General features: G+C 42.2%; 1 protein-coding gene and 1 pseudogene across 2 annotated transcripts; one reads left to right on the top strand and one right to left on the bottom strand.

Moving 5' to 3' along the window:
- Positions 1 to 22,963: 22,963 nt before the first annotated feature.
- On the top strand, positions 22,964 to 23,512 carry LOC307095882 (ferritin heavy chain-like; the record flags this gene model as incomplete). The annotated part of the gene is made up of 1 exon (XM_079765470.1): positions 22,964 to 23,512. The coding sequence occupies one exon, from the start codon at positions 22,964 to 22,966 to the stop codon at positions 23,510 to 23,512; it is 549 nt and encodes a 182-aa protein (XP_079621596.1).
- Positions 23,513 to 32,797: 9,285 nt separating this feature from the next.
- LOC307095987 (tryptophan--tRNA ligase, cytoplasmic-like) lies at positions 32,798 to 34,484 on the bottom strand (annotated as a pseudogene). The gene is made up of 2 exons: positions 34,394 to 34,484; positions 32,798 to 34,117 (listed from the first exon to the last, which is right to left on the bottom strand). The product of its transcript is annotated as a tryptophan--tRNA ligase, cytoplasmic-like (transcript).
- Between the last annotated feature and the right edge of the window lie 37,605 nt (positions 34,485 to 72,089).

Here is a 72,089-nt window from a genome sequence, read left to right on the forward strand (position 1 = left end):
AGAGGTGGGAGAGATAAGAGATCAACCGAAGGACTTGCATGCATGCATATAAGCATAAACAATGGACGCAAAACACTGGGTGGTGAGGGCATGTATGGGAGTGGGTGGGGGGGAGGCAATGGTAAGATATGTACACATATAATACCTTAAAAAAATGGAAACAAAAGGATGGGGTCTGATCAAAGGAACGGAGGAGAAAAACTGAAGGAGTACCTGATAGCCTAAGCTAAAACAATTGGAGCAACAAAATTAATAAAACTTAAAGTTATAGCACAATATAAAATATTTGTGAGTCCCTATGATATAATTGAAATCACAAATAAATGGGGAAGCAGTTATAAATATTTCTTATAAAGAATGTAATATATTCCTGGCTGGTGTGGCTCAGTGGTTGAGTGTGAACCTATGAACCAGGAGGTCACAGTTCAATTCCCGGTCAGGGCACATGCCCCGGTTGCAGGATCAATCACCACTGTGGGATGTGCAGGAGGCAGCCGATCAATGATTCTCTCTCATCATTGATCTCTCTCTCTCTCTCCCCCTTACTCTCTGAAATAAATTTAAAAATATATTTTAAAAAAATGAATGTCATATAATAGATTTAGATATTCCTTTCTCCAGAAAGTGGGGCTAAACACCCTCCTTCAAGTCTTGGCTGAACTCCAAATGATAGATTATAAGAAAGAGAAGAACAGTAATTTTACAGTGAAGAAATTCAACAGACTTCACCACATTGGTATCATGTACCCCCAGATAAAATGTGATGAGAAGGACACTTTACCTCTATTGTGTTCTTCCCCAAAACCTAGAACTCAGTCTAATCATGAGAAAAACCTAATAAACCCAAATTTGTGGACATTCTCCAACATATTTGGCCAATACTGCTCCAAAATATATAGGACCTGGGAAACAAGGAAAGGCTAAAAACCTCTGAAAGACCATAGAAAAATAAAGAAATATGACAACTCAATTTAATATGAAACACTAAATTGAATTCTGAAATAGAAAAAAATACATTATTGTAAAAAATAATCTACATATCTGAATAAAGCCTGGAGTTTAATTAAAAGTAATATATCAACATTTATTTTTTAGTTTTAACACATGTACTACGTAAGATAACATTAGCAGAAGAAGGTTTGTGTACATGGAGACTCTTTGTACTATCTTTACAACTGTTCTCTAAATCTAAAATTATTCTCCACCAAATTTAGATTTTTTTAAAGTGTATATTGCATAGTGATGGATCAACATAGAACAGCTATTAAGCATACCAGAAAGAAACTAGTTCCTTTAAAATGCAAATGTGTGGAATCCTTCTCTCCATATATACTTTAAAATATTCTAAATATGGAGCCAAGAGTCTACATTTCACATGGTCTTTCAATGATTCTTATACACACCAAAATCTGAGAATTACTTTTCAAGAGCCCTGTGCCTTTTAGAAGCCCAAAACTATGTTTATTCTTTAAAAACCACAGCTTTAATTAATGGTATTATGCAACATAACCCAATTTGGAGAAAATTAAAATTCAGCATATACAAAATGAGAAAGGAAATATCAGACAGAGGAGCCTGTGGACAAAATAACTCACTAAGATAATATGTAAATAGCTGGTAGTCCCACAGGATAATGGGGTCATAATAGAAGAGCTAAGAAGATACAAAATGTGCAAGTATCCAAGTAGCCGTAAAAAAAAAAAAAGTAGAAAAGGAAGCAACTTGCTTATGCAAATACCACTCACCTCTTCCTGGGTCAAAGAAAAGTGACTTCATTATAGAGTGCAGAGAAATTACAACTGGCCTGTTCAATCACCAGGCAGTAACTGCCTTAGTATGAAGTGTTACTCCAAAAATGAATACTGCAGAACTGACAACCCAAAGCAACACCCACCAAGCTAATAAGCAAATGCTCAGTCAAGTTGAAAGACTAACTGGAGCAGCATATAATGAATGAACAGGTGAAAAAGGGAATGAGAATAAACTATGAAAATCAATGTGATGAGACTCACTGGTTAAATGATGCCTAACTAGTCCCAATTCTGACCAGAACTACTCCAAACTATAGAGGACATGAGAAACAAGGAAAGGCTACTGTGTGCCTCTTCCCACACTCAGTTGCCTTCCAAATTTACTGTAGACTTAACACTGGCTCAGGACACCATTTTCATGCCACAACAGACTCAGGTGGTTTGCAACTTTGCTCCTTCCCCCACCCACACAGCGTGACCAACCCTTCTCATATACCCACTCTCATTCACTCCGATTGAACTCACTTAGACATTCTTCTGCTGGCATCAGCCCTCACTAAAGTTTACCAGCTGTGATGGTTAATTTTATGTGTAAACTTGGCTAGGCTATGGTACCCAATTGTTTTGTCTAGAAGTTACCATGGTGTTTTTTAGATGTGATTAACATTTAAAGAAGTAGGCTTTTAATAAAACAGATAATCCCTCTATAGTGTGCATTAGCATCATCCAATCAGTTTAAAGCCTTGGGAGCAAAGGCTGAAAGCCTCCCAAAAGAAAGAATTATCACCTGAGCTGGTTAGAGTGTTGGCCCATGCACCAGAAGGTCACAGGTTTGATTCTTAGTCAGGGCACATGCCTGGGTTGTGGGTCCCATGGATGTGTCCCTTACCTTTCCTTCCTCTGTAAAATAAATTTTTAAAAAAGAGAATGACCTATGCCTACAGATTGCAAAATAGAAATTCTGTCTGAATTTCCAGTCTTAGAACTCAAGACTACAATATGAACTTTTGCCTGAATTTCCACCTTGCTCACCTGCCCTGCACATTTCTCACTTGCTAGCCCCCACAATCACATAAGCCAATTACTTAAATCAATCTCTCCGCTTTTCACTCTCTCCTTCTCCTCCTCTTCTCTGCTCTTATATTAATGATCTACTTTACTATTAGGTCTGTTCTCTGGAGAAGCCTAATACATTGCCCATTCTAATCATTTTTCTACCAGTAACACTATAACTATCTTTTCTTATAATGAGATATATGACAGCTATTTTACAACTGCTACAAACACATTTTTTTTTCTTAGCAAGGTATAATATTGAGATAAGTTATAAGCAATATATAGGTTTGATATTCTCATTCTGTTCTTTGCACCAAATAATATAAAATCACTATTCCATATCCTGGCTAGGTTTGAGTCACTTGTGGCTCTTCTTTAAAAGGACATAACCCAGAGTTCTATCCCGAAATACTGAATGAGAATTCCCTCAGTTGATTTTGATTCACAGCCCAGGGTTGAAATCCCTGGACATAAAATCATTTTACTATAGGATCTCCAGCAGTAGAGTCCAAGACCACTTTTTAAAATGAGGAATTTGACTAATGGCGAACAAGTGACATACTCATATTCCCAAAGTGAAAACATCAGGCTAATATGTTTTGCATATTTCTAGAAGGTTCATTTTATTTTTATATAAATTGCAGAGAAAAATGTGACAGGTATTCTTATCTCAGTGCATGTATATTTTATCATAATATTTAAGAAGTAATCAAGCACAGGCAGTTCTGTTTTATAAAGGTGGTTCATGCCAGGTACACGTGAAATTCTCTGGTATATAGTTAGAAGACCTTGCAAATGGCTAAAATCTTGACCATTTATTGTGTTGTTAAAGTTATAAACTTTAAAAAAGTTTTCATTATTGATTAAGGTATTACATATGTGTCCTAATCCCTCAATTAACCCCCCAACCAACACCCCCACTCATGTCCTCACCCCCTGGTGTTCATGTCCATTGGTTAGGCTTATAGTCATGCAGCCAAGTCCTTTGGTTGATCTCCTTTCGCCCACCCTCCCCTAGCTTTCCTCTGAGGTCTGACAGTCTGATCTATGCTTCTCTGCCTCTGGATATGTCCCTGTTCGTCAGTTTATGTTGTTCATTATATTCCACAAATGAGTGAGATCATGTGGTATTTGTCTTTCTCTGACTGGCTTATTTCACTTAGCATAATGCTCTCCAGTTCCATCCATGCTGTTGCAAACGGTAAGACTCCTGCTTTTTTACTGCAGCGTAGTATTCCATTGTGTAGATGTACCACAGTTTTCTAATCCACTCATCTGCTGATGGGCACTTAGGCTGTTTCCAAATCTTATCTATGGTGATTTGTGCTGCTATGAACATAGGGGTGAATATATCCTTTCTGATTGGTGTTTCTAGTTTCTTGGGATATATTCCTAGAAATGGTGTCACTAGGTCAAATGGGAGTTCCATTTTTAGTCTTTTGAGAAAATTTCATACTGTTCTCCACAGTGGCTGCACCAGTCTGCATTCCCACCTGCAGTGCAAGAGTTCCCTTTTCTCTGCATCCTCGCCAACATTTGTCCTTTGTTGATTTGTTGATAATTTCCATTCTCATGGGTGTGAGATGATACTGCATTGTCATTTTGATTTGCATCTATCGGATAATTAGTGACTTTGACCATGTTTTCATATGTCTCTTAGCCTTCCTTCTATGCTCCTTCCAAAAGTGTCTATTTAGGCCCCTTGCCCATTTCTTGATTGGATTGTTTATCTTCCTTTTCTTAAGTTGTATGAGTTCCCTGTAATTGTTGGAGATTAAACCTTATCAGTGATGTCATTGGCAAATATGTTCTCCCATGTAGTGGGCTTTCTTGTTGTTTTGTTGATGGTTTCTTTTTTTTTATTAAGGTATTATATGTGTACATATCTTACCATTGCCCCCCCCACCCCACTCACATATATGCCCTCACCCCCCAGTGTTTTGCATCCATTGGTTATGCTTATATGCATGCATACAAGTCCTTTGATTGATCTCTTATCTCCCCCACCTCTCCCTAACCTTCCCCCTGAAATTTGACAGTCTGTTTGATGCTTTACTGTCTCTGTATCTATCTTTTTGTACAAGTTTATAATGTTCTTTATTATCCATAAATGAGTGAGATAATGTGGTATTTTTCTTTCATTGACTGACTTATTTCACTTAACATAATGTTCTACAATTCCATCCAGGTTGCTGCAAATGATGAGAATTCCTTCTTTTTATGGCAGCATAGTATTCCATTGTGTAGATGTGCCACAGTTTTCTGATCCAGTCATCTGCTGACGGGCACCTAGGCTGTTTACAAATTTTAGCTATGGTGAATTGTGCTGCTATGAACATAGGGGTGCATATATCCTTTCTGATTGGTGTTTCTAGTTTCTTGGGATATATTCCCAGGAGTGGGATTACTGGGTCAAATGGGAGTTCCATTTTCAGTTTTTTGAGGAAACTCCATACTGTTCTCCACAGTTGCTGCACCAATCTGCATTCCCACCAGCAGTACACGAGGGTTCCTTTTTCTCCGCATCCTGGCCAACACTTGTTGTTTGTTGATTTGTTGATGATAGCCATTCTGACAGGTGTGAGATGGTACCGCATTGTTGTTTTGATTTGCATCTCTCGGATAATTAGTGACGTTGAGCATGTTTTCATGTGTCTCTTGGCCTTCCTTCTGTCTTCTTTTGAAAAGATTCTATTTAGGTCTGTTGCCCATTTTTTTATTGGATCATTTATCTTCCTTTTATTAAGTTGTATAAGCTGCCTGTAGATGTTGGAGATTAAACCTTTATCAGTGATGCCATTTGCAAATATGTTCTCCCATGTAGTGGGCCTTCTTGTTGTTTTGTTGATGGTTTCTTTTGCTGTGAAAAAGCTTTTTATTTTTATGTAGTCCCATTTGTTAATTTTCTCTTTAGCTTCCATTGCCCTAGGAGCAGTGTCAGTGAAGAATTTCTTCTGGCATATGTCTGAGATTTTGCTGCCTGTGGATTGCTCTAGTATTTTTATGGTTTCCCGTCTTATGTTTAAGTCCTGTATCCATTTTGAGTTTATTTTTGTGTATGGCGTAAGTTGATGATCAAGCTTCATTTTTTTGCATGTATCTGTCCAATTTTGCCAACACCATTTATTGAAGAGACTGTCTTGATTCCATTGTATGTTCATGCCTCCTTTGTCAAATATTAATTGAGCATAGTGGTTTGGGTCAATATCTGGATTCTCTATTCTGTTCCATTGATCTATATGTCTGTTCTTGTGCCAGTACCAGGCTGTTTTGAGAACAGTGGCTTTGTAATACAGCTTGAAATCTGGTATTGAGATCCCTCCTACTTTATTCTTCTTTCTCAGGATTGCTGTGGCTATTCGGGGTCTTTTTTTATTCCAGATGAATTTTTGGAGAGTTCTTTCAAGGTCTGTGAAATATGCCGTTGGTATTTTAATGGGGAGTGCATTGAATCTATAGATTGCTTTGGGTAGTATGGACATTTTACTGATGTTGATTCTACCAATCCATGAAAATGGTATGTTCTTCCATCTGTTTACGTCTTCCTCTATCTCTTTTTTCAGTGTCCTGTAGTTTTCCGTGTATAGGTCTTTTACCTCCTTAGTTAAGTTTATTCCTAGGTATCTTAATTTTTTTGGCGCGATGGTAAATGGGATTGCCTTTTTAGTCTCTCTGTCTGTAAGTTCACTATTGGTGTATAGAAAGACCATAGATTTCTTGGCGTTAATTTTGTATCCTGCTACATTGCCGAATTCCTTTATTAACTCTATTAGTTTTCTGACGGAGTCTTTTGGATTTTTTATGTACAATATCATGTCGTCTGCAAATAAAGACAGCTTTACTTGTTCTTTTCCAATTTGGATGCCTTTTATTTCTTCTTCTTGTCTAATTGCAATGGCTAATACTTCCAGTACTATGTCAAACAGGAGTGGTGAGAGTGGGTTTCCCTGTCTTGTTCCTGTTCTTAGGGGAAATGTTTTTAGTTTTTGTCCATTGAGTATGATGTTTGCTGTGGGTTTATCATATATAGCTTGTATTATGTTGAGGTATGAGCCATCTATTCCCACCTTGTTGAGAGTTTTTATCAAGAAAGGGTGTTGGATTTTGTCAAATGCTTTTTCTGCATCAATTGATATGACTATGTGATTTTTATCTTTCAATTTGTTTATGTGATGTATCACGTTTATTGATTTGCGGATACTGTACCATCCTTGCATTCCTGGGATAAATCCTACTTGGTCATGGTGTATGATCTTTCTGATGTACTGCTGGAGCCGATTTGCTAGAATTTTGTTCAGGATTTTGGCATCTATGTTCATGAGGGATATTGGTCTGTAATTCTCTTTCATTGTGTTGTCTTTATCTGGTTTTGGTATTAGGGTGATGCTGGCTTCATAGAAGGAGCTTGGAAGTGTTCCTTCCACTTGAATTTTTTGGAATAGTCTGAGGAGGATAGGTTTTAGTTTTTCCTTGAATGTTTGGTAAAACTCTGCTGTGAAGCCATCAGGCCCCGGGCTTTTGTTTGCCGGAAGCTTTTTGATGACTGCTTCAATTTTGTCCATAGTTATTGGCCTATTGAGCTGTTTAGATTCTTCTTGATTGATTTTTGGAAGGTTATATTTTTCTAGGAATATGTCCATTTCCTCCAGGTTGTCCAGTTTGTTGGAATAGAGTTGTTCGTAGTATTTTTTAACAATCCTTTGTATCTCAGCAGGGTCTGTTGTTATTTCACCTCTTTAATTTCTGATTTTGTTTATTTGGGTCCTCTCTCTTTGCTTCTTGGTGAGCCTGGATAGAGGTCCATCAATCTTGTTTATCCTTTCAAAGAACTAGCTCTTGGTTTTGTTGATCTTATGTATTGTTTCTTTGGTCTCTATGTCATTTATCTCCGCTCTGATCTTTGTTATTTCCTTCCTTCTGGTTACACTGGGCTTTTCTTGCTGCGCTTTTTCTAGCTCTTTGAGTTGTAGGGTTAAGTAATTTATTACCATTGTTTCTTGTTTTTTGCAATAGGCTTGTAGACCTATGAACTTCCCTCTCAAGACTGCTTTCTCTGTGTCCCATAGATTTGGGTTGTTGTGTTTTCATTGTCATTTGTTGCCATGATGTTTTTTATTTCTTCCTTGATCTCTCTGGTGACCCAGTCCTTGTTTAATAGCATGCTGTTTAGTCTCCATGTGTTTGATTTCTTTGGATTGTATTTATTGTAGTTGATTTCCAGTTTTATGCCACTGTGATCTGAGAAGATGCTTGATATAATTTCTATCTTCTTGAATTTGAAGAGACTTTGCCTGTGACCCAGCATATGGTCTATCTTTGAAAATGACCCATGTGCACTTGAGAAGAATGTATATTCTGTGGCTTTGGGGTGAAATGTTCTGAAGATGTCAATTAATTCCATCTGGTCTAGTGAGTCATTTAGGATTGCTGTTTCTTTGCTGATTTTTTGTTTAGAGGATTTGTCCAGTGGTGATAGTGGGGTATTAAAGTCTCCTACTATGATTGTATTGCTATTAATCTCTCCCTTGATATCCTCCAGGAGTTTTTTTATGTATTTGGGTGCTCCTATATTGGGAGCGTATATGTTTACCAGAATTATTTCTTCTTGTTGGAGTTCTCCCTTTAGTATTATGAAGTGGCCTTCCTTATCTCTTGTTATGGCATTTACTTTGAGGTCTATTTTGTCAAATATAAGTATTGCTATCCCAGCTTTTTTTTTTTTTCATTTCCATTTGCCTGAAAGATATTTTTCCATCCCTTCACTTTCAATCTGTGTGAGTCTCTTGTTCTGAGGTGGGTCTCTTGTAGACAGCATATACATGGGTCGTGTTTTTTTATCCATTCAGCTACTCGATGTCTTTTGATTGGAGCATTTAGTCCGTTTACATTTAAAGTTATTACTGAAAGGTATTTGTTTGCAGTCATATCTATTTTTGTGTCTGTATTCCTTCTTACCTGTTTATTTCTTCTTTTTACAGTATTCCCTTTAGCAATTCTCACATTGCTGGTTTGGTGGTGATAAAATCCCTCAGGCTTTTTTTGTCTGCAAAGCTCCTGATTTCCCCTTCAATTTTGATTGATAGTCTTGCTGTATATAGTATTCTTGGATTCAGTCCTTTGCTTTGCAACACTTTGCATACCTCCTTCCATTCACTTCTAGCTTGTTGTGTTTCTGTTGAGTAATCATTTGACAATCTGATGGGTGTTCCTTTGTAGGTAACTCTCTGTCTCTCTCTTGCCTCCTTTAGGATTCTTTCTTTATCATTTATATTTGCCATTGAAATGATGACATGTCTTGGTGTGGGTCTTTTGGGGTTGATCCTGCTTGGGACTCTCTTTACTTGCGTAACTTTTATCTTTCCCATATCCGGGAAGTTTTCTGTCATTATTTCTTCAAATAGATTTTCTAATCCCTGCTGCTCTTCTTGTCCTTCTGGCAGCCCTATTATACGCATGTTACTTCGTTTCATGTTGTCCCGAAGCTCCCTTAGGCTTTCCTCCTGCTTTTTAATTTTTTTCTCCAATTGCTGTTCAGTTTGAGCTTGTTTCTGTACCTGATCTTCTAACTCACTAATTCGGTCCTCTGCTTCTTGTAGTCTACTGTTGAAACTTTCCATGGTGTTTTTGATTGTAGCTATATCACTTTTCATTTCTTCCTGATTCTTGCATAAGTTGTTGATTTTCTCATCCATCCGATGTATAAATTCCACGACCATTACTCTGAACTCCTTTTCGGTCATGTTGCAAGCTTCAGTTTCACTAATTTCCTTTCTTGGCGACTCCACATTTTCTTTCCTCTGTGAGTTATTTCGTTTCCCCATTCTGGCTATTACCAGAAAGCTCAAGCTTCCGTTTGTGTGGACCTGGGCCGTGTGCTGTGGGGACTTCGCTCCACCCGAGTTTCACTGAAGTGCTCTGACACTAGGACGTGTGGCTGCCTTTGGTTGGTGGGAACCAGACTTGCCCAGGGTCAGTGTCCCCAGTGTTCTGTGTGGTCTCGTGTGCACACTTAGAATCAGGGGCCCTGTCTGCACCACACTGTTGGTATGTGCCGAAAATGAGATCCTTAGCATGTGCCAGGAGTCAGAGTTTCCCTGTGTCTGCACCAAGACTCGAGTGTCAAAGTCTCTATTGCCTTGTGTGGTTTCTCGTTGAGAATCAGGGTCCCTGTGTGTGCATGCACCAACAATTGGGGTCGCTGGCTCTTATTGTGAATGTGCTGTGAGTCAGGGATCCCAGGCAGCTGTGTCCGGCGTGCCAAATTCCCTGAAGTGGAGCTGCGTCCTGTGTGTGCTCTCTCTACTGAGCCAAATCGGCTAGAGCGCACATTCTTAAAATCCTGAAGGTGAGCTGGATCCGTGGTGCACTCTCCCAGAGTCCCGGAAGGGGGGCGGAGTCAATCCTGTGCGCCAACTTCCCCAAAGGGAAGCCCTTCTGTGCACGCTCTAAGATTCCCAGAAGGGGGAGCTATGACCCGCAAGCCAAATTCCCCAAAGGGGAGCCCTCTGTGGCACTGACAGATTTCCCCAACGGGGAGCTGCTTCTGTCCCGCGCGTGCCAAATTCCCTAGGGGGGAGCGCGTCCCTGCGCAAAGCTCGGCAGCTTGGGCGAGGGGCGGGTCTATCAGTTACTATGACGCTCTCCGCGCGCCTGTGGGCGCTCAGCAGCTTGGGGGAGGGGCGGGTCTATCAGTTACTATGGCGCTCTCCGCGCACCTGCTGGGAGTGGGGTAGGCTCTTTGACTCACGGAATTCTGCTGAGAAGTCTGGATTCTTGTTGTTTGTTGATCTGAAGCTGTGATAGCAGTTCTCTGTGCCCAGTGGCTGCAGGGTCCTGGTTTGTGTCAGAAGCCAGGATCCGAGTCTCAGGCAGCTCTGTTTCCCAAGATGGCGTGGTCTACGAGTCCGCACCAGCCGCTGAGAAGTGTCCGCTTTGTGTGCGGGGCTGCGCTGTCTAGACTGCCCAGTTAGGGAGCCCCTTGGAAGACGTGCAGAATCTAACTGACCCTAGCTCATACACACACACACACACACCACACACGTCTACACTCTCCTCTATGGGTTCATCACTCACACTCTCTCCCTACCTTCCTGCCGGTAGCCATCTTTTTCTCTGTTGATGGTTTCTTTTGCTGTGAAAAAGTTTTTTATTTTGATGTAGTCCCATTTGTTTATTTTCTCTTTAGTTTCCATTGCCCTAGAAGCAGTATCAGTGAAGAAGTTTCTTCGGCATATGTCTGAGATTTTTCTGCCTGTGGATTCCTCTAGTATTTCTATGGTTTCCCGTCTTATGTTTACATCCTTTATCCATTTTGAGTTTATTTTTGTGTATGGTGTAAGTTGGTGGTCTAGTTTCATTTTTTTGCATGTATCTGTCCAATTTTCCCAACACCATTTGTTGAAGAGACTATCTTGCCTCCATTTTATGTTCATACCTCATTTGTCAAATATTAATTGGGCATAGTGGTTTGGGTCGATTTCTGGATTCTCTATTCTATTCCATTGATCTATATGTCTATTCTTGTGCCAGTACCAGGCTGTTTTAAGAACAGTGGCTTTGTAATACAGCTTGATGTCTGGTATTGAGATCCCACCTACTTTTTTCTCTTTCTCAGAATTGTTGCAGCTATTTGGGGTCTTTTTTTATTCCAGATGAATTTTTGGAAAGTTCATTCTAGGTCTGTGAAATATGCCGCTGGTATTTCAATGGGGAGTGCATTGGATCATTAGATTGCTTTGGGTAGTATGGACATGTTGATGATGTTGCTTCTACCAATCCATGAACACGGTATGTTCTTCCATTTGTTTATGTCTTCCTCTATCTCTTTTTTTTTCAGTGTCCTGTAGTTTTTCGCATATAGGTCTTTTACCTGCTTAGTTAAGTTTATTCCTAGGTATCTTAATTTTTTTGGTGTGATGGTAAATGGGATTGCTTTTTTAGTCTCTCTCTGTCTGTAAGTTCACTATTGGTGTATAGAAAGGCCATAGATTTCTTGGCATTAATTTTGTATCCTGATACATTGCCAAATTTATTTATTAAGTCTAATAATTTTTTGATGGAGTCTTTAGGGTTTTCTATGTACAATATCATGTCATCTGCAAATAAGGACAGTTTTACCTCTTCATTTCCAATTTGGATGCCTTTTATTTCTTCTTCTTGTCTTATCGCAATGGCTAGTACTTCCAGTACTATGTTGAATAGGAGTGGTGAGAATGGGCATCCCTGTCTTATTCCTGTTCTTAGGGGAAATGGTTTTAGTTTTTGTCCATTGAGTATGATGTTCGCTGTGGGTTTTTCATATATTGCTTTTATTATGTTGAGGTATGATCCTTCTATTCCCACCTTGCTCATGCTCAGTGTTATGATCAAGAAGGGGTGTTGGATTTTGTCAAATGCTTTTTCTGCATCAATTGATATGATTATGTGATTTTTATCTTTCAATTTGTTTATGTGATGTATCACGTTTATTGATTTGTGGATATTGTACCATCCTTGCATCCCTGGGATAAATCGTACTTGGTCATGGTGTATGATCTTTCTGATGTACTGCTGGATACGATTTGCTAGAATTTTGTTGAGGATTTTGGCATCTATGTTCATGAGGGATATTGGCCTCTAATTCTCTTTAACTGTGTTGTCTTTATCTGGTTTTGGTATTAGGGTGATGCTGGCTTCCTAGAAGGAGCTTGGAAGTGTTCCTTCCTCTTGAATTTTTTGGAATAGTCTGAGGAGGATAGGTTTTAGTTCTTCCTTGAACCTATGGTAAAACTCCCCTTTGAAGCTGTCTGGACTCGGGCTTTTGTTTGCTGGAAGCTTTTTGATGACTGCTTCAATTTCTTCTATAGTTATCGGCCTATTGATATTTTTAGAATCTTCTTGATTGAGTTTTGGAAGGTTGTATTGTTCCAGGAACATGTCTATTTCCTCTAGGTTGTCTAGTTTGTTGGAGTAGAGTTGCTCATAGTATTTTTTAACAATCATTTGTATTTCTGTGGGGTCTGTTGTTGTTTTGCCTCTCTCATTTCTGATTTTGTTTATTTGAGTCCTCTCTCTTTGCTTCTTGGTGAGCCTGGATAGAGGTCCATCAATCTTGTTTATCCTTTCAAAGAACCAGGTCTTGGATGCATTGATCTTTTGTATTGTTTTTTTGGTCTCTATGTCATTTATTTCTACTCTGATCTTTACTATCTCCTTCCTTCTGCTCACTCTGGGCTTTTCTTGTTGCTCTCTTTCTAATTCTTTGAGTTGTAGAGTTAGATGATTTGCTACCATTTTTTCTTGTTTTTAGAGGTAGGCTTGTAGAGCTATAAACTTCCCTCTCAGGACTGCTTTCATTGTGTCCCATAGATTTTGAATTGTTGTGTTTTTGTTGTTATTAGTTTCCAGGATGTTTTTAATTTCTTCTTTGATCTCTTTGTTAACCCAATCATTATTTAATAGCATGCTATTCAGTTTCCAAGTCTTTGAGATTTTTGGATTGTTTTTATTGTAGTTTATTTCTAATCTTATGGCATTGTGGTCTGAGAAGATGCTTGGTATGATTTCAATCTTCTTGAATTTGGGGAGACTTTGCTTGCGACCCAATATGTGGTCTATTTTTGAAAATGTCCATGTGCACTTGAGAAGAACGTATATTCCGTGGCTTTGGGGTGAAATGTTCTGAAAATGTCAGTTAAGTCCATCTGATCTAGTGAGTCATTTAGGATTGCTGTGTCTTTGTGATTTTTTGTCTAGAGGATTTAATCCAGTGATGTCAGTGGTGTATTAAAGTCCCCTACTATGATTGTATTGTTTTCGATCTCTCTCTTGATATCTTCCGGGAGTTTTGTTATGTATTTGGGTACTCCTGCATTGGGTGCATATATGTTTATCAGGGTTATATCCTCTTGTTATATCGATCCATTTAGTATTATGAAGTGGCCTTCCTTATCTCTTTTTATGGCATTTACTTTGAGGTCTATTTTGTCAAATATAAGTATTGCTACCCCAGCTTTTTTTTTTTTTTCATTTCCATTTGCCTGAAAGATATTTTTCCATCCCTTCACTTTCAATCTGTGTGAGTTTCTTGTTCTGAGGTGGGTCTCTTGTAGACAGCATATATACGGGTCATGTTTTTCTATCCATTCAGCCATTCGATGTCTTTTGATTGGAGCATTTAGTCCGTTTATGTTTAAAGTTATTACTGAAAGGTATTTGTTTGTAATCATATCTATTTTTGTGTCTGTGTTCCTTCTTACCTGTTTATTTCTTCTTTTTACAGTATTCCCTTTAGCAATTCTTGCATTGCTGGTTTGGTGGTGATAAATCACTTAGCCTTTTTTTTGTCTGTGAAGCTCCTGATTTCCCCTTCAATTTTGATTGATAGTCTTGCTGGATAGAGTATTCTTGGATTCAGTCCTTTGCTTTGCAACACTTTCTATACCTCCTTCCATTCCCTTCTAGCTTTATGTGTTTCTGTTGAGTAATCATTTGACAATCTGATGGGTATTCCTTTGTAGGTAACTCTCTGTCTCTCTCTTGCCGCCTTAAATATTCTCTCTTTGTTGTTTATATTTGCCATTGAAATTGTGACGTGTCTTGGTGTGGGTCTTTTGGGGTTGATCCTGCTTGGGACTCTCTGTACATGTGTAACTTTTTTATTTCCCATATCCGGGAAGTTTTCTGTCATTATTTCTTCAAATAGATTTTCTAATCCTTGCTGCTCTTCTTGTCCTTCTGGCAGCCCTATTATATGCATGTTACTTCGTTTCATGTTGTCCCGAAGCTCCCTTAAGCTTTTCTCCTGCTTTTTAATTTTTTTCTCCAATTGCTGTTCAGATTGAGCTTGTTTCTGTACCTGATCTTCTAACTCACTAATTTGGTCCTCTGCTTCTTCTAGTCTACTGCTGAAACTTTCCATGGTGTTTTTGATTGTAGCTATATCACTTTTCATTTCTTCCTGATTCTTGCATAAGTTGTTGATTTTTTTATCTATGCAATGTATAAATTCCATGACCATTACTCTGAACTCTTTTTCAGTCATGTTGCATGCTTCAATTTCACCAATTTCCTTTCTTGGCGACTCCTCATTTTCTTTCCTCTGTGGATTGTGTCGTGTCCCCATTCTGACTATCAGTAGAAAGCTCAAGCTTCAATTTGCATGGACTCGGGCCAGGTGCCCTGGGAACTTCGCACCACCCGAGTTTCACTGAAGTGCTCTGACACTAGGACGTGTGGCTGCTGTGGGTTGGTAGGAACCAGGCTTGACCAGGGTCAGTGTCCCCAGTGTTCAGTGTGGTCTCATGTGCGCACTTAGGATCAGGGACCCTGCTTGCACCACACTGTTGGTATGTGCTGAAAATGAGACCCTTAGCGCGTGCCAGGAGTCAGAGTTTCCCTGTGTCTGCACCAAGAATTGAGTGTCAGAGTCTCTGTTGCCTTGTGCAGCTTCTAGTTGAGAATCAGGGTCCCTGTGTGTGCATGCACCAAGAATTGGAGTCACTGGTTCTTAGTGTGAATGCGCTGTGACTCAGGGATCCCAGGCGCACCCGGTAAGAAACAGAGTCAGTGCTGCCTCTTGCGGGGAGAATTTGGGTCCCGGTTACCATGGGGGACTGGGTTGCCCAATAGCTCTGTGGCATGCCTGTGCTGCGGAAACCTGATTTCCGTGTGCGCTTGTCCAGAATCAAAGTCAGGTTGCACTGTCGCCGTGCATGGGCTTTAGGTTTGTTTGCCTGATTGCATTGAGGGGAGCAGATTCTAGTCTTTCAAATTCCAGTAGCAGCGCTGGGGTCCATGCTCACTCTCTCTACTGAGCCAAACCAGCTAGGGCTTCATTCACTCCCAAATTCCCTGAAGGGGAGCTGTGTCGCACGTGCCAAAAGCCCTGAAGGGGAGCTGCGTCCCAAGCTTGTCCTCAAGTTCCCTGTAGGGGCATTGTAGCTTTGGCGAGGGGCAGGTCTATCAGTTACTAAGGCGCTATCCGTGAGCCTGTGGTGAGGGGGATAGGCTCTTTGACTCACAGAAATCTGCTGCCTGGAAGTCTGGATTCTTGTTGTCCGTTGGTCTGAAGCTGTGGTCGCAGTTCTCTGTCTGTGGCTGCAGGGCCCTGGTATGTGTCTGAGGTCAGGATCCTAGTCTCAAGCAGCTCTGTTTCTCAAGATGGCGTGGTCTCTGTGCCTGCACCAGCTGCCCAGAAGTGTCCGCTTTGTGCGCGGGCTCCACCGTCTAAGACTGCCCAGTTTGGCAGCCCCTTGGAGGACCTGCAGAATCTAACTGTCTCTAGCTCATACACACATATACCACACACGTCTACACTCTCCTCTATGGGTTCCTCACTCTCTCACACTCTCTCCCTCCCTACCTTCCTGCCAGTTGCCATCTTGATCTCCACTTTTTCTCAAGTTATAAACTTTTATTTGAGGACATATAAATGTCACTGCTTTATGTATGCTGATATAAGCAAAGGAATTTGGTTGACCTCACTTTTCTGTTGATGAAACTTTAGTAGATGCATTCAAACAACTATCATATATCTCTGGTAGCTGGCAAAAAATTTACAGAATCACTTTATATTATAGATATGAAAAATGCATAATAATCAATATTTTCAGTTATCTACTACTGCTGGATTAATTTTACTCCTTGGTGTCTAATGCAACATTTGCATCTTTTAAAGAATTAAAAATTCACTGGACACACACACATACAATCAGCTAAGATGCATGTTCCCACTAATATCTACTTTACCTATCTCATGTCCAACATTGGAAGAGTGGGCAAAAACATTCAATATTAGTATTATTTATAAATTATATCACTCTAACCTGGATTGTGAAATATAGGTTATTAATTTTATGATAATAATAATATTTATTCAGAATCCTATATAATAAAGAGCTAATATGCTAATGGTCATTACACCATGATGCGTAACGACCAATCACCAGGAGGGCAGGACAGCGAGCTACAAGTGGGGGAGAGCTATAGGAGAGCTACAGGAGGGCGGAGCTGCGATCTACATGCAGTGGAGAGCTACAAGTGGCAGTGGGTCGGCAGGCCAGCTGAGGCAAGCGGCAGCGAGCTATTCATGCACAGATTCATGTGCAGGGCTACTAGTAATTGATAATATGCATTCAATCACATTTCACATTAAGGTCCAAACTTCTGTTAATAACATTAACTAAATAGTATAGTTAATAACATTAGCTATCAAAACTTTATCTGAACATACAAATGGATGTATTTGACACACACCATGGTTTTCTAAGGTATTATTGAACTTATCACAAAATATAAATTGAATTATTTTATAAAGATAGTCCTAACATTATATTATTACCTGCTTTCTCTTGTTCATTTAACCCAACAGCACTCTTTTGCAAGAAGATAGCCTAAGGGATACTCTACATTATCTAGCTATGAAGTAGTTTTATAAAATCAAGTGTCCCATACATTTAATCCAATGAAGTGGTTTAATTTAGAATGTAATCTGACCAAATATATTTAATAGCATGGCCAGGAAAATCACCACCATCTATATATATAAAAGCCTCAGCGACCAAACGACTGGTCAACTGGTTGTTATGATGTGCACTGACCACCAGGGGGCAGACATTTAATGAAGGAGCTGCCCCCAGGTGGTCAGTGCACTCCCACAGGGGGAGTGCCGTTCAGCTGACTTATGGTTGCCAGACACAGGGCTCACAGCTGGTCAGCACTGCTGTGGTGGAGCAAGGCTCTCCCAATTGGGACTGACTGGGCACAAGCCAGCACAGGTGCAGCGGGCCCAAGATGAGTGGGGGCAGCAAGCAGGAGCGGCAGGTGGCGTTGGACTGCCAATTTCGGCCCGATCCCCACAGGCCACACCGAGGGACCCCACTGGTGCACGAATGCACTGGTCCTCTAGTGGTTTATAAAACAGTATCTGTGAGAGCAAAGGAAGTGGACTCTTGGTTCTGCATGGAATCTTGTCATTTGTATTTCCACTTCTCCTCCTACATTTGTAACAATGGAATAAACTGAGAATGTTGTTTCATCTTGTAGCTACAATCACTCTAGACAAAATGATTAGCTAAATTACACTGATATGATCAATATATTTAACAATTAATAGTGAAACAGGCCCTAGCTAGTTTGCCTCAGTGGATAGAGTGTCGGCCTGAGGACTGAAGGGTCCCGGGTTAGATTACAGTCAAGGGCATGCACCTCCATCCTGGCCCAGGTCAGGGCATGTACATGAAGCAACCATGATGTGCCTCTCTCACATTGATGTTTCTCTCTCTGTCTCTCCCCTACCCTTCTACTCTCCCTCAAAATCAATGAAAAAATGTCCTCGGGTGACGATTAACAAACAAGCAAACAAAACAAAAAAACAAACACCAACAACAGTGAAACAGGAATAGATTTTTTAACTTGAAGTATTCTGTACCTTGATTCATTTATATGCTAATTTTTCTAAAAATCAGGTATTATTAATGTGGAAAGAAAAAAAGAATTAAGGGGAAAGGGCCACATAAGGACAACTGCATTTTCAATAGGATAATTGAGAAATACATTTGATAAAGGAGGAAAGTGAAGAATTGGGGGGTGGGGGGGGGACAAAAGCATTGATAATTGATAGAGACCTGGTGAAAAAGAGAAGCATTTGTAAATTATTTTGGACATCTTACTGACATTTCCAGTTATCATTCTTGGTTTTAATCTTTGACAGCTAAGATGAGCTATGTTGCAATAGCTACACGTACAAGAAAATAATATTCCCTGCCACCAGAAGCTGCTCTCAGCACAGCTCCCCCCTTTACTCCAAGCCAGGGGCTTTACACACAAATGACCAAAGGGAGGGTATTATCCTTCAAGAATTCTTTTTACTAGTTCTCTTTCCCTCAATTTCCAGCTTCAACAGCCTCTTTCAAGTGAGCTACCTGTGGCCTCACCAAATACACCAGATACTCCAGATACTCCATAACTTATCTTCGATCCACGTCCTTCAAGGCATGTTAGCTTTTGTCTTTGCACTCAATCCCTCTTCTTATTGTGTGTGTGTGTATGTGTGTGTGTGTAGAGACATACATACATATGCTGTATAAATTCAGCCCACTATCAATGGTTTGGAAGAATCAGCACTTTTCTGGCTAGACAAAATCAAGGGATAACATTACTAATAGAGAAGCAAGTCATACAGCTGACAGAACTTGACTGATTAATAAGCCTTTCTTCATGAAATGTTTGTCATATAAGAAATCAGAGCTTGAAAGCACCATCCACAAAAGCAAAAACAAAATCTTAATATTCTACCTAAAGAATATTGCCCTGGTCAGTGTGGCTCAGTGGTTGGAGAGTTGGCCTGCACTCCAAAGGGTCACAGGTTCAAATCTCAGTGAAGGGCACCTACCTGTGTTGTAGGTTTGAGTCTCAGTCCCTGCTGGGTCTTCTGTGGGAAGGAACCAATTTATGTGTCTCTCTCACATTGATGTCTCTCTCTCTTTCCTTCTCCCTTCCACTCTCCTTTAAATTAATAGAAAGGTATGCTCAGGTGAGGATTAACACCAACAACAAAAAAAGAATATGGCCCAACTCATTGATTCACTTGAAGTAAATGAGGTTTAAAACCGTTTAGGCAGAAAGCTATTAAATAATCAGATATTTCCTAGGAATTTGAAATTCCCTAAATATGGTTAACTGACCTTAAATATTCAGAGATTTGTTTTTGAAAATGGCAAAAGCCTTCAAGGAAATAAATCAAAAGGACACTGTTTGTTTTTAAAGTATGAGCAAAAACTGAAGAATGAAAAGCTCAGAGAGAAGGTAAGAAATGTGAGTAACGCACAGGAAATACTATACAAAACTTAATTTTATATAAGTTGTGTTTTTCACCGAGTTTTAACATTGGCTAGTGAGGTAATTATATTTTTATGAATGAGGAAGTCAGCAAGTAAGCAACTGAGAGTGTAGAAGAAAAGTTCACAAAATTAAAATGAGAGAAAATTACTCATGTCAAATCATGAAGGAAAGTGATTGCATAAAACATAAGCTTATTCTATCAACTCTCTGGGTGAATATGAGAGTAAGGCATGGAATCAGAAAAGTTTTCAAAGGATTGTGGTTTTTGCCTAACGTGTTTGAAAACACACACACTTGATTTCAGTGAACCAAAAATCTACAGCTTCAACCAAGATATTTTGGATCTTTAATTTTAACTAGCATAATTGCACCGAATATATTCTCCCTAAACATAATTGTTATGTAGGAAAAGGTATTAGAACTTCTGTAGCAACCTCTGTATCTGTGACAATAGGAAATATTTAAAATAAAATATTATTGAATGCATGAGTATTTCAAAACAAATATATTAATGTGCATTCTATTATCAACTCATTAACAATTAATTTTATATTGGTCCATATATATTCTCTTGGTGAGCAAAGTGAACTGAAACAGACTCTTGGGGACATGAGATTAAAGTCAATGTCTGCTGCAATCATTCAGCACAAATCTGGATGTACATTAGGCCCCGTGGGGAGTGGGCCTAAGCTGCCAGGAGGACATCCCCTGAGGACTCCAGGACTGTGAGAGGGCACAGGCCTGGCTGAGGGACCCCCCACTCCGCCAAGTGCATGAATTTTCATGCACTGGGCTTCTAATACAGTATAAAAACTGACCACAAAAGTTTCAAATAAATTTTTAGTCTTATATTCATTATGTGTTCATATTTAGTTTTACATTTCTCATTAAAGAAAACCTGGAAAGAATGCCTTTGTTTATACATATGTATATTACTTTCATGGAATTTTGAGGTCCCAGCCTATGTTTGTTTATTGATTTCACTTAGAAAACTGAGTTTTTAAACATTAGGCAGAGTAAAATTATAGGGATAAATTATTCAATAATCTTGGAACCTAATAAGTGGTCTACAAAATTAGGATTTCTTCTATTTAAATAGATTCTTATAGTGAGATCGGCAATAAATTCTCCCAAGGGAATTTCGAAAGTCTACAATTATATTAAAACTAAACAATGGTGTAAGGAAATATAGATTAACCCTTTTCACTCGCTTGCTTTTTTTCTCGATTCCTTTATTCTAATGCTAACCGTGTCGAGTCACACTCGACATCCCAGTGCAAAAGGTTAAATTTTTACTTCATTCAGAAACTGATCATGTAGTTATTTCCTATGTCTAGTGTATGATTCTATCATGACAATCAACTTATCTAATAGACACGTTATTATTCAGTTATTTTAAAGATTAAACAATTACATGTGTCTAAACTGATTAGATAAGTTTACATTGTGACATTTAATATTTGACCCTTGATTTTCTTCACAAACACTGATTATAAAATGCCATAAGCTTCTACCCTGGCCGGTGTGGTTCAGTGCATTGGAGCGTTGTTCTATACACTGAAAGGTCATGGGTTCAATTCCTGGCCAGGGCACATACCTAGGTTGCCGGTTTGCTCTCAGGTTGGGGAGCATATGACAGATAACCAATTGATGTTTTTCTCTCTCACATCAGTGTTTCTCTCTCTCTCTCTCTCTCTCTCTCTCTCGCTCTCTCTCTCTCGTCCACTCTTTAAAGTCAATAAAAACATATTTTACGTGAAAATTAAAAATCAAAACATAAAGAAATTTTAAAAATAACATTAACTTCCAAAGAGAAATAGACACCTCAAAAAAGGTATTAATCAAAACCCTGGGAATAAAACTTCAATTGAAAATAGGCCCTTTATTCATAACTTTAAAACCATCTGAGAACACTTATAATATTCTGTTACTCTATCTTGTACCTTGAGAACAGAGACCACATTTGATTCTTCTGTGTATTTCCAGAATCATACTGTCCAACATACATTTGCAGTATATAAATGCTTATTGAATTAATGCATAAATGATATAAATACCTAGGTTTGTCTTACGTCTTTCACTCTAATGTCTTTGAATTCTAATATATTTACAATTTTAATTTCCATATACATATGTAATATCTTGTGTGTATTTACTTGGGACAATAAGGGGGTAAAAATGCCAGTTTTATGTTTCTTTTTGTTTTGATCTGTTTCTCCACTAGAATACAAATCCCAAAGACTTTGGCTCTCTTTGTTACTAATATACGCCCAAATACTAGAACATTTTAGATAATCAATAAATATTTGTTGAATGAATGAATGAGTGAATGAGTGAATGAAAGGCAGATGGAGATCAGTGGTATTCCCAACCACTGTGGCTTATTCCTTAGAACGCAGTTACAAGCTTAAAGTACAAATGAGGTTGTGGGGGATGAATACATCCACATTATTGAGTGCTTTCTCTAAGAATGCACCGACATTTTTTGTTTCTTGCCCGAGAAAACTGAAGTCTGTACAGGAAAGAAATGTGCAAACCAGGTGAAATGGGTGAACAACCCAGGATGCCCGTGTTGAGATCATTGAAACTGTCTATATTGGGGTGCAGACAGGGCAGAAGGAATGTGTTTCTAGGGCTGTGCTGAACGATTAAGAGATGAGACAGAATAAAGGGAGTGAAGAGCAAGTTCAAAAAGAGTGAAAGATGGAGAGGCGGGAAGAGTCAGTGAGATTTTGGAGGCGGTGCTCTGCTGACAGAGAAGGGTGAGCTTGATGATGAATAGGAGAAAAGTGGAGCAATAAGGTCTAGGAGCTGAGTCAGGCTATCAGAATGGTTAGTACGGATGCTGAAGCCATTCACAGCTTTGTGATATTAAATGTAACCAATGATACCACAAAAGGACTATGATTAATGAAACAATGACATTAGGACAATATTCAAATAAGTTGCTCAAAGAAATCAAGTGCAGTTGATTTACTGAGAGCAGTTGCACTTCTCTTCGTGAATAACATTTTAAAATATCATATACACCAGGTGCCCAGCACTGAGACGCCCTCCTCACCCAGAGACTGGGATGGAATCTGGCAAACTAAAGTGCTGTCAGCCTCCTCGGGCCCCCCTCACGGCCCCCTGTGACGGGTCCTCCCCGCCCCTCCCCCAACGCTCTTGAGTAACGGTCACTTCTTCCGGCCCACCTCAGAGCCAACCGCCAACCGCCAGGTCACTTCTTCCGGCCCACCTCAGAGCCAACCGCCAACCGCCAACGGCTAACAGCTGGCCGCCTGTCGCTTGAGCACGCCTCTCTCACCTGGCCGCGTACTCCTGGGCCTGCAGAAATGGCGAACCCTCCGCCCTCCTATGTGCGCCAGAACTACCATCCAGACTGTGAGGCCGCTGTCAACCACCAAATCAACCTGGAGCTCTACGCAGCCTACGTGTACACATCCATGGCCTTCTACTTCCAAAGCCACGAATTGGCCTTGAATCACTGCACCCAGTACTTCCGGAAGCGGTCTCTCAAGAAGAGGGAGCAGGCTGAGAGGCTGATGTGGCTGCAGAACCAGCGCGGGGGCCGAGTCCTCCTGGAGAACATCCACAGGCCACAGCAGAATGAGTGGGAAAGCAGCCTGATGGCCATGGAGTTCGCCATGCTCCTGGCGAAGAGAGTGAACCAGAGCCTGCTCAATCTGCATAACCTGGCCATCGACCAGAAGGATGCCCACCTGTGCGAATTCCTGGAGAGTCACTGCCTGCACGAGCAGGTGAAGTTCATCAAAGAGTTGGGGGACCATATCACCCAACTGCGCAAGATGGGAGCCCCAGAATCTGGCCTGGCAGAGTACCTCTTCGACGCGCTCACCCTGGATGCCAGCAAGAAGAACTGAGCCTGGACTGCCGGACTGATAGCCATGGGGTGACTTCCCCTGGCCACCGTGCCCAGCACGCGTATTGCCATATTGCCCTTGCAAAACGGTCACTTAAGTTTATATGTTCAAGTTTTACCGTTTCTTCAAATAAAGTTATTGGTTCTTAAGTAAATAAAGGTCTGTCTTTGATTCATGTGTGGAAAACCCCTCACCTTTTAAAAGGTAAAACAGGTATCCAGGAGTCTCCAACCATGCCTCAATTAGGTGCAGCTCGGGACCATCGATGGAGGAGGAGGGATTCCATAGGACCCCGATGGAGGAGGAGGGATTCCCTGGGACCCTGAGTGGAGGGGGGGAAGAGGTATTCCTTGGGGCCCTGGATGGAGGAGGAGGGATTCTATAGGACCCCGATGGAGGAGGAGGGTTTCCCTGGGGCCTTGGATGGAGGGGGGGAAGAGGTATTCCCTGGGTTCCTGGATGGAGGGAGGAGGAGGGATTCCATAGGACCCTGATGGAGGAGGAGGGATTCCATAGGACCCCGATGGAGGAGGAGGGTTTCCCTGGGGCCTTGGATGGAGGGGGGGAACAGGTATTCCCTGGGTTCCTGGATGGAGGGAGGAGGAGGGATTCCATAGGACCCCGATGGAGGAGGAGGGATTCCCTGGGACCCTGAGTGGAGGGGGGGAAGAGGTATTCCTTGGGGCCCTGGATGGAGGGAGGAGGAGGGATTCCATAGGACCCCGATGGAGGAGGAGGGTTTCCCTGGGGCCTTGGATGGAGGGGGGGAAGAGGTATTCCTTGGGGCCCTGGAGGGAGGAGGAGGGATTCCATCGGACCCTGATGGAGGAGGAGGGATTCCATAGGACCCTGAGTGGAGGGGGGGAAGAGGTATTCCCTGGGTTCCTGGATGGAGGGAGGAGGAGGGATTCCATAGGACCCCAATGGAGGAGGAGGGATTCCCTGGGACCCTGAGTGGACGGGGGGAAGAGGTATTCCCTGGGGCCCTGGATGGAGGGAGGAGGAGGGATTCCATAGGACCCCGATGGAGGAGGAGGGATTCCCTGGGACCCTGAGTGGAGGGGGGGAAGAGGTATTCCCTGGGTTCCTGGATGGAGGGAGGAGGAGGGATTCCATAGGACCCCGATGGAGGAGGAGGGATTCCCTGGGACCCTGAGTGGACGGGGGGAAGAGGTATTCCCTGGGGCCCTGGATGGAGGGAGGAGGGATTGCATGGCCCCTGGGAAAACACAAAATTAATGTACCCCTTATAAACAATGTATATGGGGGTGCGGTCAGGTGCATGGTCTTGGGCCCTGTGAATGTGGATGAATGTTCATGCTAAAAGTATAAAACATATCCTTAAAATCACTGGTGTGCTTGCCTCTGGAGTAAGGGTGAACAGAATGGGATTGGGCAGGGATTAAAATAAAGGATTCTTATACTTAACCTACACTTTTTTAGTTTACCAAAATATGCAAATATTAATATTTGTTAACATCTGGGTATCAAGATGGAGACCCCTTCCTCTAAGAACAGAGTAAATGAAATTGCAACGTTGCAGAGGGTCCTTGGTCAACTGTGAGAGTAAATAGCTACCTGTGAATAGCAGATGTGTTTTACCTTGCTCAGCTCTAACCCTCCCCCACCCCTACTTACATAGGACAGTACACGTGTTTGGCACCTGAGCCTTTTAATCTCCCCAAACTACACTCCAAGACAGTGAATGAATTTAAGACAATTACAGACCTGCAGAGAAGGAAAACAATAGGACACATCTTCCTAGAAGGGAAAAACACTAGTGTTCCAATGTCAGAAATATGTGTTTATTTTGGCAACAGGGAGTGTTCCTATCCTACCTGTAAGCTCCACGCCATGTATCCCCAAATGAGAACGCAACGGAATAACTGACACACTCCACTCTCCCATTTTGAGCAAAACCTTAGCAGTGAATTGGACATCACAGTTCGAGATCAGATCCATGCTAATTACCTAGGTTAATCAAGTAAGTCCTTTATTCATAAATATAAATGAACAAAGGTTTGCCAGATGTACGCGGAAGGTAAAATAGAAGATCACAATAAACACACAGAACTATTTCATTTTGGGGGGAAACTCATAAAATATGGAAATAAAAGAGAATTTTACCAAAAATTCAAATTCATAATCTCAGAATTTTAAGGGGAGAAAATGGATTTATAAAATAAAAAAAAAATGTCTACTATAGAAGGAAACAATTAGAGGACAGATAAAGTACTTGCAAGATAGAAATATTATTGCACAATTTAAAACATTAAATGCCTGGTACTCAGGGAAGAGTCTCCCTGTCTCACACAGGCTGTGATGGAACCTGGAACACCTAGATGGTGCGCGGCCCACTTGGGCCCCCCTCAAACCCCCCCGCTGCCCTGTCCACAATGGGTCCTCTCTCCAACCGCCCTCCCCTCCCCCAACAATCAAGAGTAAAGGTCACCTCTTCCTTTTCCGGTCCCACCTCAGAGCCAACGGTCAGTTGCCAGCAGCCTAGCACCTGAGAAGCCTGTGTCCGGCCAGCCTGGGAAGGTCCCCCAGGGACAGTCCGAGGTCCCCACCGCCACCGCTGCTGACTGGGCTTTCGGCCGCCCTCACCCACCACCATGGGAATGATCCGTCCCCGGAGAAGCCACCGCCTTCGCCCGCGCCGCTGCCCACCCCGCAGCCCGCCCCTCAGCCCTCGCCACGAGGCTCTGTTGATCTACTTGGCCGGAGGGCCACCCCCGGAAAACCTGTTACCCATGCTTCCAGCCATGGCCCCTGCGCCTCCGCCCATGGCCGCTGCGCCTCCGCCAGTGCCTCCTGCGCCTCCAGTGGCGGTGCTGGGGCCCATCTCCCAAGTGCGCCAGAATTACCATGCCCACTGCGAGGCCTCTATCAACAAACAGATCAACTTGGAGCTGCACGCCTCCTACGTGTACACGTCCATTGCCTTCTATTTCGACCGCCAGGACCAGGCCTTGCAGCACTTCGCTGCCTTCTTCCTGTGGCAGTCCAGGGAGGAGTGGGAGCAAGCCCAGGCATTGATGAGGCTGCAGAACCAGCGAGGGGGGCGGATCCGCCTGCGAGATATCAGGAGGCCTGACCACAACCAGTGGGAGAGCGGCCTGAAAGCCATGAAAACCGCCTTGCACGTGGAGAGGATGGTGAACCAGAGCCTGCTCCGTCTGCACCAGCTGGCCACCAGCAAGAACGACGCCCACCTGTGCGACTTCCTGGAGCACCACTACCTGCGCCAGGAGGTGAAGTTCATCTACAATGTGGGAGCCAATATCAGCGACCTGCGCAAGCTGGGAGCCCCAACCTCCAGCCTGGCAGAGTACCTCTTCGACGCGCTCCCCCTGAATGCCAGCAAGAAGAACTGAGCCTGGGCTGCCTGACTGATAGCCATGGGGTGACTTCCCCTGGCCACCGTGCCCAGCACGAGTATTGCCATATTGCCCTTGCAAAACGGTCACTTAAGTTTATATGTTCAAGTTTTACCGTTTCTTCAAATAAAGTTATTGGTTCTTAAGTTAATAAAGGTCTCTCTTTGATTCATGTGTGCAAAACCCTCACCTTTTAAAAGGTAAAACAGGTATCCAGGAGTCTCCAACCATGCCTCAATTAGGTGCAGCTCGGGACCGTCGATGGAGGAGGAGGTAGGTATTCCTTGGGACCCTGGATGGAGGGAGGGAAGAGGTATTCCCTGGGTTCCTGCATGCATGGAGGAGGAGGGATTCCATGGAACCCTGGATGGAGGGAGGAAGGAGGTATTCCATGGAACCCTGGATGGAGGGAGGAAGGAGGTATTCCATGGAACCCTGGATGGAGGGAGGAAGGAGGTATTCCATGGAACCCTGGGTTGAGGGAGAAAGGAGGTATTCCATGGAACCCTGGATGGAGGGATGTGCTAGTCCATGGAACCCTGGATGGTGGGAGGAAATGTTATTTGGGACCCTGAATGGAGGGAGGCAGGTGGTATTCATTGGGACCCTGTAGGAAGGGAGGAGGTATTCCTTGGGACAGGGCAACAGTGAGTATGGAAATGAGCCTTAGACTGGTTTTCCCACAGACAGGGGTGTGACTTCCAAGTCACAAGTGACTGGCATGCACATTGCAGTTACAAAGCACTTACTTATGTATATGTTCTTTCATTTGTATTATATGTGTACTAGGGGCCCGGTGCACGAAATTCGTGCACTGGGAGGGGTGTCTCCTCAGCCCAGCCTGCCCCCTCTCACATATTGGGAGCCCTCAGGGGATGTCCTACTGACGGCTTAGGCCCGCTCCCCATAAGGAGCGGGCCTAAGCCGCAGTCTGGCCTCCCTTTGTGAGAGACAACCAGGCTAATCAGGGAAAGGCACCAGCCCCATCACCCAGCTGCTGGAGCCACTGCCAGTCACCACAGCCACCAAGGTGTTTTCATCAACACGGACTCCAGTCCCTTCACCAAGAAAAAATGACAACTTTCTTTAGGCATTTTCAAGATATGTCTTTCATAGAATATGACATTTCTTTCTTTTTTTTTTTTTTTTAATCCTCACCTGAGTATATGTTGACTTTGACTTTTAGAGCAAGTGAAAGAGAAAGGGAAAGACAGAGAAACATCAAAGTGAGAGGAATACTTAGATTTCTTGCCTCCTTCATGAGCCCTGACCTGGGCCCCAGCCAGGGAGGAGCCTGCAACTTAGGTACATGCCCTTGATCAGAATCTAAACTGGACTCCACGATTGGCAAACCTAGGCATTATCCACTGAGCCAAACCGGCTAGGGCAGGATATGACATTTCTTAGCCCTCCAGCAGCAGACCTTCGTTTTTTTCCCCAGGAGCGTGGTGGAAAAGCCCTAGATCACCTTTTTGGATTCTTATACCCAAGTTACTAAGAATAGTACCAGTGGCATACAGGGAGCTTACCCAATGAGCGGTCAGAAAAGGTATTTCCTCTGTAGTTCACACCTATCTCCTGTGATCTCTGGCTCCGCCCCTGCCAAGGCCTAAAGCCTCCAGCCCTTGGCAGGGGACCCCCAGCTGGCTCGATTGCCAGGCTCTGCCCCTGGCCAAGGCCTCAAGCCTCTGTTTGAGGCTCGGGCCCTGGGCAGGGACCCCCAGCTGGCTCCACCCCCAGCCAAGGCCGCAAGCCTCTGGCAGAGGCTTGGGCTCTGGGCAGGGACCCCTAGCTAGCTCCGATCTCCCGCAGGGGACCCCAGCTGGCTCAATCGCCCGGCTCCACCCCAGCCAAGGCTGCAAGCCTCTGGCTGAGGCTTGGGCCCTGGGCAGGGACCCCCAGCTGGCTCCAATCACCTGCAGGGACTCCTAGCTGGCTCCGCTCACGGGCTCCACCCCCCGCCAAGGCCTAAAGCCTCTGGTCGAGGCTTGGGCTCTGGGCAGGGACCCCCAGCTGGCTCTATCGCCCAGCTTCATCCAAGGCCAAGGCCGCAAGCCTCTGGTCGAGGCTTGGGCTCTGGGCAGGGACCCCCAGCTGGCTCTGATCTCCAGCAGGGACCCCCAGCTGGCTCTATCGCCCAGCTCCATCCAAGGCCAAGGCCGCAAGCCTCTGGCCGAGGCTTGGGCTCTGGGCAGGGACCCCCAGCTGGCTCCGATCGCCCTCAGGGGACCCCAGCTGTCTCCGATCGCCAAGCTCCGCCCCAATGGCCAAGGCTGCAAGTCTCTGGCCAAGGCTTGGGCTCTGGGCAGGACCCCCAGCTGGCTCTGATCGCCCCACTCCGCCCCCAGCCAATGCCGCAAGCCTCTGTTTGAGGCTTGGGCCCTGGGCAGGGACCCCCAGCTGGCTCCCATGGCGGGGGGCTCCACCCCCAGCCAAGGCTGCAAGCCTCTGGCTGAGGCTCGGGCCCTGGGCAGGGACCCCCAGGTGGCTCTGATCACCTGTAGGGGACCCCAGCTGGCTCTGATCGCCTGCAGGGGACCCCAGCTGGCTCTGATCACCTGTGGGGGACTCCCGCTGGCTCCGATCTTCCCCTCTGATCTTCGGCTCCAATAGCCCTGTTCCAACAACCGAAGATCTCTGAGGCTGCAGCCATCTTGGTTAGGTGTATTTGCATATTTGCTTTCTGATTGGCTGGTGGGCGTGGCTGGTGGGCGTGGCTTGTGAGTGTAGCAGAGTGATGATTTGCATAGTACTGTTTTATTAGATAGGATAGATATTGAGCAGCAGAGTTCATTTTGAATCTCCTGAGTAGATTTTGAGTGTCTGCTTAGGAAGATACCCTTTCTTTTTTATAAATTTCTTTATTGATTATGGTGTTACATATGTGTCCTTATTCCCCCATTATCCCCCCTCATGCCCTCACCCCCCTGTTGACTGCGTCCATTGGTTAGGCTTATATGCATGCATACAAGTCCTTTGGTTGATCTCTCCTCCTTACCCCCACCCTCCCCTACCTTCCCTCTGAGGTTTAATGGTCTGATCAATGTTTCTATGTCTCTGGACCTATTTTTATTCATCAGTTTATGATGTTCATTATATTCCATATATACACCTGGAAGTTCAACCCGGAATATCCCTGGAAGTTCAACCTGGAACCTCCAGAGGCGGAGAACCAGGAACCTCCCGAAGAAGTCAACCTGGAACCTAAGGAAAAAGACCTCATGAAATCGGCCAAAGAGTGTCTCCAGTCTTATTTATTCAGTTTGTTTCCTGAGGAAGAGACAAAAGAACCATGCACAACGGATATCCCCAAAGTTCCTATTTACCAAAACCCAAGAAAAACAGTTTGTGAATTCTGCAAATGGATTGATGATAATTTTGGAGACATAGGCATTGATGAAGAGTCCATCATGAAAAAGTTTGAAATTGACTTTGAGGGCCCACTCACCCATACTACAGTCAAAATAAAGAAAATAAGCCAGCCTCCTTTGAATATAAGGCCCAGCAAACAGCTAGATGGTTTAAAGCAGAGAAAATTCTCCCTGTAGGAAGATAACTTGGAAAGGAAACTCCGAAAACCACCTGACCCTTATAAACCCAAACGGGAGAAGATAAGGTATGGAGCATGGTACCTGGATCCCAAAATCTGGACAAAGCTGGTCAATGACGCGCCTTTGCCTGACCCTAAAGTCGTCCGTGACAAGGATTATTGGTGCTATAGAAGGCATCTTGAACCAGACATTATCGATGAACTTTATGGTCCAATTGCCTTCAAAGATTTCATTGTAAGCAAAGGCTACAATATGCCAGTTGTGATTGAGAAGATGTTTTTAAGGAAGGGATGGAAATATGAGTCTGTGAAGACTCCTATACACCAAGTAATGAAACTCCTCTCCAAAGCCAAAGAGGAGGATTCAGGGGAAGAAGAGGATTAGACAATCTTCTATTTACTACTCACTTGGCTGGTGTCTCTCTCATTTTAACATCAGTCAGAATTCACCATGAGTGCCTCACTGTGTATGGACAACTTTGATTCCACAACATCTGTAAATTTAACACCTAGTGCTAATAAAAATTTCTAAGTGAGCTTCAGCTTGGGTTCATCAATATTTTGTGTATTTTACCAACTATGAAGTCAATATTTACATATACTCCTCTCAGTTTTTATTGCATTCGGAGTATTACATTTTTATTTCAATTATTCATTAAAAATAAACATAAATAAAATAATTACTTAAAAAGGATCTTGTTGCCCAGCCGATGTGGCTCAGTTGTTGAGCGTTAACCTATGAACCAGGAGGTCATGGTTTGATTCCAGGTCAGGGCTCATGTTTGGGTTGCAGGCTCGATCCTCAGTGGGGGGTCATGCAGGATGCAGCTGACTAATGATTCTCCCTCATCATTGATGTTTCTCTCTCTTCCTCTCCCTCTCTGAAAATCAGTAAAAATATATTTATAAAAAATTATGCCAGCTACAACATGGGATGAATCTCATAATAATTGTGCAGAATGAAAGAACTGTATCACTCCAATAATATTCAATTTATAATGCATTATGACAATTATTTTGTTAAGCAAAACTTGTAACCCGTAGCCAACGTAATTTTATGCATTGTTTGTGAATTGTCTAAGGCTACCTTTGCACTACAACATGAGAATTTAGGAATTGTCACAGAGATCATATTGCCTGAAAGCCTAAAATATTTCCTATCTGAATTATTACAGTAAATTTTACTGTCCCCCTAATCTAGAAGAAAAATATATTCATGCATATATTAAATCAATGATGCCACACTTTAGTTGAAGGAAAGATAATACACACTCATCTATGGAATAGAATAAAGTAAAATATTTTTATAAAATTAACTATTTAGTTAGACCTTTTTGAACACTTTTCAAATCTGCCTATTAATTTTAATATTCTTAGCATCAAAAATCCCTGAGGCATATCATCATATCTTATAGTCCCTGTTTCTTGTAATGTCTCTCCATGTGATGACTTATCATGCAGACATTTCCCATGACTCCAAAATGGTTTGTATGTCATATATATATATATATATATATATATATATATATATATATATATTCCACCCCTACATCCACCCGCATGGGACCAAAAGAAATTTATTTAGGTTATTGTGCTCAGGACTGGACCCTGCACCCCCATGGAGGGATTTCCCAGGATATTCTTCTGCTTTTCCAGACTACACAGGGGACAAGACTGAATGGTTCCCTTGGTGCCTGGGGCTGCTGCTTGCTCTCTACAGCCCAGGACACCAGCAGGGCAGTGCTCCTTGCAGGCCTCTGAGCCAGTCAAGTGTCAGGACAAGGGTTTCTACAAAGGACACAGATTTCCCTCAGCTGCCCACAGGGTGGGTCACAGCACCTGTGCTCAGGGCCTGTCCTTGGAAGCAGCATGGGGAGGCTCAGGGATAGGCAGAGGTTCCAGGAGAACACATGAGGTCTGGATTTCAGGAAGTGAGCTGGAAAGTTTCTCCCACAGACTGAACTTTAATAAAAGTGGCCACCTGGGGCCAATACTCAGTGTGAAAAGCAGCTTTCAAGCTGGGAAATCTCTCAGTCAAAAGCACAGCTAGCATTTCTGTTTGTTTTTGGAGGGATGGGCTGAAATAGGCCTGTGCCCATTAAACTTCCTGAAATGTACACCTAGACTACAGGCTCTCTAACCATCAGGCTTTAAGGGTCTATGTGGAACGGTGGGATGTTTTCCAATGGAAGTCCTCCTAGGGGCAGAGCAGGCAGCTCACAGGGTTTGGAAAGGATGACACAGGAAGAAACATTTCTGACAGACACACAGGATTACAGACACTAGGAACGGGAAGCCATGTGACAGAGCCTCTGGGTAAATTATGGTTCTTTCTGTGCAGATATAAAATGGGTGTCATTGGAAGTTGTGGTACAGCTTCCGGGGGGTCAAGAACTCTTTGACTATCTCCTCCGTGGCCTCCTTGCACCTGGCCTGGTGCTCCGCAAGGAGGGGCTGCAGGACCTCCAGGAGCTCCTTCTTGAGCTCCCCAGTGAGCATGGCTCCGCTGCTGTAATCCTTCCTGATCTGCTCCAGCTTGTCGTCATCCTCGAGGAAGAAGGTCATGTACATGAAAGACACGTCCACGTGGCCGTTTTCCCCAAACTGCCTGTGCTCCTCGATGGTGTCTCTCCCTCCAGAAAATGCATGCTTGTTGACCTTGGTCTTGATCTGCTTGGCTGTGTCTGTGAGGAAGATGGGGGAGTTGGGGTCGCTGGCACTCTTTTGGGTCTGAGTCCCCTGAAGGGCAGGGAAGAAGGTTGAGTGTAGCAGGGTGGTTTAGGATAGCAGATCCGGGGGTGACATCTCTTGTCATCCTGAAATAAGGATCCTGGTCGATGGCACAGGGGATGAGGCCCTGGACGTCCATCTTGCCCCCAAAGATCTGTGGGAATGAGTTGCTGAAGGAGGGAGCAGCCTAGATGGCAGGAAAGCTGATCTTCCCCATGCAGTCACTGCGAAGCCAAAAATGCCTTTCACTTGGTTGAAGGTCACGGGTGCTTCTGATCTTCACCATGTTCTTGTAGAAGTCTGGGCTCACCCCCATGTAGTTGAGGCCAGAAAAGATAGTCTTGTTGATGTCAAAGCCACAGGTGATGATGTCCTTGGCGTTTTCCATGGTGTAACCATAGGCCTGGTCCAGGGTCAGATCTTCCACAGGTACTTCTCATCATCTGTCATCTGAATGAGCAAGAGCACATTAAACACGTCTTGCAGCCACTTTGTGAAAATGAACGGGATGTGGTGGCCTACATGCATGGCTTCGGAAGAGGGGCCCCTGCCCATATACAGGGAAAGGGCTTCTTGTTTTCATAGGCATCGAGGACTTAGTTCATGTCTCTGTGTGAGAAGAAGGTGCATCTGTTCAGGAAGTGGTGTGGTCTCTGGCCCGTGGCTCTCTCTATTCTGTTTATCAGCTCTTGGTCAATGTTACTGCTTATGAACAGAACAATGAGCTTGTCATAGTCAATGCCTTTTGCACTGCTCCTCTGTACCGTTCAGGGGTCCACAAAATACATTTCAGCTTCCATGACACCTGAGCCACTAACCCAGGTGCCGGGTTCTTTGGAGGGCAGTTGGCCTTGTAGTTCTCCCCTGTGGCCACTTTGTAGCTCATTTTTAGCAATAACAGCCTCTTCACTGCAGAATCAATTTCATCCTGGGCTGCAGGGGTCACTGGAGAGGTGGCCAGTGGAGTAGCTGAGAGCTCTGTGCAGCAGGGCTCTTTTTTTACAATCTTCCCCCTCTGGCTCAGTAGTTAAGCATCAACCCATGAAATACCTGTCACGGTTCAATTCCTGGTCAGGGCACATGCCTGGATTATGGCTTAGTCCTTCTTCCTCTCTCTGAAATCAATAAAAATATTTTAAAAGAATATTAAAACACAACCTTTGGAGCCAGGCAGAAATAAGTTCATACTCCAGTTCAGCCATGTTCTTATCCTGTGATTACAGGTAGATGCTTCACAGAATATTTTGGCGAGGATGTGGAGAAATGGCAACCCTAGTACAGTGCTGGTGGAAATGCAGACTGGTGCGGCCATTATGGATATTCCTCAAAAAATTAACTATGGGACTGCCATTTGACTCAAGTGCCCATCAGCACAACTGGATAAAAAAGCTGTGGTACGTTTACACAATGGAATGCTATGTGGCAGTAAAAAAGAAAGAACTTTTACCATTTGCAACAGCTTGTGACAGACCTGGACAATATAATGCTAAGCGAAATAAGCCAATCAGTGAAACGTAAGTATCACATGTTCTCACTCATATGTGGAATTTAATGAAAAAATAAATGGATGAATAAAATAAAAGCAGAGACAAAGAAGCATGGAACAGAGTGAGGAATTTCAGAGGAAAAGCAGGAGGGGGTGTGGATGGGAATGATTAACCAGGGAACTTCTATGCATATATACTAGTAAATAATCCAATGTACAGATAATAGAGTGGTGAAGGCCTTGGAGAGGTGGGTATGGGATGGAGGGATCAATGGGAAAAAAACACAAACATACAAAAGGAACATCTGTAATACTTTCAACAATAAATTTAGGAAGAAACATAAAATGTGAAACTTGTTAATTGGATATTTTAAAATATCAGTAATGCATTTGCATATGCAACATTTTTTGTTCTTTGTGTGTATTATATGTTTTTCTCATAAGCTATAACAACATAAATAGCCCAAGGACAATTTAGAGAGCCTTTATTATTATTATTTAATATATATATTTTATTGATTTTAGAGAGGAAGGGAGAGGGAGAGATAGAAACATCAATGATGAGAATCATTGATCCGCTGCCTCCTGCATGCCCCCTAGTGGGGATTGAGCCCGCAATGCAGCATGTGCCCTTGACCTTAATTGAATGTGGGATCCTTCCTTCCACTGAGCCGAACTGGCTAGGGCTAAAGGGCCTTTAAATCCTTGATTGAAAATGTGACATAAGCATCTTCAGTTTATTGCTATATAAAAGGTGCTTCTGATTTTACTTATTGAAAAATTTGTGTTTTCCTTTTGTGTTTTCTCTGAACCCTGAAAATATTGTAAGCTCCCATTAGAGAAAGTAGTAACTTCACATGTGTAATCATATTAACAACCTCTTTTCTTCTCCAGTAATAGTGTCATAGGCTAAAAAGTTGCATATCCACTTTTTCTTCATTGAATGAAATTGGCTTTTGACTCCTCTAATTACATGATAATTAAATGAGATGTCTGTTTCCAAGCAGTATGTTTCTTTTGCTTGTCCATTTGTTTATTGTTGTTTGGATCACTGCAAACACATTAAAACTGGATGCTGATGAAAAAAGCTGAGTTCTGACTGTCATACTAGAAGACCAAGCTTGCTGGCTGCAGATGCCATTTTCACTGAGTCTTTCGAGTATAGACTGTTCTCTTCTGTAGTTCTAATAGTGGAGAAGGGCACAAAATAAGAATAGAGCTACAGTTGTTTAATAATTATTTAATAATTATTATTCACCTTATGAACTACAGATAAGAAGTTTTCTTACAGACCCTGGGAAATTAGAGGCTGAAACAAGGCTGTGAAAAGATAAGATGCTTCAATGGGTCCATTACTCAGAAAAGAAATACATTTTGAGAACAGACCAAGGACAGGACATTCTTTGATTTGGTTGCTGTGCTCAGACCCTGACTCCCTCCAGGAGTTTGCCTCAGGAACTGACCATTCTTCATTCCCAGGAAGGGCCTGAGCTGTTTGTAACACCATAGAAAATTAGCCACCTTGTTATCAGACTTTGAGCTCCTAAAGGCCAGACTGCAGACCCTTCCTTCCCCTTTTCCTGATACACTTGTAGCTCACAGCTGCACGTAGCTATCTTCTCTGATGCCCATATATGATTAGCCAACAGGCTTGGGGGGTCAGAATTTCCAGGGTAACCAACTGCTCTCCCCATACTGCCAGCATTATTGGAATAAAATATGATTCAACCCTGTCTCTGCTTAATTTGCCTCAAGTAGTGATGGGCAGCCTCAGAACCATTGTGTCCAGTTTCATTTCTTTCTCCAAGACATGTTTTTCTCTTAGAATCAGATAACACCTTTCAGAAGGTAGAAAATGATGAGTAAAGGCTTTCACCTCCAATCACCACTTATATCAGATGGCTGCATTGATGCCACAATATAATAGGGAAAAGTTCTCAATTAAATCTATCAACACTTTGTCACATGAAGTAGGATTTTAGCTGCATTTTTATTCTTTCTTTGAGAACTAAATAAATTTAGCTAATATTCTAGATGTTGGTTCTATAAAAGTCTACATTTAATTTACATGTCCCAATTCTGGATAAAGGACTTGGGCCAATTATTAAAGAAACCAGGAACAATATGGTTCAGTATTTTATGTTAGGTTTTCACAGTACTCATATAGAAGACCCAGGAATCTCATTTATATAACAGGAAGTGATTTAATAAGCCTAGCTCCTAATGACAATGCATTCCAGGAAATGTACACTTGTGATCTTTGCCTTCAACAATTTGCAAATGGTTTTAATATGCCCGAGAGTGCTGTTCTTGACATTGTTCAGTGTAAGAAAACGGAAGCAGCTGGTACTATTGTGTATGCTTCAGATCACAAGAAAATGAGAGTATATCCTGTTTCCACTATATCCAGAAAATATCTATTGAATCTCACAAAAGTAGGAGCCAAATTATTTTGAAGACTGTTGGTTTCTCCTTATTATAATGAGACTAGCGGCCTGGTGCACAAAATTCGTGCACGGGGGTGGGGGGTGGGGCAGGGGTGTGTGTGTGTCCCTCAGCCCAGCCTGCACCCTCTCCAATCTGGGACCCCACGAGGGATGTCCGACTGCCCGTTTAGGCCCGAGCCTGACATTCCTCTCACAATCCAGGACTGCTGGCTCCCAACCGATTGCCTGCCTGCCTGCCAGACTGATCACCCCCTAACCACTGTCTTGCCAGCCTGATTGACGCCTAACTGCTCCCCTGCCATCCCAAATGCCCCTAACTGCCCTCCCCTGCTGGCCTGGTCACCCTTAACTGCACTCCCCTGCCAGCCTGGTTGCCCCTAACTGTCCTCCCCTGCAGGCCTGGTTGCCCCCAACTGCCCTACCCTGCTGGCCCAGTCAGTCCTAACTGCCCTCCCTTGCCAGCCTGGTCGCCCCTAACTGCCCTCCCCTGTTGGCCTGGTCACCCCCAACTGCCCTCCCCTGCTGTCCCGGTCACCCCTAACTTCCCTCCCTTGTCAGCCTGGTTGCCCCCAACTGCCCTCCCCTGCAGGCCTGATCCCCCCAACTGTCCTCCCCTGCCAGCCATCTTGTGGTGGCCATCATGTGTCCACATGGGGGCAGCCATCTTCGACCACATAGGGGCACCCATCTTGTGTTGGAGTGATGGTCAATTTGCATATTACCTGTTTATTATATAGGATATAATACTATGACTCCAGAGTTTATTTCACTTCTGGAGAGTCCGGCAATTTGGGAAAGCTAGTAAGAAAGCATTATTAAGTCACAAGTAAAACAACATGCCAATAATCTGAGCTCTAAACAGTCATGGTTCTCCTACCTTCTCTTTTAGTAAAGCACAGATGTTACATTTTGTAACAAACCTTCTGTGGTAATTTATTTGAGAACTAGAGGCCTGGTGCACAAATTCGTGCACAGGTGGGGTTCCCCAGCCTGGCTGGTGATCTAGCCCAATGGGGGCTGGCAAGCCAGGAGGGAGGGATCACGGGAGGTTGGCTGTGGGAGCACACTGTCCACCAGGGGGCAGATCCTGCATTGAGTGTCTTCCCCCTGGTGGTCAGTGCGCGTCATCACTACCTGACAGTTGTCTGGTCATCCGGTAGTCCGGTCGTCCAGTCATCTGGTCATAATGGTCGCTTAGGCTTTTATATATATAGATAAACAACTGGCAGTTTCACTGAAGCAAATTTACCTGCTTTTGATTAGTAATGCTTAGCATTTTAGGAGCATGGAAGCAAACATGGGAGGAAGCAATCATACAATCATTGTTACTTCATGGACATACTAAGGGAAATTACTTAAATTAAGGTTTATAGCTAAATCCATTCTCACACCTCCCAATAGATTTCATACTGAGGCCCTTCAACCCAGCTAAGGAAGTAACGTGGTGTTTTGTAAAGCATTGACTTGTAAAAGCCAGAAAATCCACAGGAGATGCTTGATGGTTGGTGAATTATTGAAATAAGATATAGAAAGAAAAAATAGGGTTATTTTAGCATCAGTTCTTAAAAGAGTACAACATGTTGCTGCAGTTTGACTTTCAGTACAATGAATCAAAACAGGATAATAGTATCTGGGTTATTATTCCTATGGCAAAAAGCTGGCAGGAAAGGATTAAAAAAAAGTAGGTAGCAGGAACAAAGTTAGGCTTTCCAAGTAACATCAGATAAAATAGAATTAATTAATACTAACTCCATTTTTAGAATCACCTGGAGAGTTGCTAATAATGCCTGGACATGGATACAGACAAATAAATGCATATATCCAGGGTTGGTCATGAGCATGTGCAGTCACAGTTGAGAATCATTAATTTAAATGATCATAATGTTTTTTTCTATTATATACTTCTGATAGGGAAATATTAAATTAATTGTTTAAAATATTTTCTCTACCAAAGAGGATTTGCAAAGTTTAAGAATATTTACTTAATAGAGCAATACTATGCTAAAACATATTTAACATATGATCAACTTGCTTGGCACCTGATATAAACTCAATAAATGTTCTTTTCATTTTTATTTTTCAGTAAGTCTCTATTTAGAGATACATACATACACGAACACATATACATAGTAGTGACATGACACTAAATAAGTATGACTATTTTTTTTTCATGGAAACATGTCATTTTATTATTATTTGAATAACAACCAATTGTTTTCCCACAAAAAAAAATTTGATTTCAGTTTTAACAGTCTTTTCTAAGATTTTATTTGCAGTTATAAAAAGAGTAAGACATCTGTATCATAATATTTTTGGTTGCAAGTAACAAAAAAACTTTTAACAAAGATAACACTTATTAGCTCAACATTCTGAAAATTCCAAAGGTGTTCATGTTGTACATTGGTAGGGATGGCTTCAAGTTAGACTTTATTCAGCAGAGTAATGTCACTAAAAGCAAATTTATTTGTGTGTATTCACTCTCCTATTCCTGGAACTAACTCCCCTAGCTCTTTCAAGATGGCTGCCAATAAAACCTGGGCCAGAGGCTTCCTAGTTCTTATTCAGTGAGCAAGTGAGAACTTCTCTTCTTCCAACCATAAAACAAAATCCTGGGCAACACTTTATTTAGAGTAACTAGGTCATATCACATGTTCACCAATAACCAATATTTTATTGAAAGAAGATGGAGTTATGCTGATTGGTTTGGGTAGGCAGAGAACTGGAACTGGGTGAAGGATGGGTGGGATGGGGATAGCTAGTGATATGGTTGCCTACTGTGTGTATGTGTGTCATAGGAGTGGTAGTCGTATTGGTGATAATGGTAAACAGGTACATTCCAGGGAAAACAATCATCAATGTCTACTACACTGATCAAAATAACCTATTTTAAACAACTCATCAAACAAGGATTAATAAACCAGAATTCATGAATATGTTGTTAGGCATATCCTGTACCTTTCCCCTGAACTCAGTTTCTCCCCTGTGCTCAGCACTTTTTCATTGTGCCCCACTTAGGGCTCCTGTCCTCTCTGCAGTTTTCCTGTTATTCTCATGTCAGGTGTCATAAGAGACAGGTAAGCAGCCAAGAAAAGCAGCTCTAGACCCTGCTTTCCACAACTACCTGCACCTGCATCTGGCTTAACTATTCACCTGGACCCACATAAGAGCCATATAAATACCCCATCCTCCCTGCTCTTGCTTGCAGACACCACTTTGGCTGACACCTTGCTTTTAATTTCATTCGGCCTTGTTCCTCTTGGCATCAACCTAACATATGTATGAATATTTTTATTGTACAACATGTATGATTATTTTATTACATGGAATGAATATGCAACAACAGTTACTTTTATAGATTCATTGAGGATGTAAGGTATTCAACACAACACTATATTTTTTTAATGTTTCATTTCTTAAGATTTTTTTAAATTGATTTTTAAATAGAGAGGAAGGGAGAGGGAGAGAGAGAAACATGGATATAAGAGCAAAACATCCATCAGCTGCCTCTTGCATGCCCCCTACTGGGGATTAAGCCCAAAACCTAGGCAGGTACCCTGATCAGGAATAGAACCTGCAAACTTTGGATGCATAGGACAATAAGCAACTGAGACACACTGGCCAGGGCTATAAAAATTTATAAATCCACATCAACTATACTTTTGAGTAAATTAAAAATAAATTTTGCAGCCACAACATCACCTGTATTCAAATACCAGAGGCACAGTGCATGAAATTCGTGCATTCAGGGGGGGTCCCTCAGCCCAAATTGCGAGAGGGTACAGGCCAGGCCGAGGGACCCCACTGGTGCTGGAGGGACCGCGGGAGGGCTCCAGGGCATGTCTGGCCTGTCTTGCTGTGTCCTGATCTGCTGGACCCCAGTAGCAAGCTAACCTATCAGTTGGATTGGAACGTTTTCCCCCTGGTGGTCAGTGCACATCATAGCAAGTGGTTGAGCAGCCTTAGCATATCATTAGCATATTATGCTTTGATTGGTTGAACAGATGATCGGACGACTGGACACATAGCATATTGGGCTTTTATTATATAGGCTTACACTGGAGATAATATATATAATTGAGAGGTTCCTTAAGTTTCTCACCCCAAGATGCTCATAGTGTTTCAATAATATTTTCATGTGGGATCCTAGGTGAAAATAAATATGTAAGAGTTCTGATTATTGAGTTTTTAGGTTCAAACAACTTACTAGGTATTTTTATGCTAATGATTTAGTAAAAGCCATTAGGAATATATATACAAATATATAAATTGGAAGAAAAATAAAACTTTGATTTAACATATAAATGACCATAAGATGTATTTGCCTTTGCACACTGCATACCTCAAACCTTGGAATCCATTTGGATACCATCACCCTCATTTCTTGACCTGCATTGATTTTTGTACAGTACTTACATTTTATCAGAGCAACTATAAAAATCCAGCTTCACAAAGATATAATATTGAAAGACACCAAAGTTTTTCCTTATGCAATATTGATTTTAAGGTGGTTATTTATTTATTTTTTTAACAAATCTTTATTTTTAATTTATTTTATTTTATTATTTATTTTATTATTATTTTTTAAAATTTCTTTATTGATTAAGGTATCACATATTTGTCCTCATCCCCCCATTCCCATCCCAAACCCCTCCCCATGCATGCCCCCACCCCCCTGTTGTCTGTGACCACTGGTTAGGCTTATATGCATGCATATAAGTCCTTTGGTTGATCTCTCCCCCTTATCCCCACCCTCCCCTACCTTCCCTCTGAGGTTTGACAGTCTGATCAATGCTTCCCTGTCTCCAGGTCTGTTTTTGTTCATCAGTTTATGTTGTTCATTATTTCCCCTAGATGAGTGAGATCATGTGATACTAGAAATACACTTATAACAACTGAAAATGAGACAAGCAATAATAGTTATGCTGAGAGGCAAATGAATCTGTCCGTAGTGAGTTTCTTTCTGGGCCAACAGTTCTTTTGAGTCCCAATTTCAATGTCAAACAGTTCCTTATGTGTACATGTCAGCAATGATATTTCAGTTCTGGATAGTGGACAAATGGTTGTAATGCAGGTCTGACCCTCTCTGGTTTGGTCCTGGGCAACCTGCAGTGATGCACAGCTGCTGACTGCTAGTATGGCAAAGCGTCGTCAGCGTCTTCCATCTCTGGACTGTTTCTCTTCTGTTTTCATGGCTGGAGCAGTCCTGTCAATTCCTTTCTGTTGCAGGAATCCACATGGTCTTGCAGTTGTTTTCTGATAATATACAAACATATTCTCGAACAAAAGTTAACAAAGGAATCTTTCCTATAAATTTGACTTGGGATCCTTTTTCATTTTTTGCCCAAATGATTTTCCTTTGGCTTGTTTTGACACCATGTGTGTTTTTCATGGGTGTCTTGCTGTTAGCATTACAAATGAAAGTTAATTTTCTAAAGTAAAAATTTTCTAGATGTAATTTACTTACAGGATATTTTTCCTTACATGATATTCTTCTACTATCCCCCCTTTTTTGATTTAAATATTAGGAGGCTTTTGGAAATTTTATAATATAGTCTTGATAGCTTTTAAATTTTAATTTTTTTGCACTAAAATATGACTACTTTAGGTTCATTACATGTTACGCAATTTTACCATGAGATGAACTACCAATAAAAATTTTAGTTAACACTTTAGGAACAGCTTTTTGTCCAGTACAATTAATTTTTCTAGAATATTTGCTTATTTCAACTAGCCAGATTAAATTAGTCTGAAAACTTGACTACTATTTTACGGTCAAATTTATTAGTCTAACAACAAACGTATTTTACCCTGTAAATATTAGTGGAAAGGATTATTTGCCTTCTTGAGTAGGCCCTGAGCATTCCTGGTGGTAGGCTGGATTTAGATATTGTAAACCCACTTCCCCACACCATGGGTACAAGACAACTCAAGTCTTGTTGCAGTGAGAGGGCAGCTGCTGTCAGCCAAGTCTCTGTCTGTTAACTAGGTCCCAATTTGAGCTGGGAATGAGAAGCGAAGCAGCCATAGGGGCAGGTTACCTCCCTCAGAAGGGGTGAGGGTTCAGGGCCCTGCAAAGTTGGGGGGTGAGGGTTTGTGCCCCACCTCTGTTGACCGCCAAGTTCTCTCTTGATGGCCCCTCTGCAACTGTGCCTGTCTTAGGTTGTTCCTTCCCTGAGGAATCTTACCCGTCTCTGGCAAATCAGCCATCCTCCAGGGCCAAGCAGGGTGATGTGAGGTTCAGTTCTGTCTCCTTGGTAGCCTATGCCCCTGTGGCCTCCATGCCCAGCACCTGCCTTGGGATCCTCTCGCCTGCTGGTGGGACCCCAGCACTGATCACATATCTTGGGGAACCCAGGTTTCTTCTCCAGGGAGGGCCCAGCTCACCCCACTGGGCAAGAAACAGATCCATGGTACCAGCCACCATGAGGCTTCAACCTCTGCATGAACAGAAAGCTCAGGCAATAGCTGTGGGCAATTGGATTGTGAGAAGAGGGTCCCTCTTGGCCAAAAGGGCAAGAGGGCCCAATATAGAATGCTCAAGTGCCTTCCCACGGGGCCCTCTACACAGTGGAAGGGATTAAATCCATTCATGTCCTTTTTAAATTGCTGCCAGACATTCTAAGAATTAGTTTGTAAGTTTGTTTGGGATAATTGTACATTATGCTGTTGTAATTCTAAAATATCAAGAGATGTGTTACCTTTGTCTCCAAGCACCAAAAAGATGATTTTTTATTGATTCTAAAGGGTGGGGGGTACTATTATAAGTAAAAGGCTCCAAAAAAAAAAACATCCATCTTTCCTGCCCAAGAGCTTCAGATAGAAAAAGACCTGTTCCAGAAAGGAAATGTTAACTTATTCACCTTAGCCTAATTTGAATTAAGTATGGTAGATAGGAAGGTGCCAAGCAGGGGTCTGTTAACTAGATCACCCCAGTGTGTCTCATTGTTATTGGAGTTGCCTAACAAAAAATTGCCTGCCATGTATGTTCTGTTCTTCCTCAACTACATGTAAATTGCCCAGTCCCTTTGAAATCTCAGATCCCTACTCTCCCTTGCCATTCTCCTTTGTCCAAAATGACATATATACCCAATTTTGCCTCACTATCATTGGAATTTTCATGCTTATGTGAATTCCCATGCACATCTTAAAATTTTATTCCCCCTTGTTAATCTGTCTCTGTTCATTTGATTAATAGCCCAGCTAGAAATACTTAGAAGGTGGGAGGAAAAGTATTTTTCCCCCATGATATAATCAGTCGAAATTTTATATGATCTAATGAAAAATCTGTGAACTACTTTGTCCTATTAGTTTTTACCTTCTCTGACAGATATTGTTGGACTTCTTTTGAAAATTTAAAACTTCTCTTAGGGTCCTAGGGTATCTTGGTGTACAGTTAGAGTTGTAACAGAAGACAAAATAAAAGTCAGAATTGGAAAGCCAGGTCTCCAAATTAAAAGTACCAGGAGGTGACAGCTAGTATTAAGAAAAAGCAAATTACCATATAAATCTTTCAAATATCTTCTTAATAAGTTAAATACTTGATTTGCATAACAAATTTTTAATTTGTATATTTCTCCAAAAGAACACATTTACAGAAAAAAAAGTGCATAATATGATATAAGTTAATCTTTGGAATTTTAAAAATTCTCCACTATTTCTGTAAATTAGCATTCTATACTCAAGATAACCATGGAATTACAAACTCATTCCAATGAAAAATGGGGAGAGGCCAGTCCAGTAAGAGATGCAAACACATATTACTGTAGGTTCAAAATTTTAGTACACTTCTAACTAAAACAGTATCAATGGCAATAATTGTTGGGACCAGTTAATGCTCTGAATTTAACCCATTGGCTTGATTGACCTATCTCATATTCATGACTAAGGAGATGTTAGAACATAAAAAATTCATCTCCTCTGGACTTCCTCTTACAATGAATGTCTGGTTGTCACAGAATTAGGACAGATAGAGTACTATATTTTTCTCTTAAAAAATAGCAGTAAAAACCAAAGGCTAATGTATCACAGTAAGATTCTAGAAGGAGAAAAATCACTTGTCAGTAAGATATTTTGTGATAAATCTAACAGTAGTGACCTTGTTTGGCTGCTGTATTGTGCAAAAAGAAGAAAAGAAGCCAATCAAAATAGCATGAATGATTAATGTATTTCATACAAAGCCCATGATATCCTTAGAATATATTTGCTAAGGTACTGCAGTGATAAGAAGGCAAACAAATGATAGAATTCAAGTAAGGAGTTTCAGAAGGAGTTCTTAACAGAGACACCTGCAGTTCATTTCTTAGTTTCTGTTAACTATACAAACTGAAGTATTGATACCAGAATACACATTGTGAAGAAAAAATTACATTCAAATTCTAGGTTGAAAATGTGAAAACTGGGGCTATTTAGTAGATTTTATTAATAAAAAATTCTAGAAAAGGATTATGTACTCTGCTTTGCTGACATAAGGCTTAACCATATGATTTGCTTTGGCCAAATTGTATCTGTCACTTTTTAGCATAGATTTTAAACTGACTGGGTGGCTCATCATATCTTCCTTTCCCCTCTGCCACAATAACCAACAATATTCCAGATCGAGGCTGCTCCCTCAATGTAGAGCAGATGGGTACATGGAATTACTGAGCCACTGAGATATTTAGGATGTTTTTCACTGCAACATAAACTAACCTCTTTTGACTGATGCAAGTTATTAGATATTAATATTAGCATAAACTAAATGGTGGGAAATAGAGAAAAGTGAACAAAGGAGCAATTAATTTCACAATGGGTATATGAAGGTTTTATGAGCATATGAAAGAGTGAAGCCTTGAAAATGGAGAAAGGAGGAAAAAAAATGATAATAACTCCATTGTTAGAATCAATGACATCAGACTCAAGTGAATGACCATAGCTGTCATGATTATCCAGAAACAGCCATCGTCATATATTTTATCTGAGCTCAGAATGTTTTAGTTACTTTTTCATAATCACACAGCTAGTAAGGGACAGACACAAAATGCATTGCTTTCAATTATATTACAGTCACATGAACACAAAGTATGAGCATCTGTCTAGTTGTGGCAGTTGCTTAGATCTCCCTTGAAGAGATAAGCTGCTGTGGAGAGTACAGTTAGTTTAGATCCTCCAGCTCCAGTGCCTTCAGGATTCAGGATTTGCGGTAGACATGTGAATCAAGGATAATTTCCCTAGGAAACTTTCCCCTCCCCTTTCTGCCAGTGACTAAGCATTTCTGCCCAATGCAACGTCTCCTCTATGGATATCTTTATTCTGGGGCTTTCTGTTGGAATGCTTAGAATTTCTCAGAGTTGCATTGTGATCTGAAGCTCTTCCAACCTCTTCCTCCTTCTTTCCCCCTCTCCCTTATCAGGTATCATCCCGTATCATGGTCTGAAGGCTTTTGCTGCCCACTTCTGCTCCCTCACCCCTTATCTTACATACGTTTCACCTGTGAATAAAAAGTTCTGAAAATTGTTAAAATGGTAACAAAGACTTTATTCTGAACCTCTGTAATAGATATCAACACTATCACAATAGGGGTGAGAGATTGGACTCAAAGGTACATGTGTACCTTTGTAGTCTTCGGTATTCTTTTGCTTCCAACAGCCAGCAAATCTGGGTATTTTACACAAGATTTCCCTTGGGCTACTGGTGCCTCTTTGCTTTAGTTCACACACAAAGCTGGAAGTACATGGAGATTTACAGTCTCTGTTTGACTGACAGGACATGAAAACCTGTTTTCTTATCTTGGGTCAAGATAACCCTGAGGCTTAACTTTCACTCCAGAGTTATAGGATCAGGTTGAAGTATTACCTTCCACAGGAACTTCTCTGAAATCACATTCTTGCTTGACTTCTTCCATTTGCCTGTCCTGCTTGCCCTGCTCCCTTACCAGTTTCCTGTGGGTTGGAAGCACTACCTTTATAAATCACGTACACAGTATTCCTCCTCTCAAGGTCTGTTTCTAAACCTAAGAAAAGCACTTATTAAATCTAAGTCATAGTGTTAAGCAATAACAATGGCTCTTGTCTTTAGGAAGGTAATTGAAAAATCACAATATTTTGTGCTGTAACACCGCTAATACATATTATGAAATGATATTCCTGAGAAGGGAGTGGTCATCATTAGCAAGTCTCTTCAGGGAAGTTAACATTTAAACAAGTTCTTGAAGAGTGAACGAATGAGTAGGTATCCAGTATAATGAAAAGAAATGAAGGGCATTTAAACAAAGGAAACGGACTCTGCTTTGATGATAGTTTTCTGGAAAGGGATTTTGTAGATTTCATTTTATTCTGGAAGGAGAGCTTCACTGTGAACTATGACAAGGAAAGGACCCCTTCTGAATTATATAGGTGAAACAAGAGAATCAATAACCTCAGAAAGTAAGCCAGATTGGACTAAAAGACACGAGACGAAAAGTCATGTAGCACCCTGTTAACCACTATAGAAATTGCTTAGCCTGTTAGACTTTGGAAAAAATAAATAACCAAGACAGCAGAAATAATAACAACATACAATGAATAAGAGTCACAAGATATGTATATAGCCTCCACCCCTGCACACCAAGATAACCTATTAACATGCATTGTTAAGATGTTTTTCATCCCACAAAATGAAGGCCACCCCACTGCAATCTCGCTGAAACCAGACAACGGGACACCATCAGGGAAGCTGATGACCAGAAGATGAAAATTTAGTGCTTACCTAATCAAGGACCAATCACAGAGACCCACGACCCCAACCCCCTTACTCATGATTACTCATGATTTCTGCTCTATAAAACCTCTTGTCTAAACCATCAGGCAGATTGGATTTTGAGTACTAGCTTTCCCATTTTCCTGGGTGGTGCCATTCATAATAAAACAGTCAAATCTTTCTTCACTACAAAAAAAGCCTGGTGTCATTTTTTTTTAACTCTTCACATAGGCAAGGCAAATTCATACAGAATTAATAGACTTTCATTTAGTGAATAACTATGTAGATTTTCAGTGTAACCAAAGGCACGATTGTGTGCAAAAAAATTTTCCCTGGCAAGCAAGGAAAAACAAATGCCTTTTATATAGGAAAAACAAAACTTTGAAACAGTTAAATGCTTGATAAATAGTTGAAAGTTGCATAAGCTGTTGTAAGCCAAATAGGAATGATTTGATGCTTTTAATTTCAAAGTTAAAAGATATGCATTTTGCATGTTTAGTTCTGTACTGTATTTCTAAAAATCATTGCTCAGCTTATTTTCTTTGAAATGAGAAATCATTTACGGTTTTCCATTGATAATCTTCCTTTTAGAAACATGACTCCCCACTTAATATGTTTAGATTATTTTCAGATTAAAATATCTAATTTAATAAATGGAAATTAGAGATGCATAATAATTATTTATCTAAGACTTAAGTATTAAATATATGGACTAAATATTTGTTTTATTTTTGAGATAACTGATATGCCAGTTACTTGCCAAACACTTCAATATAATTTTATGCACACAATACTGGCACAGACACTGAGAATTTTAAAAAGATGATTTAAATATCAAGTCCAGAGCAGCCTGTCATTTCTCACTGCTTGGTTAAGTAAAACCTGCATAAAGACTTAACTATGAAATATTATATGCTCCTTGATACCTATACTTCAGACATAATAAAATATCAAAAGAATGATTATTAAATCTGAGAGTTTAATTTAGTCTCAACTCATTTCTTTGTACTTAAAGTTGAAAGAATATAATTAAAAATCAGGTTTGATATTTTACTCTACTTATATGCACTTTGCTTCTTTCAAAATAAAAATGATATATAATGCATATAACTTTTATTCACCTCCTTACTGTGACCTAAAAAAATGGTGTTATTTTTTCAATATAAGCTTGAAAAATAGCTCTGACAATTTTCCAATACTGTTCACATACTGCTTTGAAATTTTTCTTTAAGTGTCTTCAAATCAATATTTTTCATTTGGTTCCAGCAAAGATAGCCTTCCCTGCTATTGTGAAAATCACTTCCCTTTGCAAGTAGATTGGCAAAATCTGGATCATGAACAACAGAAGTTCATGAATTTCTAATTTACATTGAAAGGCCCTAAAATATTCTTTGCACATTAAAAAAGCTTTGTAAGTCAAGTAGTATTTTTAACAAAGTTAAAATATCACCAGAATTACTCTTGGAATGCATGGGAAAGTGTTATGTGAAATTATACTGCAATGCTTAGGTACTGTAACCTTGCAGAAACTCCATTTTTTAACATTCTAATTGAACAAGTGGGTTCGGTTGCTTGCTTCAACAAAAGGCAAACTTGTGAAACAGGTGCTGGTACAAAAAGACAGAAGTTTATTCAGGTGCCATGACCTGGGAAAATGTTGGACTCCCATCTCAAAGACCATTTCCCATTCCTGTTCAAGCCAGCAGTTCTTATAGGGATACTAGAGGCCCAGTGCACAAAATTCGTACACGGGGGGGCGGGGTGTCCCTCAGCCTGGCCTGCACCCTCTCCAATCCGGGACCCCAAGGGGGATGTCCGACTGCCTCTCACAATCTGGGACTGCTGGCTCCTAACTGCTTGCCTGCCTGCCTGCCTACCTGATCGCCCCTAACTCCTCTGCCTGCCTGATAGTCCCTAACCACCTCTGCCTGCCTGATCACCCCTAACCACCTCTGCCTGCCTGCCTGCATGATCGCCCCTAACTGCTCCCTGCTGGCCTGATCACCCCTAACTGCCTCTGCCTCACCCCATACCTGGAACCCAGGATTCCCTCCTCTGGCCGGTTGCAGGCACCCAGGACCCAGGCTTCCCTCCCTCTGGCTGACCATAGGCACCCAGGATCCAGGCCAGCTTCGCCCGGGCTGCCCACAGCTGCAGGAGACCATTGGCGGGTGGCTTTTCCTGGGCTGCAGCTGCAGGTGCCCGGGACCATGGGGCAGGAGGCTTGTCCCTCTCCTGGGCTGCAGGCGCAGGTGCAGCCACTGGCGCCCAGAACCATGGGGTGAGCAATTTGTCCCTCTTCTGGGCTGCAGCCTGGCTGGTCCCCGTTCCTCTCTTGTGAGCTCATTTGTGCCTGGCTGGTCCCCATTCCTCTCTCCCCAGTGTTGAGTGTCTGAGCCATTAAGGCGTGATAGCATGAGGGGATGATGACCATTTGCATATTAGCTCTTTATTATATGGGATGGCGGTGAGGACATTTTTTCTATCCAATTATCTTGCTAGCTTTTGGCATTTTGGGCCCTGTCCATTCATCTTTCTAACTTTTGGCACACTCAGTGTAAGAACCTCCCCCTGTGCCATCTTGGCCAATGGGGGAGACTCCCCTGCACTCCCCAACTGTCTTCCTATCAGGTTCAGTGGGGTGTGGGAGGCTGTAGGATCTGCCACTGTCAGGAAGTCCAAAGATACCATAGCCTCAGCTCGCCTCTCAGTGCTGGACACAGGCCGCACATCTAGGGGAGCCAGTTGGAGTCTATAGGGCACACTTGGATCCACATGTGCCTGCATCCTCTGTGCAGCCCCCCACTCAGGCTGGCCCTGTGACTCACTGTTTATGGTAAGAACCTGACCCTTTCTCCTTTCTGTTTACCAACTCCCTTCCTTAAACATGAGCCCTTAGGACAACAGATTCAGGTCTGTATCAACCTGTCTTAAGAACAAAGCCTTAGGTCTGTTGACCATAGAAATAGAATTTTGGTCAAGCTAAAGGTAACATGTTGACTTTAGTTGTGTTCAGCCCCAGGCCTATAAAACCTGAGTGACATATGGACCACACCCTCATGAAACCAGACAGAAAAATACCCTGGCTGATATCAGGACCTGATACAAGGATCAAATACACCCTATCCTGGCCTCAACCAATCAGTAGAGACCATGACCAATCCCAACTCCTTTAGCCACCATGATTAATGTTCCCCCTCCCCCCCCTCCCCCATATAACCCTTCCCCTGGACTTCATCAGAGCGAGCTCCAAGTCTTTGACTAGCTTACATGAGGTTCTGGGATGAGTGCCATTTCCTCAACTAATAAATGCCTGCTTGTGTTTGGGCTTTGATGTTTTGATGCATACAGACAAATGTACCCCTTTAGTCCTGTGGCAGTACTTCATTGAATTTTGTCCTCAAGAGCCATTAGTTTTTACAACTCATCTGAATAATGTTTTATTCTATCAAGTACTCTTATCAACAAATATGTATTGGAGTTGTATACAGTGCAAAATAAACAGAAGTTATATAATTTTTACTTTTAGAACACTTAGTTCTTATTTGGGGAGATACACTGAATAAAAATAATTCTACTAGAGAACTATTAAGTATAAATCTGCACCACTCTAAATTTAATAGTTTATAAAAAAGAAAAATCATTAAAAGCTGACATTTATGGAAAAGTCTCCAGGGGAAGTTGTGGCTCACAGTTGGATGAAAGATGCCTAGGATTTAAGCATAAAAGAAAAGACTATTACCATACTCTTTAAGTTTTCATTTAAAAGAAAATGTCCTTTTCATCTTTAGAGAAAATATTAAAATATTAGTGAAGGGGAGCAGATTTTGCTGCCCTCAAATATGCCTTTTCATAATAAGGATTATCTTGAGCTGGTATTTTTAAAAAATAGCAGACACAGGAGAAGCTCTGAAAACCCAGCAGAAGTTACCCTTTTGTAAATTTATAAGGGATATCTTCATTTGTCAGAGTGTCTCCCCATCTGTACCAAGAAGAGGAGGATGACTAAATTTTTAGAAACTCTTACCAATAGAGAAGACTATTACCTAAATTTGCGTAACAACCTTACCCTTGTTAACTAGGCTTTGCTCCACCACCCCCCAACCTCCCATAACAGGTCTCCCTTCTTCCCCTCCTACCCTCTCAATACCTTTTTTGTGTGTTTAGCTGTATTTAAGGTGATGGCTTGGGCCATTTCTAAGAGTTACCATACTCAGTTTTCCTGGGTGTTGGCCATATATTCAGGAGGTATACATGTTATTGAACTTCTGTCTTTTTTTTTCTTGTTAATTTGTCTTTTATCACAGGGACTCTCAACCAAGAACATAGAATAGTAAAGGAAAAATTATTTTTCTTCCTCTATGATAAAAACATGTTGATTGAAAGAATTCTTATATTGCACTTTCATGCTACAGAGCATCCATCATAATTGAATTAAATAATAATTGTGGAGGTAATTCTGTATGCTATTAAAAATTTTATTAATTTCAGAGAGGAATGAAGAGGAAGAGAGATAGAAACATCAATGATGAGAGAGAATCATTGATCAGCTGCCTCCTGCATGCTCTACACTGGAGATCGAGATGGCAACCTGAGCATGGGCCCTGACTGGGAATCAAACCATGACATCCTGGTTCATAGGTCGATGCTCAATCACTGAGGCATGCTGGCCAGGCAATTCTGTATACCTTTATGCACTATCCCACTAGAATATAGAATCCATAGAACATGAATTGTATCTTTCTTTTCCATTGCATTTAGGTTAAATGCTTTTGAATACCACAAAAGTTCTATCACTTACTCTCAAGTAATGTATTACCATGCCTTTTATAATTACACTAGTGGCCCGGTGCATGAAATTCATGCACATTAAAAGGGTATTAATTAGAGGAAACCAAGATGGTGTCATAGGTAAACACCTGAAATTGCTGCCTCGCACAACCACTTCAAAACTACAACTAAAAGACAAAACGGACATCATCCAGAACCACAGGAATGCTGGCTGAGTGGAAACTCTACAACTAGAAGGAAAGAGGAAAGCACACTGAGACTTAGAGGAGGTGTGGAAGTAAAGTGCAGAGGTACGGAGGCATGCACACGGAAAGGGCTGCCAACTGAGTACGCAGCTATCTTTTTCAATTTTGAGGGAGACACAAGCTCCTGACTGCTCTGAACTCCAGTTCTGGGCAAGACTCTGGGGACCCAGACTCATACGGGAGAAACTGGACTGTCTGGCTTCAGATGGAACTCGAGGGTGGCTTTCTCTCAGAGGTGCTTGCAGCAATTACCGAGGGACACTGAGAACCAGGGGCCTCTTGGGGCAGGGCTAAGGATCAGCCATAGCTGTTTGTTCCACCCTGTTGATTCCCTGAGACCCTGCCCCACCCAAGCTGTGCACAGAGGCTTTTGCATATGAATGGCTTGGCCCTTTGCAATCTAAAATTACCTAACAAACTGCAGCTGGGTCAGAGAGCCCCAGAGCCACCAAAAAAAGGCCCAAGGACACACAGCAGCTTGCATTGCTTCACAGCTGGGCCTCATCTGGGGAACTCCAAACCCCAAACAAAGAAGAGGAATCTGCAGATCACTCCATAGCTCCTGCTGAGTGGCCTCAAGCAGAGGCTAAATTTGAACCTCCTTGGATATCCAAGAGCCAGTGTACCCAGTGGACAGAGTGGGACCATCCAGATTACAACTCCTCAGATCCATAAGGGACACACTCAAGGAGCAGACTCAGTGAGCACCAAGGCCCCACTGAAGCAAGTCTTGCCCCATAAGGGTGTCTCCAGCACAGAAGTTCTCCCATCGTAGACAGAATTGATCCTCACAGCCAATTGGCCTGGAGGTCAATTCCTCCCAGTGATACGAACAACAATGAAGGCTTAACTACAACAAGACTATGCACAAAGGGGTGCACCAAGAGTGTCCACCTCAGGTAATTGGGGAGGCTGAGCCACTGGGCCCAATATGACACCTAGCACACAAAGCCACTCTATCAACACAGAGAAGCAGCCAAAATGCAGAGACAAAGAAACAGGTCACAAATGACAGAAATGGAGGAAATCAAACTACTGGATATAGCGTTCAAAACCATGGTTATAAGGTTTTTCAAGAATCTTCTAGAAATCACCGATAAATTTAGTGAGACCCTTGAGGATATGAAAATGGACCAGCTAGAAATTAAGCATACACTGACTGAAATAAAAAATAATATACAGAGATCCAACAACAGACTAGAGGATCGCAAGAATCAAGTCAAAGATTTGAAATACAAAGAAGCAAAAAACACCCAACCAGAAAAGCAAAAAGAAAAAATAATCCAAAAATATGAATATAGTATAAGGAGCCTCTGGGACAGCTTCAAGTGTACCAACATCTGAATTATGGGGGTGCCAGAAGAAGAGAGAGAGCTAGATATTGAAAACCTATTTGAAGAAATGACAGAAAATTTCCCCTACCTGGTGAAAGAAATAAACTTACAAGTCCAGGAAGCTCAGAGAACCCCAAACAAAAGGAATCCAAAGAGGACCACACCATGACACATCATAATTAAAACGCCAAGAGCAAAAGATAAAGAGGGAATATTAAAAGCAGCAAGAGAAAAACAGTTACCTACAAGAGAGTACCCATACGATTGTCAGATGATTTTTCAACAGAAACTATGCAGGCCAGAAGGGAGTGGCAAGAAATATTCAATGTGATGAATAGCAAGTACCTATAACCAAGATTACTCTACCCAGCAAAGCTATCATTCAGAATTGAAGGTCAGATAAAGAGCTTCACAGATAAGAAAAAGCTAAAGAAGTTCATCACCGCCATACCAGTATTATATGAAACTAGTAGCCCATTTGCAGGAAGAATCCTGCAAGCGGCCACTGCGGCCGTGTGCGCTGCCGCTGCCGCCACCGTTGCGGCCACCGTGCCTGCACCCTCGGGCCGCTGCTGCCAGCCCCGCTCTGCCCCGCTCTGCCCCACTCCGCCCCGCTCCGCCCCGCCCCGCTCCGCCCGGGCTTTCCCTCTGGCAGCCACCTTGCTTTCTGCTTTTCCTCCCTCTTCCTTCTAAGTTGTCTTCAGTCTTCACTCCTCCCTCCCTCAGCGTATGCAAATTAACCGCCATATTTGTTGGGTAATTTGCATACTTTGCCCTGATTGGCTGGTGGGTGTGCCTTTGGCTGGTGGGCATGGCTTTGGCATAGCGAAGGTGCGGTCAATTTGCATATTACTATTTTATTAGGTAGGATTCTGAAAGGTATTCTTTAAGAAGAGGAAGAAGAAAAAGGTAAAGATAAAAATTATGAACAATAAATACATATCTATCAACAAGTGAATCTAAAAATCAAGTGAATAAAAAATCTGATGAACAGAATAAACTGGTGAATATAATAGAATCAGGGGCATAGAAAGGGAGTGGACTGACAATTCTCAGGGGGAAAGAGGTGTTGGGGGTGTGGGAAGAGACTGGACAAAAATTGTACACCTATGGATTTTGGACAGTGGGGGGGTAAGGGCAGATGGTAGGGTGGGAACTGGGTAGAGGGAAGTTATGTGGGGAAACAAAGAGGAATAACTGTAATAATCTGAACAATGAAGATTTATTTAAAAAATAATAAAAATAAATAAATAAAATAAAAGTGTATTAATTAGAGGAAATACTTTAATATTGTTATTTGCCCTTTTTCTATAATAGAAGTGTCAGAAATGAAAGAAAATCAGTAAAATATATATGAAAATCTCCCTCCTGTCAGAGTCTGGGGAGTGCCACGGGACCAGAGTCAAGTCCCTGTCCACCTGCATCTGCCTGGAAATTGAGTGAAACCCATACCCTGCCGGCCCCACCCCCGTCAAGACCTGCAGGGTGGGGGTCGCAGCCTCAGGTCCCCCAGCCTGGCTTCAGGTCCACCGGCCCCAGCACTGGGGCGCAGCCTCAGGTCCCCTGGCCCCAGTGTGAGGGTACAAGGGCATGAGAGGGTGAAGGCGTGAGGGTATGAGGGTGTAATGGCCATTTGCATATTAGCTCTTTATTATATAGGATAGTTTCATCTGCTCATCATAAATTTTTCTCAAAGGTAAATTCCAATGATGGCTATTATTTTGAGTATCTTTGTTAAAATACTCTTTTGGAAAGAAAATTTTCACACTTACAATAAATATTTCTATATTAAAAGCAGTGGCTTTTTACTAGCTGTAAAATTGAAAGTTAATTTCATTTGTTTTCATTATTAAAATTATAATAACAATTTCATTTTTAAAATTATTTTGCTGTTTTAAAATAATATAATAATTGTTATTTTGGGAGCATAGTGAAAAGGTCTTCTGCTTTATGAATTTATTACAAATTAATTGAACTTCAATTCAAGGATCATAGACTAGCAAAATTATCTTAGGGAAGAAGAAAATGCTAAAAGAAATCTAATTTGCTTCTGGTTTTCACCTGCTTCTTCCTACCCCATCCCACAATATTTGCTAATGGGAAACCAGCTCCTTCCAGATCTGAACATTGTATAAAACTAGTTAAATGGCCTAGCTTAAAACTTAAATTGATTTTATTATCTAAATTCTTAAGAGAAAAATTAATTTAAAAAAAGGAGAGTTTGACATCATTTTCTCTTGGTGCCAGGTTAGTACTGCTTTGAAGATTGTGCTTTTACTGCTGACAAACACACAAAACCCTTCACATTTAACCAAGAGATCATACTGTTTTATTTATTTTTTCCAATTTTTTATTAAGGTATTATATGTGTACATATCTTACCATTGCCCCCCCACCAACACTCCCATATATACCCTCACACCCCAGAGGTTTGAGTCCATTGGTTATGCTTATATGCATGCAAGTCCTTTGGTTGATCTCTTATCTTCCCCACCTCTCCCTAACCTTCCTGCTGTAATTTGATAGATTGTTTGATGGTTTACTGCCTCTGTATCTATCTTCTTATTCAACAGTTTATAATGTTCTTTATTATCCATAAATGAGTGAGATCATGTGGTATTTTTCTTTCATTGATTGGCTTATTTCACTCAGCATAATGTTCTCCAATTTGATTCAGGTTGCTGCAAATGATAAGAATTCCTTCTTTTTTATGGCAGCATAGTATTCCATTGCGTAGATGTACCATAGTTTTCTGATCCAGTCATCTGCTGATGGGCAACTAGGCTGTTTCCAGATCTTAGCTATTGTAAATTGTGCTGCTATGAACATAGGGGTGCATATCTCCATTCTTATTGGTGTTCCCAGTTTCTTAGGATATATTCCTAGGAGTGGGATTAATGGGTCAAATGGGAGTTCCATTTTCAGTTTTTTGAGGAAACTCCATACTGTTCTCCACAATGGCTACCCCAGTCTGCATTCCCACCAGCAGTGCACAAGGGTTCCTTTTTCTCAGCATCCTCACCAACACTTGTCGTTTGTTGATTTGTTGATGATAGCCATTCTGACAGGTGTGAGATGGTACCGCATTGTTGTTTTGATTTGTATCTATCGGATAATTAGTGACGTTGAGCATGTTTTCATGTGTCTCTTGGCCTTCCTTCTGTCTTCTTTTGAAAAGATTCTATTTAGGTCCGTTGCGCATTTTTTTATTGGATCATTTATCATACTTTTATTAAGTTGTATAAGCTGCCTGTAGATGTTGGAGATTAAACCTTTATCAGTGATACCATTTGCAAATGTGTTCTCTCATACAGTGGGCTTTCTTGTTGTTTTGTTGATAGTTTCTTTTGCTGTGAAAAAGCTTTTTATTTTGATGTAGTCCCATTTGTTTATTTTCTCTTTAGCTTCCATTGCCTCAGGGGCAGTATCGGTGAAGAAGTTCTTTTGGCATATGTCTGAGATTTTGCTGCCTGTGGATTCCTCTAGTATTTTTATGGTTTCCCGTCTTATGTTTAAGTCCTGTATCTATTTTGAGTTTATTTTTGTGTATGGTGTAAGTTGGTGATCTAGCTTCATTTTTTTGCATGTATCTGTCCAATTTTCCCAACACCATTTGTTGAAGAGACTGTCTTGACTCCATTGTATCTTCATGCCTCCTTTGTCAAATATTAATTGAGCATAGTGGTTTGGGTCGGTATCTGGATTTTCTATTCTATTCCATTGATCTATATGTCTGTTCTTGTGCCAGTACCAGGCTGTTTTGAGAATAGTGGCTTTGTTATACAGCTTGAAATCTGGTATTGAGATCCCTTCTACTTTATTCTTCTTTCTCAGGATTGCTGTGGCTATTCGGGGTCTTTTTTTATTCCAGATGAATTTTTGGAGAGTTCTTTCAAGGTCTGTGAAATATGCCATTGGTATTTTAATGGGGAGTGCATTGAATCTATAGATTGCTTTGAGTAGTATGGACATTTTAATGATATTGATTCTACCAATCTATGAACATGGTATGTTCTTCCATCTGTTTACGTCGTCCTCTACCTCTTTTTTCAGTGTCCTGTAGTTTTCTGTGTATAGGTCTTTTAATCCTTAGTTAAGTTTATTCCTAGGGATCTTAATTTTTTAGGTGTGATGGTAAATGGGATTGCCTTTTTAGTCTCTCTGTCTGTAAGTTCACTATTAGTGTATAGAAAGGCCTTAGATTTCTTGGTGTTAATTTTGTATCCTGCTACATTGCCGAATTAATTTATTAAGTCTATTAGTGTTTTGACGGAGTCTTTCGGATTTTTTATGTACAATATCATGTCGTCTGCAAATAAAGACAGCTTTACTTCTTCTTTTCCAATTTGGATGCCTTTTATTTCTTCTTCTTGTCTAATTGCAATGGCTAATACTTCCAGTACTATGTCGAACAGGAGTGGTGAGAGTGGGCATCCCTGTCTTGTTCCTGTTCTTAGGGGAAATGTTTTTAGTTTTTGTCCATTGAGTGTGATGTTTGCTGTGGGTTTATCAAATATCGCTTTTATTATTTTGAGGTATGAGCCTTCTATTCCAACCTTGTTGAGAGTTTTTATCAAAAAAGGGTGTTGGATTTTGTCAAATGCTTTTTCTGCATCAATTGATATGACTATGTGATTTTTATCTCTCAATTTGTTTATGGGATGTATCACGTTTATTGAATTGCGGATATTGTACCATCCTTGCATTCCTGAGAAAAATCCTACTTGGTCATGGTGTATGATCTTTCTGATGTACTGCTGGAGCCTATTTGCTAGAATTTTGTTGAGGATTTTGGCATCTATGTTCATGAGGGATATTGGTCTGTAATTCTATTTCATTGTGTTGTCTTTATCTGGTTTTGGTATTAGGGTGATGCTGGCTTCATAGAAGGAGCTTGCAAGTGTTCCTTCCACTTGAATTTTTTGAATAGTCTGAGGAGGATAGGTTTTAGTTCTTCCTTGAATGTTTGGTAAAACTCTCCTGTGAAGCCATCACGCCCCGGGCTTTTGTTTGCTGGAAGCTTTTTGATGACTGCTTCAATTTCTTCCATAGTTACTGGCCTATTGAGATGTTTAGATTCTTCCTGATTGATTTTTTGGAAGGTTATATTTTTGTAGGAATATGTCCATTTCCTCCAGGTTGTCCAGTTTGTTGGAATAGAGTTGTTCATAGCATTTTGTAACAATCCTTTGTATCTCAGCGGGGTCTGTTATTATTTCACCTCTTTCATTTCTGATTTTGTTTATTTGGGTTTTCTCTCTTTGCTTTTTAGTGAGCCTGGCTAGAGGTCCATAAATCTTGTTTATCCTTTCAAAGAACCAGCTCTTGGTTTTGTTGATCTTTTGTATTGTTTCTTTGGTCTCTATGTCTTTTATCTCTGCTCTAATCTTTGTTATTTCCTTCCTTCTGGTTATACTGGGCTTTTCTTGCTGCTCTTTTTCTAACTCTTTGAGTTGTAGGGTTAGGTAATTTATTACCATTGTTTCTTGTTTTTGGAAATAGGCTTGTAGAGCTATGAACTTCCCTCTCAAGACTGCTTTCGCTGTGTCCCATAGGTTTTGGATTGTTGTGTTTTCATTGTAATTTGTTGCCATGATATTTTTTATTTCTTCTTTCATCTCTCTGGTGACCCAGTCCTTGTTTAATAGCATGCTGTTTAGTCTCCATGTGTTTGATTTCTTTGGATTTTATTTATTGTAGTTGATTTCCAGTTTTATGCCACTGTGATCTGAGAAGATGCTTGGTATAATTTCTATCTTCTTGAATTTGAAGAGACTTTGCCTGTGGCCCAGCATATGGTCTATCTTTGAAAATGACCCATGTGCACTTGAGAAGAATGTATATTATGTGGCTTAGGGGGGAAATGTTCTGAAGATGTCAATTAATTCCATCTGGTCTAGTGAGTCATTTAGGATTGCTGTTTCTTTGCTGATTTTTTGTTTAGAGGATTTGTCCAATGGTGATAGTGGTGTATTAAAGTCTCCTACTATGATTGTATTGCTATTAATCTCTCCCTTGATATCCTTCAGGAGTTTTTTTTTTATGTATTTGGGTGCTCCTATATTGGGAGCGTATATGTTTACCAGAATTATTTCTTCTTGTTGGATTTCTCCCTTTAGTATTATGAAGTGGCCTTCCTTATCTCTTGTTATGGCATTTACTTTGAGATCTATTTTGTCAGATATAAGTGTTGCTACCCCAGCTTTTTTTTCATTTACATTTGCCTGAAAGATATTTTTCCATCCCTTCACTTTCAATCTGTGTGAGTCTCTTGTTCTGAGGTGTGTCTCTTGTAGACAGCATATATATGGGTCATGTTTTTTTATCCATTCAGCCACTCGATGTCTTTTGATTGGAGCATTTAGACCGTTTATGTTTATAGTTATAACTGAAAGGTGTTTGTTTGTAGTCATATCTGTTTTTGTGTCTGTATTCCTTCTTACCTGTTTATTTCTTCTTTTTACAGTATTCCCTTTAGCATTTCTTGCATTGCTGGTTTCGTGGTGATAAACTCTCTGAGCCTTTTTTGTCTTCAAAGTACCTGATTTCCCCTTCAATTTTGATTGATAGCCTTGCTGGGTATAGTATTCTTGGATTCAGTCCTGTGCTTTGCAACACTTTGTATACCTCCTTCCATTGTCTTCTAGCTTGTTGTGTTTCTGTTGTGTAATCATTTGACAATCTGCTGGGTGTTCCTTTGTAGGTAACTCTCTGTCTCTCTCTTGCCACCTTTAGGATTCTCTCTTTATCATTTATATTTGCCATTGAAATGATGACATGTCTTGGTGTGGGTCTTTTGGGGTTGATGCTGCTTGGGACTCTCTGTACTTGTGTAACTTTTTTCTTTCCCATATCCAGGAAGTTTTCTGTCATTATTTCTTCCAATAAATTTTCTAATCCCTGCTGCTCTTCTTGTCCTTCTGGCAGCCCTATTATATGCATGTTACTTCATTTCATGTTGTCCCAAAGCTCCCTTAGGCTTTCCTCCTGCTTTTTAATTTTTTTCTCCAATTGCTGTTCAGATTGAGCTTGTTTCTGTACCTGATCTTCTAACTCACTAATTTGATCCTCTGCTTCTTCTAGTCTACTGTTGAAACTTTCCATGGTGTTTTTTATTGTAGCTATATCACTTTTCATTTCTTCCTGATTCTTGCATAAGTTGTTGATTTTCTCATCCATCCGATGTATAAATTCCACAACCATTACTCTGAACTCTTTTTCGGTCATGTCGCAAGCTTCAGATTCACTAATTTTCTTTCTTGGTGACTCCTCATTTTCTTTCCTCTGTGAGTTATTTTGTCTCCCCATTCTGACTATCACCAGAAAGCTCAAGCTCAGTTTGTGTGGACCTGGGCCATGTGCTGTGGGGACTTCGCTCCACCCGAATTTCATTGAATTGCTCTGACACTAGGAAGTGTGGCTGCCATTGGTTGGTGGGAATCAGGCTTGCCCAGGGGCAGTGTCCCTGGTGTTCTGTGTGGTCTCATGTGCACACTTAGAATCAGGGGCCCTGTCTGCACCACACTGTTGGTATGTGCCGAAAATGAGATCCTTAGCATGTGCCAGGAGTCAGAGTTTCCCTGTGTCTGCACCCAGAATCGAGTGTCAGAGTCTCTGTTGCCTTGTGCAGTTTCTCGTTGAGAATTAGGGTCTCTGTGTGTGCATGCACCAACAATTGGGGTCACTGGCTCTTAGTGTAAATGCGCTGTGAGTCAGGGATCCCATGCAGCTGTGTCCAGTGTGCCAAATTCCCTGAAGTGTACCTGTGTCCTGTGTGTGCTCTCTCTACTGAGCCAAACTGGCTAGGGCTTCACACACTCTCAAATTTCTGAAGGGGAGCTGCCTCCGTGCACTCCCCCAGATTCCCAGAAGGGGGGCAGAGTCCATCCTGCATGCCAAATTCCCCAAAGGGGAGCCCCTCTGTGCATGTTCTAAGGTTTCCCAAAGGGGAGCTGTGTCCCGCAAGCCAAATTTCCCCAAATTCTCTGAATGGGAGCCCTCTGTACACGCTGTCAGATTTCCCCGAAGGGGGCTGCATCTGTCCCGTGCGCCAAATTCCCTAAAGCGGAGCACATGTGTCTGTGCGCTGTGCGTGGGTGCTCTGCAGCTTGGGCGAGGGGCGGTTCTATCAGTTACTATGGTGCTATCCGAGAGCCTGTGGGGAGCAGGACAGGCTCTTTGACTCAGGGAAATCTGCTGCCGGGAAGTCTGGATTCTTGTTGTCTGTTGGTCTGAAGCTGTGATAGCAGTTCTCTGTGCCCAGTGGCTGCAGGGTCCTGGTTTGTGTCTGAAGCCAGGACCCTAGTCTCAGGCAGCTCTGTTTCTCAAGATGGTGTGGTCTCCACGTCCACACCAGCCACCGAGATGTGTCCGCTTTGTGCATGGGGCTCCGCTGTCTAGGACTTCCCAGTTAGGCAGCCCCTTGGAAGACGTGCAGAATCTAACTGACCCTAGCTCACACACACACACACACACACACACACACACACACACACAGCACAGACGTCTACACTCTCCTCTATGGGTTCCTCACTCACACTCTCTCTCTCCCTACCTTCCTGCCGGTCGTCATCTTTTTCAAGATAGAGATCATTCTTTTTTAGAGCTCTACAAATTTTCTAGGCCAGCCTATTTCAATTATGTTTTTCAATTTTTGAGCCATTTCTTCTGCTTTTATGGATAAGTAATTTGACATAGGATAAAACATATCTTATTATGTAACAACATTTTCTCTTCCTTATTGTGTAACAAATGATAAGGAAGATTTCATGAATGTGTTTTATGATCTATATTATCACAAGAAATTGTAGGAAACCTTACACAGCCCCATGATTCAAGAAGGTATTACTCTCAGAAAGGGCAAAGGAATTTTTTTGTGGAATGTTCAGTACATTCCACAATAGATCATGAATCATTTCCTGTTTGCTCCCAAGACCACCATGACCCTTTATTTCTTGCAACATAATTATGCCATAGTTTTAGAGTGTGCTTAAAAAAGGTACAAGAAATAATATTAAGCAAGTTGGGTTAATTAACTTTATATATTATTTCTATGAATCAATTTAAACCCAATACTTTCTTCCTTCTCCCTTCCTCTCCCAGAGCACAGATACCAAACACAGATGTTTCTATTAAATTATTGGTAAACTTTTAAATAGTTTTAATAATTAAGTTACAGTTAATTATGTAACAATATGTTTCCTTTATTCTTTCTGTAGTGTGATTTGTGAAATTAAATAAATGTTCCTTTTTAGTTCACCGATTGCTGGGAAGCTAAATTTCAATTTCATCTGTGGCAAATACACAGGTGTCAAATACATTTTAACTACTTTTTTATTGACATATAATTTCCATACAATAAAGTACACAAATCTTGAGTGTACAGATTAATGAATTTTTATGTTATGTTGATTTGTTATGCCTAGGAATTCACCAGCCAGTTCAAAATAGAGAATGTTTTAGCATCCTAGAAGTTGCTTGCACATCCTTTTCCTATCCTGGCCACTATATGTTGTAAAATTTTTATGAGACATATCATATTACATGAATTATTCTTGTTTCTGTTTTGACTTTATCTTTCTTTACCTACTTCTAAATTATGTTTTCTTGATTCATTTTATTTATACTAATAAGACATCTTGAATTTTTAACTGAGACCAAGATGGATCATAAAATATCTTTACACAAAAGTAGAATAATTTGCAAAGCTACTAAGGAAATGAGACTAGAATGGGAATATAGGAGCATGGGAGTTCAATTGTTGATATATTTATACCATTTCTGACTAAATAATAAAGTTGAAATACTACTATAATATTGCCTTTTAAATTTCAAAGACAACCCTTTATCTAACCTCCTGTCCTCATCCTTCTTAAAAGTTTATCATTAGACTCATTTTGAATATCAAAAATATGATTCTGTGCCCCTCACTTAACAATAAATTATTAAGAATAATTCATGTGGGGAATTTCTACTTTTGACCAAGATGGAGTGACAGACACTGGACTTACCGTCCTGTCTGAAATAACAAAAGCAACAATAAAATAAAACAGGCAATATATTGGAAATAACAAATATATTGGCAGTATTCAAAAATGAAGAATCTTGGAAACAACCGAAAAAACTGGGAAACACAAAAACATAGCACAGGGAGGGGAACCTAGGTAGAATCTAGTAGACCCCTTGAGTTGAAGAAACAGAGGTTAGAATCTGAGGAAACCAAAGCAGCTGAGTACATAGGACAGGTTATCTGAGAAGAGAGAGCTAAGCATAGAGAGAATCCTGGAGATCCATAAAGAGGTCTTCTTGAGTATTTAGTTAGGTATTGATGTGCATAAGTGTAAGGAACTCTACAAGGCCCTCTATATATTTTGTGGCTGTTTTTGCTCTGCTCTGGGCCCCAGGAAGATTCTCTTTATAGATTACATCTCTTTGATATTCTTTGCCTTTGACTTTTGGTTACATTTAGACAATGGAAGCACTCTTAGAAGGTGGATAGATAAGAAAGACTGGTGTGTTCATTCTTTCTGTCTTCCCTGCCTCCTTGAAGTGCTGCTGTGATTGAGTAACTAGGACCTTGTTATTCTGAGTGTGATCAACGGGATCAGTAACATTAGCATTATCTGGGATCTTGTTAGAAGCAGTGAATCTCTGGCTCACTCCAGACTTACTGAATCAGAATCTGTATTTAAATAGTATAACTTAGTGTTTTATATACATACTAGAGGCCTGGTGCATGAAATTCATTCACTGGGGGGACGGTGTTCTGCCCCTGCTGCTGTGCTCCACAGTTGTGAGCTTTTGGCTGAGCAGTGGGAGCACACTTACCACCAGGGGGCAGCTCCTGTGTCGAGTGTCTGCCCCCTGGTGGTCAGTGTGCATCATAGTGACCTGCCATTCCACAGTTAGCTCGATTTGCATATTAGCCTTTTATTTTATAGGATTATCTTTAATGTGCACTCCTTTTTTCAAGGCTCCAGCTTTCACCAGGTTAGCACATTTTTTTCTTCTTGATTCTTCTGGTCCAGGGGTCATAATGGCTTTCTGTTGTCATTAGTTCCTTGTTAAATCACATAACTCTGCCAACATCTCTGTAAATAGACCCTTTAAAAATCAGTTTTCCAGTTAAACACTTTTGAGTATACAACCTGTTTACTGCCATACCTTAATGATACAATAATATATTATCTATCTTGATATTGATATATCTATGTTGATAACTGTATACATATTATATCTCTATCTCTGTATTTGTGTATCTATACCTCTATTGTTTCTATCCCTATCTCTTCCTAAAATTTCAGTCTTTATGCTTTAAAAAGTACATGGAATTTTGTAACACCTTTTTCTTAGTAACAGTTCAATGATATCAAATTATGTACGTAATAATTTCTCAACAATGCAACTACATATATAATATTCCTAGTTAATTAGGAAATTATGTGAATATGGAGAAAAAAAGAATGACATTATTTTGTGTTTGCATGCTAGTGTGGGAGATAGCCTCTAAATTGGTCCCTAATAATTCCTGCTTCCTGGTATTTTCCCTTCTGTGTAATCCTCTCTGCTGGAGACTGTGCTAGACTTTTTGACTCACTTCTAATAAACTAGGGGCCCAGTGCATGAATTTGTGCATCTTGAAAGGAACTGTCAGCCATGAGACTACGGTGGGCACAGGGGTGTGTCTCAACCCATCCTCCATGCCCCCACCCCACCTCTCACACTGTGGCCCTGGTCCCCTGTCTGCTGGCAGCCCCACTCCCACCACTGCCGCTCCTACCCACTGATAGTGTGGAGTGATTGGGGCCGGCAGCAGCAGCAGGTGCAAGTGGGGCCAACACCATCAGTGGGTGAGAGCAGCAGCTGCTTCCCCGATCACCCCTCAGGAGCAGGGGGAGGTGGAAATGCTCTGAGGGGTGATAGGGGCCGGCAGCCACCACTCATACCTGCTGATGGCATCGGCAGTGGGTGTGATCTGAGGCTCCGGCACTGGCAGTGGGTGTGAGCATGGCTAGTGCTAGCAGCAGGTGCGAGTACCTGGTGGGTCCGTGGTGCGTGGGAGCAAAGAATTTTTAGTAATCACCAGAGGCTCGCCCCAATGACAGCAACTGGCATTCCGCCTTGGTTGGGTGCCCCCACTCACCTGATTCACCATCCTGCCGCAGCCAATGCCCACCATGTTCTGTGCTCTGCCACCCGCTGCTGATGCCCACCATGTTCCATGCTTACCCCCTAGTGTTCAGCACACGTCAGAGCGACTGGTTGTTCAGTTGTTCGGTTGTTCCACCATTCGGTCTATTTGCATATTAGGGTTTTATATATAGACTAGAGGCCCATTGCACAAAGTTTCGTGCAATAGGCCTTCCTTCCCCTGGCTGCCGGCACCGGTTTTCCCCAGGCCTTCGATCCAGCTGGAGCAGAGAAGTCTCGAGGCTAGGCTTCTCTGCTCCAACCACAGCGAGACTTGGCTTCTCCGCTCTGGCCACAGCGGAGAAGCCAAGCCTCTTCAGTCTTCAGTCTTCAGTCTTTGCTGAAGCTGGAGCCTTCAGTCTTCGCTCTGCACCTGTGCATGCAAATTAACCCGCCATGTTGGTTGGGTTAATTTGCATACTCACTCCTGATTGGCTGGTGGGTGTCACGGAGTTATGGTCAATTTGCATATATCTCTTTTATTAGTATAGACTAGAGTTCCGGTGCACAAAATTCATGCATGGGGGGAGGGGACCCCTCAGTCCAGCCTGAACCCTCTCCAATCCTGGACCCCTCGGGGAATGTCCAGCTGTTGGTTTGTGCCCACACTTTTAACAGATGACAGCTCCATTGTTGTCTCTTTCTTTTCATGCTTAAACCCATTGGAATTAGTAGGTATTCAAAGTGTGTATACATTTTGGGGGAACACACTGTATACCTCTAGTCAGCAGTGAAAGGATCCAATGGTGGATTTGGAACCCCCAGACAGGGAACCTTGCTCACTCCTGGCATGTCTCCCCACTGCACTTTCCACTTTCACAGGCAGTGGGAGAATCAATGTTTCCTCTCATTAATTCAGAAAAGCATGTCCTGTCATCCGCTGCCCGGCAGGAGTGCACTAGACCACAAGCGAGTGAGGCTCAGTCAGGGAAGCCTTCACTTATGGGTGCCAGCAGCCAAAGTGCACATTCCTCCTCTGCAGTCGCCCCGACTATCCCACCATTTCACTGAGAGGTTAGAACTCCTCGCCTCTTCTGAGTTCCCGATCTTGAACACTGACCAAAGGCACCTTAGCGAGGGCCTCCTGTGCCCACTAGGTGTGTCTGTCCACACCTGCTCCTGCCTCAGCAACTGAATGAGCCCCACGGAGGTGATCTCATCGCTGCACTGGCCTCTGCAGGAACAGGGCATCACCATTCTGCCCTCTCACTGTCATCTCACAGGCGCCAACCCCCAGCACCCAAAACACCCAGACACTCTCCAAAGGATGTGAGGGTGCAAGAGAGGATGTGCGCACATCCTGTGGGGGACATAGGCATGCTGGGGTTGATGGAAGTGTGGCGGAGGGGCAGGAGGGTAACTTGCACATGCCATGGTCCGGGACTGTTGCAGGCACGCATGGGAGACAGTGTGCTGGTCGACGTTCGCACGCAGGGGTGGAGGAGAGGATGCATGCACCAGAGGCCTGTGGCTACACAGATCCGCAAACCCTCGTGGCATGGCCAGGAGGACGTCAATCTGGCCCGCCATGGTGGCTGTCCCTGCAACCAAGGAAGCCAAGCCCCCTGCTTGTGTGCGCTCAAGTCGGCTTGGCTTTTGCCATTGCTGGGGAGACAGAGGAAGCCAAGCCACCCCCACTCACTCTGCTATGACCGCCACAATCTTTGTCACATCAATTTTCATACTCCCTCCTTATTGGCTGTGGGTGATTCCATCTTTATCACGAAGTGACGGTTAATTTTCATATTACTCTTTTATTAGATAGGACTAGAGGCCTGATGCATGAAATTCATGGAAGGGGCTCAGCCTCTACCTCTGCAGCTATGTCCATAGGTTGTTTGGTCTAATTAGCATATTATGCTTTTATTATTATAGTCTAGAGGACCAGTGCATGAAATTCGTGCACTGGGGGATCCCTCAGCCCGGCTTGCACCCTCGTGCAGTCCGGAATCCATCGCTCCTTACCGCCCACCTGCTTGCTGATCCTTACTGCTTGTCACACTGCATCTGTCCCCTGGTGGGGAGGGACTTCAGGAGGACTCCAGGGCATGTCCAGCAGTCTTGCTCAGTCCATATCAGCTGGACCCCAGCAGCAAGCTAACCTACCAGTCAGAGCATCTGCCTCCTGGTGGTCAGTGCACATGATAGTGAGCAGTTGAGTGGCCTTAGCATATCATTAGCATATTATGTTTTGACTAGAAGCCCGGTGCACGAAATTCGTGCACGGCAGGGGGTTGTCCCTCAGGCCAGCCTGTACCCTCTCCAATCTGGGACTCCTGGAGGGATGTCCGACTGCCCGTTTAGGCCCGATCCTGCCAGGATCGGGCCTAAACGGGCAGTCGGACATCCCTCTCACAATCCAGGACTGCTGGCTTCCAACTGCTTGCCTGCCTGCCTTCCTGATTGCCCCTAACTGCTTCTGCCTGCCAGCCTGATCATCCCCTAACCACTCCGCTGCCAGCCTGGTTGATGCTTAACTGCTCCCCTACCAGCCTTTTTGCCCCCAACTTCCCTCCTCTGCCAGCCTGGTCACCCCTAACTGCCCTCTCCTGCAGGGTTGATCACCTCCAACTGCCCTCCCTTGCAAGCCTGGTCCCTCTCAACTGCCCTCCCTTGCAAGCCTGGTCCCTCTCAACTGCCCTCCCTTGCAGGCTGGGTGCCTCCCAACTGCCCTCTCCTGCTGGCCATCTTGTAGTGGCCATCTTGTGTCCACATGGGGGCAGGATCTTTGACCACATGGGGGCAGCTATATTGTGTGTTGCAGTGATGATCAATCTGTATATTACTCTTTTATTAGATAGGATAGAGGCCTGGTGCACGGGTGGGAGCCAGCTGGTTTGCCCTGAAGGGTGTCACAGATAAGGGTGGGGGTTCCCTTGGGGTGTGGGGTGGCCTGAGCGAGGGGCCTGTGGTGGTTTGCAGGCCGGCCATGCCCCCTGGCAACCCAAGGGGAGGCCCTGGTATCTGGAATTCATTTTCCTTCTACAATTAAAACTTTGTAGCCTGGGGCGGCAGCCATTTCTGGGGTGGCAGCCATTTCTGTGGCAGTTAATTCACCTTCTACAATTAAAACTTTGTAGCCTTAAGCGGGTGAGCCCGGCCAGGGTGTGCGGAAAGCTTTGCTTCCCCTGTTGCCGCCGGCAACCCTGGCCTGCTCTCTCAAGCTCCATTCTGCCGCCATTTGTTTGAATTTGTTTACCTTCTATAATTGAAACTTTGTAGCTTGAGTGGAGGCTTAGGCCTGCAACAGCTATGGAAAGCTTGGCTTCCTCTGTTACCTGGGAAACCTTGCTCTCTGTGGCTGTAGCCATCTTGGGTTGGGATTAATTTGCATACTCGCCCTGATTGGCTGGTGGGCGTGGCTTGGCTGGTGGGCATGGCTTATGTAGCGGAGTGATGGTTAATTTGCATATTACCATTTTATTAGAGAGGATAGGTTGAATGGCCGACCAGATGACCAGACACTTAGCATATTAGGCTTTTATTACATAGGACAAGAGGCCCGGTGCACGAAATTCATGCACGGGTGTGTGTGTCCCTCAGCCCAGCCTGCACCCTTTCCAATCTAGGACCCCTCAAGGGATGTCCGACTGCCCGTTTAGGCCCAATCCCACCGGGTAGTCGGACATCCCTCTCACAATCCAGGACTGCTGGGTCCCAACTGCTCACCTGCCTGCCTTCCTGATTTCCCCTAACCACTTCTGCCTGCCAGCTGGATCACCCCCTAACAACTCCCCTGCCAGCCTGATTGATGCCTAACTGCTCCCCTGCCAGCCTGTTTTCCCCTAACTTCCCTCCCCTGCAGGCATGGTCACCCCCCAACTGCTCTCCCCTGCAGGCCTGGGTCCCCCCCAACTGACCTTCCCTGTAGGCCCGGTCACCCCCAACTGCCCTTCCTTGCAGGCCTGGTCCCTCCCAACTTCCCTACCTGCTGGCCATCTTGTAGTGGCCAACTTGTGTCCACATGGGGGCAGGATCTTTGACCACATGGGGGCAGCAATCTTATGTGTTGGAGTGATGGTCAATCTGTATATTACTCTTTTATTAGATAGGATAGAGGCCTGGTGCATGGGTGGGGGCTGGCTGGTTTGCCCTGAAGGGTGTCCCAGATCAAGGTGGGGGTTCCCTTGGGACATGGGGTGGCCTGGGAAAGGGGCTTGTGGTGGTTTGCAGGCTGGCCACCCCCCCCCCCCCACAACTCAAGCAGAGGCCCTGGTATCTGGATTTTATTTATATTCTTCAATTGAAACTTTGTAGCCTGGAGCGAAGCCAAGCCTCCTGCTTGCTCCATGATGGCAGCCATTTCTGTTGGAATTTATTTATCTTCTGTAATTGGAACTTTGTAACCTGGAGTGGAGGCCTCAGCTGGCCAGGGTGTGTGGAAAGCTTGGCTTCCTCCATCGCCAGGGGCAACCCTACCCTCCTGCTCTCTCTAGCTCCATGGCTGCCACCATTTCTGTTGAGATTTATCTTCTATAATTGAAACTTTGTAGCCTGGAGTGGAGGCCTCGGCTGGCCAGGGTGTGTAGAAAGCTTCGCTTCCTGTGTTGGCGGGGAAAATCAAGCCTCCCTCCTTCTCTCCATGGCCGCAGCCATCTTGGTTGGGGTTAATTTGCATAATCGCTCCTGATTGATTGGTGGGCGTGGCTTGTGGGTGTAGCGGAGTAATTGTTAATTTGCATATTACTCTCTTATTAGGTAGGATGGTATATAGCAGAGTAATGAAGTGAGACGATTAGGTTACAAAAATATGGTGGTTTTTGTTTTAAGCGTATACTCTTTCTCTTGCATTTTTCACCCTGGAGGAAGCCAGCTACTATTCTGTGAGGAAGTCCAATGGGGAGGCCTACCTAGAGAGGGACCAAGGCTTACCAACATACACATTAGTGGGTTTGAATATCAATCCCCACCCCGACACCATTTAGCACTGCAGATGTGCAGCCCCTGCCAAAGAAACCAAAGCCTCATAAGGGAGCAACCAGCTAAATGTCTTCCATATTCCTGATTTATAGAAACAGTGAGACTATAAATTTTATTGTTTTTAGCTGCTAAATTTTGGAGTAATTTGCTATTATAGATAATAGATAACTAATATAGGTAGATTCTTTTTAGAGCATAAAATAACTTGGGAATTTTGCCTCTGACAAATAAGATATTTTGTTTACTTAGTGCTCTTTTTCTTTCTTTCAAAAAAGATTTCTTAACATTCATTTTTAAATATATTTGGGGCTACTTTTTATACCAAATCAAGTTGTTTCATAAATTGAAGTCCTAGAAATGAGACTTTAAGTAGGCATAGTTTAAAAATGGGAAAACTAGCATAATTTTTAATAAAAATAAGAGTCTTAGAGAGAAAACATTAATTTAACTGAAAGCAGTATATATCTCTGGGGAAATAAGGAATGGTTTGTGTGTCCTATAAGTACAAAGAATGGAATTTTATAAACTGACTTTCCACATAGATGCCAAGATACACCTTTTGTACTTCCTTTTTTTTTTAATACTTTGAGGGGAAAAATATATGAAAGAATGAAGAGAAAGTGTAAATAAATAAGCAATACTAATGAGCTGACAAACATATATGGCTGCAAAAATAGCACAATCTTTCTTGCTTCATTAGAAACAATGTGAGGAATCCAACTTAATTCGGTGAGCTTAAAACTCAAGTTGAAAAAATTGAAAATGTTTTTTCAAATTTGAATGGTTTCCAAA

Source organism: Cnephaeus nilssonii (assembly GCF_951640355.1).
Source record: "Cnephaeus nilssonii genome assembly, chromosome: X".
NCBI lineage: Eukaryota > Metazoa > Chordata > Mammalia > Chiroptera > Vespertilionidae > Cnephaeus > Cnephaeus nilssonii.